The 72,089-nt window shown below is 40.5% G+C and overlaps 1 protein-coding gene across 1 annotated transcript; it reads left to right on the top strand.

The window, feature by feature from the left end:
- Positions 1–46,111: 46,111 nt before the first annotated feature.
- On the top strand, positions 46,112–70,876 carry LHCGR (luteinizing hormone/choriogonadotropin receptor). The gene is made up of 11 exons (XM_030447834.1): positions 46,112–46,275; positions 54,206–54,277; positions 57,068–57,142; positions 59,692–59,766; positions 60,338–60,412; positions 60,526–60,603; positions 63,051–63,119; positions 63,786–63,860; positions 65,023–65,208; positions 66,471–66,551; positions 69,730–70,876. The coding sequence occupies exons 1-11, from the start codon at positions 46,112–46,114 to the stop codon at positions 70,874–70,876; spliced, it is 2,097 nt and encodes a 698-aa protein (XP_030303694.1).
- Positions 70,877–72,089: the final 1,213 nt, after the last annotated feature.

Below are 72,089 nucleotides of genomic sequence, written 5' to 3'. Positions count from 1 at the left end.
AAGCTGTTAACCATACTGCTGAAGAAATGTATTCTGCACTACTCTGCTCTCACAGCATCACATTTAAAGCTGGGCAAATACACATCCATTTTCATTTTCATGCCTCTTCCTGAAGGAAACTTATTTATATATTCAGTCAAATGAAAATTCTCATTGTAATTTTAGCACTTTTAGCACAAAATTAAAGTTTTTCTCCAAAACAAATAGTTAATTTATATTGAGAAATGGATATAGTTCCACTGTATACTCGGGCTGCTTTAATAAAAAATGAACAAAATGTAAAATTATTGGGGGAAAAAAAAAAAGGCATACAGGAAAACCTTTAACCGCACTGCTAACTGTGATAAACCTTTGGACAGGTGTACAGTGTCTGCCACCCTCATGTCTGGAAGTGATGATCTTGGATGCCTGGATTCCTTTGTTCATTCACTTTGTTCTTTGGCCAGTCCACATGCTTCATTCTTTCTGAGAAAAGCACTAACAGAGAACTAAGCTCTCGGAAAAATCTCTGCAGCCACTTTTCCAGGGATGCACATAAAATGGCAGAATACTAGCTAATCCTATTCCAGGTTTTTCTGCATTGTTCTCTGAACACATCAGTTCAGCTGGAATCAAAAAGGCAGGTATAATGTTTGGAAAGAAAATGAGAACAAAAAAAATACCAGCCTTATGCCAAACCATATTACTTCATACCATGCCTGCATCTTGGATATCAAGCAGAGAATCTTTCCTCAGACTTCACCAGAAAGGGCTCTGACAACACCACCCAAGCTGCTGAAGGCAAAGGCAGGGACTTGAATTTTTTGGAAGATCCACCCACTGTAGGAGACTAGCAGGTCTGAGACCACCTAAAGAACCTGAAAGTGCTCAGGTCCATTGTGCCTGTGCAAGATCCATCCATGGCTTCTGAGAGAACTGGCAGATGAAGTTACAGAGCCACTTTCTTGATCATTAAGGTCCCTTCCAACACTAGCCATTCTATGGTTTTATGATATTTGAAAAGTTGTGACAATCAAGTTAAGTTCCCACTGAATGGAAAAGGGGAAACATAACCCCCATTTTCAAAAAGAGAAGAAATATATACCCAGGGAACTGCAGGCCAGTCAGTCTCACCCCTGTCTGGCAAGATTATGGAGCAGATCCTCCTGAGGGCTCTGCTAAGGAATATGAAAAACGTGGAGGTTGTTGGTGGCAGCCAAGATTGCTTCACCCACAGCAAATTGTGAGTGAAACAGCTGGTGGCAAATAAAATGATGGGGCCACAGCATCACTGGACAAGGAAAGATCAACTGATGTCACCTATCTGAACTTGTGGAAATAGTTCAACACTGTCCTATAAGACATGCTGGTCTCTAAATTTGAAATCCATGTGTTCACTGGATGGACCACTTGGTGGATAAAGAATTAGCTGGATAGTCACACTCAAAGAGTAGTCGTCAATGGCCTGATGGCTAAATGGAGACCAATGGCAAGTGGAGTTCCTCAAGGATTGTTGCTGGGGCCAGTACTGCTTCACATCTCTATCAGAAACATGGACAGTGGAACTGAGTGCACCTTCAGCAGGTTTGCTGACAACACCAAGCTGCACAGTGTAATTGACATGCTGGAGGAAAGGGATGCCATCCAGAGGGACCTTGACAGCTTCAAAGGTGAGAACCAACCAACCACCTGAAGTTCAGCAAGGCCAAGTGGAAAGTTCTGCACCTGGTTGAGGGCTTGGGCAGAGAATCAATTGAGAACAGCCCTAAGGAGAGGGACTTGGGGGTATTGCTTGACAAGAAGCTCTACGTGAACTCGCAATGTTCACTTGCAGCCCAGAAAGCCAACCGTATCCTGGGCTACATCAGAAGAAGCATGATCAGTAGGCTGAAGGAGGTGATTCTCCCTCTCTGTTCTGCTCTCATGAGACACCACATGAAGCACTGTGTCCAGTTCTGAAGCACCCATCACGGGAAGAACGTAGACCTGTTGGATCAAGTCAAGAGGAGGACCACAAAGATGATCAGAGGGCTGGAGGATGTCTCCTTTGAGAACAGGCTGAGAGAATTGGGGTTGTTCAGCCTGGAGAGGAGAAGGCTACAGGGAGACTTTATAGCTGCCTTCCAGTACCTGAAGGGCCTACAAGGAAGCTGGGGAGGGACTTTTCACAATGGCATGTAATGACAGGACAAGGGGTAATGGCTTTAAGATGGAAAAGGGCGTATTTAGGTTAGGCATTAGGAAGAAATTCTTTGCGTGCCCAGAGAAGCTGTGGCTGCCCCGTCCCTGGAATGGTCCAAGGCGGAGTTGGATGGGACATTGAGCAACCTGGTCTAACTCCCCAGGGCAAGGGGGTTGGAAGTAGATGATCTTTAAGGTCCCTTCCAACTGGAACCATTCTGTGAGGGTGATGATGAAGAAGCTCCCCCTCCTGTCTGAGGAAGATTCATCAGAACATAAAAGTTTATGCATGTAACCAAGTAGAGAACGGCTCCAGAAAGGTGATGTGAAATAGGTCAGATTTCTGCATGGATAATGGATGACAGAGGGAGTATTTACAGGAGGTTAAGATTGGCAATCATGTTTAGCCATAAGAAAGCCAACATGGAAAGATTAACAACTATTGCTCATAATCCAGGAACTGGAGAGCACCTAATAAAATTATTAGACAGTGTGCATAAAGCAGAGAAGAAAACATTGTCTTCACACAACTGTATAATTGAAGTACAGACCTCATTTCCACAGGATAGTGAGAAAGCTAAAGGTATAAATGGATTTGGGCAGGAAAATCCTTGGTAAAAATTTTATCTGACAGTATTAACTCTGAGGATTGGGAGGCAGCCTACATCACTGGCTTGCTGATTACTGAAATTTGGTTAAGTATATATTTATATTTTTTCACAAAATGTTTTCTTAAGTATCTGCTGTGGACACTGGCAGAAGACTGACCTGCTCTAAATATGTCACACGTGGGGTGAGAGACAGTGACAGAGGCAGGATCCACCCCACCCAGCGAGGGTCATGTTAATGGATATGTTATGCCTCCACTAATATCAAGGGCATACCATAGCAGTGTTGAGTATACCATGAGCAGTGTTTTGGACACAAGGTCCAAGAGCCCTTTGGGTCCATGAGAAGGCCACCTTCTTTTTTATGTGTTCACATTTCCTCTTTCCTGTGCAAACCCCTGGAGGTGGTCCTTCCAGCCTCAGGGAGCTTTTATTCCTATAGCAAAACTCACTCTCATTTTCTTTATCACAACAAAGGCAGACAGCTTAATTTTCATCCAGGTGTAATAAACAATGTGCCTTTCAGGAGAGCCAGGAAAAACACCTTCCTTCTGCCCAGCAAGTGTTGAAAATTCTGGCACTAAGGATGAAAGATGCAGGAACCAAAAAACACCCTCAGAACTTCATTCAATTAAGCAGAAATATCTGTGCATGTTGCTCTCTATAATAAGTAGGAAAAAATGAGTAGCCTACCATTTAATGGGAGTGCATATGACTCCCTCCTCTGGCTCAGTCATAAAGGAGGCAACTGCAATTGCCATGTTTGAATAGTTTCCTTACAATCACAGCTGGGCAATTAGACTCTTGTCTTCATCTGATGGCTGAGTTAGGAAACTGGGGAAGGAGGCAAAATAACTGTTTTGGGACAGGGGAGGTGTTTGTTATGCTGTATTGGGTGTAAAGCCAATGTGTGCTTTACCATTTTTGAATTTCATCAAACTACATTTCTAAATGAAATGCATAAACAAATGTTCAACTCTATTTTCCTAACTTCTAATTTTCCTAATTTTTCTAACTTCTATTTTCCACTTCCTTTGTCCAGCCTATTTTTTTTTTAATTCACCACATACTCATGAATAGTTTCAGTCACCCAAGGAATGTGGGTTTGGGTAAATTAATTATTTTTACAAATCTTTTTATCTGACTTTTCTCTAAACTTCTTCACTCTCATTATTTCATCATAGGTGGGTTGGTACTGGTATGTCCATGCTCTAATTCTTTACATTTAAACAAATAAAATTTTAAAAACGAAAGGTAGTGTATTCTTTTCAACCTACTGAAAAATCATGCTTTTGAACAGGGCTTGATCCAAAGCTGAGTGAAACAACAGGAATCCTTCCTTTACCTTCAGTGGGTTGAGGACTTGGCCTTTATGCTTGCACTGAAGAATAAGCAGAAGCTATTGTGTTAGCAGCCTGAGATCATTGTTCCTTTCTTTTGTCCCAGTGCCCCATCACAGCAAGCAAACATCTTTCTCAGCCCAGCCTGAGAGATGCATTTCAGAGAAGCCTGTGCCAGGTCTGTCTCCAATTAAAGCAACACAAGTGAGACAAGTGTTATTACTGCATTCAGCAATACCAAATTCTGCATTATTAATATGTGTTCATGGCTAAAAATAAATCCAGGAGCTTACAAGTCAGTGGCTGCTTGAATACACAGCAAAGAAATAGAGGAGGCAGCTGCCAGCTGTACAATAGAAGCAGAAATGCTCTGGGGCTGCTGGGGAGCGAGCGCTGCGAGGGAGCAAAGTGGGGTCCCCCTGGTTCAGGACTGGGAGGATGGCAGAGCTGAAGCCAAATGTTGGCCCTGTGTTGGAACAGAATGAAAATTTGCATTGCAGCAGACAGCAAGTGCTGATACAGTGTCAGGCACTCACAAGCCAGAGATGGACTTGATCTTAAAACTTCCTTTTGGTTTGTTTATTCTTGCATCTCATCCCTTTAAAGAGGTGATCTGCTTGAGCAAGGCAGGGAGAGTTAGGCCCATATATGTAGCTAAGTATTCCCATGGGAAAGAAATAATGATGGATCAGTGAAATGGAATTTAAAAGAAACTTGGAAATGGGATGGTGAAAAGTATCAAAAGTCTGATCTTGCTCCAGTAATGATTTCGTCTCTCCCCAGGAAATTATGAGGAATTGCTACTCTATGTTAAAGGAAAGATAGGGAAACGGAGCACCCAGGACATGCCTTTATTTTAATAGAGTCAAACAGTAATGAAACAATAGTTAGGCTTTTCTGTTCCATTTTTTATTAATTCTTTGACTAAAAAATTCTTCACATATTGGTTTCTCAACGTTGGTCAAAGTATACAGGGTTAGCTAGGAAACCCTAAAGAAAGAAGCCCTCTAAGAAATCAGTGCTTTGGTGAGTGAGAGGCCCTTCTTTGAAGTTATTTAATGAGAATATAAGTAAAAATCTGCATGTAGGTGCAAAAAAGGCATATATAAGCACTTTTTCTTTAATAATAAACATGTCCATGTGCTTGGTATGATAAGACCTAAAATATTCTGAGATTTTCCACTTTACTTAATGATCTAGAGAATTTGTTGAAGTCAGAAGCACCACCTTTCCAGAAGATTTACAGTTTTCTTGGGATCAGGCTTATGCACAGTATTTAACAGTTCCCCTTCCCACTTACTTCTTCAGACAAATCCAAATATTTGCAACAGCTTGGGTCATGTACCTGAAGTAATTGCTAACCTGAAAAGTTTATGCACACAGACAGATTTCTTGTGCAGTCCTCTGAAATATCAGTGACTGATCAGCATCTGAGACATTATTTTGGACTTCAGCCAGGTGATGACATTATGCCATGTCACTATTTATGTGGGAAATATGGATAGTCAGTAATTACAGGAAAGTCCTTTTTACCTTCATTTAAAACCAGCAAACCCCCATAGCAATACCTTTTTTTACCCAGTGGTCCACTTCTTCCTGCAGTGATGTTTGAAGCTCCTCACCAGGAAGGCAGATGGACAAGACAAGAGGGAGTTTGCAAAGAGTAGGGCTGGAACTGTAGAAGGAAACACACAAGATAAGCAGCCAGGTGTCCACAGGGCACCCAAAATGATAACTGCATGTCTGCAGTGGTCTTCAAGAGTGAAAAAAAGACACTAGTATAAGAAGGAAAATTAAGAAGAGCCTACTAAAGCAGGTGTTAAGACATGATATTTCTGCAATACCATGTATACAACTTCAATATTAAACAAATCTCCCACTGAAACTCTTTGAAGGCAGCAACAAGCACAAGGGCAGTCCATTGGTATAATCTACTTTCCTACTGACCTATAACAAAGTCTCTCCCCACAGTCTTTTAAGGAAACTAAGATGTGATTGCATGAGAATGAAACCCTTTGTTTGAATTAATAGATGATTAAGGGATAGAAGACAAAAGGCATGGGTAGACCATCAAATCAATCAAGAGGAAGAAGTCACTAGGAAAGCTCTCTAGGGAGCTGAGCCGGGCTCTGTGCTGTCCAACACATGCATAAATGCTCTGGGAAAGGCAGAGAGGAAGGAGAGAAGGGGTCTTGAGGTAGAGGGCTAAAAAGGCAATGGATTGGCAGCTTATTGAGGAAACTCAGCAATAAGTGTTGAAAAAAACTAAAGTATTCAGGGTATTAAGGGTGAATCATCTATGATCACCCTTCATCTATGAAGACCTCAGGCTTGCCCAGGTCCCTCTGTAAAGCATCATGTCTTTCAGTCATGTTACTTACACCACTCAGATGGGTGTAATCTGAAAATCTGCTGAGGGTGCACTCATAAATAACTGATGAAAATACAGTTCATTATTATTTAGAGGTACATAAATAACTCAGAATATATAAATTATTAGGAAATAATAGAATAGAAACATCACTATGTCAGTTTAGAAATATTTGGTTCCCCCATATCTGGAAGCCTACATGAATTTCAAGGCCATCTGTTAAAAAAAGTCCATGGCAAAGCCCTGATGCCTCAGAAAAGGGCATCAACGCTGACCACAGGATCTGCTCCTAGCACAGACCAACAGCATTAGAGTATTGCTATTAGTCTGGAAAAGAGGGGAGTGAGAAGGGATATGGCAGGAGTACCTGAAATCATAAATAGCATACAGGGGGAATCCAAGTAAAACCTTCCTACACGCTCCACCTTGAAAGGGCTAATGAAGTATTACTGGATCTTGCTTACCTTAACAAGAGAGGAGCCAGAGGGAAGACAGACAGCAAAAAAAGGAAAACTTCTGGTGAGGCTACTGAAAATTAATAGTGTGTTAAGACCTAGATTCTTCCGTAAAAAATTCCATCCACATCTCAATTTGCTTAGCCTGAAGTACCTTCATGACAGGAGTTGTACTCACCACTGTACAGAAGGAAAAACTGATACTCAGAGATTTAGTAATTGGTCTAAGGTTATGCAGGAAATCTGAGAAAGAAACAGGTCTGCTCTCAGATCTTTACATTCTATCTACAAAACCCAATGTGAAATGCTGAGACAAGGAAGATGTTCATGGAGTGGTACAAATTAGGGGATGGCACATACAGTGTTCCTCATCGTGAGCCTGTAAAGGAATGCTAAACACAGATTTTGAATCTGATTCAAAATCTGTGATTATTCTGCCCTAGTCACAGAATATATTTGAACAAGCCCATATCAGCTGTCATTACTGAGGACCTCTGTAAGGAGCTCACCAATCTAGGGCTTCACTGAGGTGCTTATAGCTGACCCAGGGAAAAAAAAACAAAAAAAACAAAAAAAACCTGTATAGTTTTAGCCTTGATCTCTTATAGAGCTCACCATTAAACAGAGCACTTTGACAACTTGAGGAATATAGGCAAGAAAGAATAAGCAGGAAAAAACTGCAGATTGCAGGACAAATCCTGTATTGTCACAAACAAGAGGAACTGCATGGAAATTGCTAAGATTGCACAGGTGAAGCCACAGGGGAAAAAAAATAACCTGACACCTCTACAAAATACTCTTTTTCTTGCAAAATACCAAAATACCCATGTAACTTAGGGATGACAAATAAAGAAGTAATGAAAATATTGCAACCAATTTTTTGCTGTTAAACCAGAAGTGCTCAATGTATTTATCCCTAGAGCTCAATGTCTTCTCATGTAGCAATTTTGAAGTGGGGAGTGGGTGGTTAAATTGGTAAAAAAAAAAAAAATAAAAAAAAAAAAAAGAAGAAGGTGGTACCATCAGTGTTTATTTCAATTAGGCTGAAAGAAAAGCTTTAATGACTGCAAAAGAATCTGCTGTGGAATATCCTGGTCCTTAACTCCACGCAGCAAAAGCCCTGCTGAGATTGCTCTGAAGTGCTTCCTATGGAGATCATGAGATTTTGTAGAGGATAAACACAGTTTGGCAAATAGATTTGAAATTACTGATTTACTCAGATTTCCATGTTTACTGGTTTGCCACTGCTATAATTTGCACTTGTTGTCATATCTCATCTGGCCACATTCTGTACATTTTATAAGAGTGGATCTGCAAGGATTCATCTTTTGTAACTTTAGCACCACCACATGGTTTACTGTGCTTAAAACTCCTGTTAAGAAACAGTGATTATTATTTTTTCCTTTTCTCTCTCTTTTTTCCCCCCTTTTTTTTTTCTTTTCAGTATTTTCCACAGATATTAAATAAATATTTGAAAATACTGACTATTTGGAGCAGGTGAAAGATGAAATACCTCATTCCCAAGCAATCAAAATAAGAATTTTCTCTTAGGGGTGTCGGGTTCCCATTATTCCTTTTGAAGTCCCTAAAAGCAAATGCCATTATGTGCTTAAATGTTCTGGCCAAAGAACATTTGTAATCCAACAGAAAAACTCTCAGTTCCCTACTGCTTCACATATTTCTCACAGAGCATTTTCCAAAAAAATGGGTTAGTACTGTAATAAATATTATCTCACCTCTTCTGAAGAAACAGAGAAAGAAGGTGTCTGTGCTGCTGGCAGCAGCATATGGCAAAGGGAAGGGATATAGAGTTTGTGTCTCTAAAGAAGAATCACCTGCCCCCCTGTCCCCCTTGCCAGGTATATGTGTGCATGAGGAAATATTGAACATTCCATTTTTCCTAACATGAACAAATACAACAGAGTTTTTTTCAACGTTCATGTTGATGAGGTTGTTTAACAGCAATATTATTTTTCTAGATACATGCCTGAAGCACTAGAAAGGGTGTATACTTCTTTCCTCGATGATTGCATGAGTAGACTGATCAATCTGCTCTGAGTTAACAGATTAGACCTCAATTTAGATGAATTCTGTTGTGTCTAAAACATCTAACAAAAAACCTCAAAAGAAACAAAAACAAAATAAGGAGAATAACAGAGAGCCAGGAAATTATTTATAGTGGTCACACATGAAAATTTACAGAGAAGATTTGCTTTATAGGAAGAAACAAAGATAAATGTGACTTACATTCTGCTGCTTTTGAATAATTAAGTCATCTCAAGCTGCAGAGTAAATGCAAATGACAAAGTCAGTGACAATTTCCCTCGAAAAATTATTCTTTGGTGGAGTTATTATTCCCAAGGGCTTTTTATCCATCTTTAGAGGTGAGATAAGCAGCTGTGCCAAAGAAAAAAAACCAACAACAACAAAACAATGTAAGGGGTATTTACAGGTGCTAGAAGTGTCATGGAATACTCTAAAACTGCCTGAGCTGCTATCATCTACAGACACAAAACTCACTGTCCTCATGGGTCAAGCCGAGCTGTACCCTCAAAAGGAAAGATGCTGAGGGGTTCTCCAGCCGGAAACTACTTGTGAAGTTTAGTGTACTACACTGTTGTGTTTATTTCTATTACATGTTTCAAAAATAAATGCCAGTGTCTGCAATCATCCAAGAAAGACCAGAAAGTCTGAGATCAAGAACTATGCAGAAGAGAGAGAAATATGAACAACAAAAAAAATCATCTGACTTTAAGGATCTTTTTTAATCAAAATGTATGAAAAGCTACAATGGCCATGTGTAATAGGAATCTAAACCCACAGCTGGACTGATGTGTCCAGAACCATAGAGTGCTATTGAAATCAAAGGTGTTCAGGCTGACAGAAAGGTCTGCCTAGAGGGATTCAAATTGAAGGTCAAGAGCTCATATTTTAAGCTGCCATCTCTCAGAAGAAAATTTCTTTTACTGAGGACCATAATGACTAACAATGGTGTTTAGCCCATGTTTTAGCATATCAGGGTAACAGAAGAGGTCATGAATGCTGTTTCACAACCTGTACTTTTTCTCTTGGAGTATTTTTCCCCACTGTGCCTGGTGAAACAGAGAAAAGAAGCAACTTACATTTTATTCCAGACTGTAATATAAGACCCAGGCAAAATCCTGTTGTCTTCACTCTTTCTGCCAGTACAATTTGGACAAGCAAGCCAGCTTTGATTGACACATCACACAACATTCCTCCAGGTTTCACTGTCTTTCTTTCTTTCACCAATGTGTTTAGATTATCATGCCTCTATCCATCTCTGCTGTAGCAGACGGAGAGAGCCTCTGCAGTCCAGTAGAACCTGAGACAAGGGCCAATACTCACAATATACCAAATTACCCATAGCGTGGAGACCTTTTTTCTAGTCTTTCTATTTTCAGACACATTGAGATATTACAGACTCAGCTGTCTCACTCAGGGGAAGCCACTGCAGCATTTCCACATCCAGTTCACCACATGATGCTGCATGGACTTAAAAAAAGAAAAGCATTTCCTGTGCTGGAGCACAGGGCATACCTGGTATCTGTCCTCTAGCCCATACTGAATCAGAAATGAGGAAATAATTTCCTTGCATTTCAAAGTGTGCTTCTGCTCATTTCAAGAAGAGGAGTATAAAAAAATAATAATAAAAAAAAAAAAACTAAAAGGTTTACTTCTCTCCTTTTCATTTAAATAAAATTCTATAATCCATTAGTGAAACGATTCTTTCTCTGCAACAATGCATCATGAGATGGGCCTAAAAGCCGTTCACTTGATTTTCCTTTCAGATCAGTTATTAAAAGACATTTTTAATGTTTTAGCCTAAGTTGTAAAGACTTCTGAGTTTCAGCCAATTGGCAAACCCATCCAAGTAATAAGGTGTCAATGCCATGCATAATCCTTCCTCATGCAAAAAAACGCTTTTAAAGTTAATAGCAACTGAAAACAGAGCAAGAAAATTAAAGTATGGGAATTAAACCCTTGGGGGCATCCCATCAGTACCACAGCTGATCCAGAAGCACCTTCCTACCTGTAAAGGAGGCACTGGCTGGATAGTGAGCATCTTATTTCTCTCAGGATTTGTATGCTGAGGTCCACCCTTGGCAAATAAAGCCAAACTGATTCTTTCCATTTAAGACTTTCACAGAAAAAAACAAGCACAATTTATAGGCCTTCTGATCAAATCAGAAAGAAACTAATTAAATTCAAGTAGCACATGGAATAACTGGCAAATAATTTCTTGTTATGTATTACTACAGAAAAGATAATGGAGGAAGATTTGGAGAACTGCAATACCCTATTTTGCAGCCATCAGAGAGCAAGATTCCTGGACATTAGAACAGTGTGATGTTTGGCCATATAATAAGCATCAGCATTGTTTTTCAGTTCAATGAAACAGGCTTTGAGCCCCCACATGATTAAACTATTTATACCATGGCATGATAAAGTGAATCAACAGAAGAATTTATATGCAGCTCTTCTGCACAGCTTTCCATACAAGCCTCTCAAAACATATACATAAACATTTAATTAAGCCTCACAGTGCCTACACAGTGCCTTTTTTGGATATCATTAAACCAACACAAAGCTTCATACTTGAACCCAGACACAAAGGGCACAGATTAACGTTTTCTCGCACAGACTGAGTGGGGAATATCAAACATGATGCTGCTCCTCCCAGCTCCTACCCCTCTGGTGATGAATGTCCTTCTCCAGCCAAAATCTCCAGCTGGCACTGTGAGCATAAGTGACACCTCTCACCACTCACACTGCCCAGAGACCATGCCTCACTGCATCCATGTTCAGTATAAAACACCAACGGTGTGGCCATAGAATGCAGAAAGAGTGAATAATTTTATATTGGCTTCAAAATTTCTTGGATCACAAGTGAAATGCCTGTGACCAGGCTGACACTGCACATTTATCAACTAAATTGAAAGAAAGGTGTATCAGCCAGATAAAAAGTCACTTCACTGTAACAAATTACATTTTACACTCAAATAGGGCCTTAAATCCCAGGCAATTCTGAATTTAGCAAACCTCACGAATTGTGCAGCAGGCCAAAGCACCAGCTTTTGCAGCTTGGCAAGGCAAGAGGGAAAGCAGCCAAACCAGAACAGCTGGTGCCAAGTTTGTATGTATTTATGTACAGGTGCATGCAAGTGTATGGATAAGTATGGTTTATAGATGCATGCACAATTATGGGCTACATTCAACTGCTGTTTAGCAAGACACTGCAACATGTGGCCATGGTGTAAGGCAAAAAAAAAGAGTAGAACAAACCTACACAAAACCCCCATCCCCAGGCAGGGATTTAAGAAGGGATCTGGCTGCCATGCCTGGCTCTTCTATGCTTCTCAGAGCAGGCACACTCCAAATCTCAGCTGTTTCTGTCACCCACAGAAGAGAAACTTCCACCAGTGTTCTTGAAGAACAAATTGCAAGCAACTATTCATTTACTACCCAGAAGAACATCTTTTTAGCTGAAATATTTTCCAAAAGGACACATCTTCAGTGCCTGGAAAAGACCTATGAAAATGCTCTGTAATTTATTTACCTTTTTGGTACGTGAATACCTGTTTTCTCCCTGAGTGGAAGATGACTAAGATCTCAAACCTCTGAGACACTTCAGTCTTCTAAAGACTTTGGCACAGTGATTTTTCTTTTGTTCAGTCTGGCTGATTACCACTTAACATAATATTCATAGTGGGGACTGTAGACTGTGTCATATGTGGTCAAAAAAAAGGTAGCTTGTTGTTTGAAGCTGTGATTTCAGCATTCAAGGATGCCCTTTTGTATCTTGCAGGTTTGCAGAGATCCTAGTCTAAGAGGAAAACACTCCACTGCCTCTGACCTGACAGCTAATAAATCTTCTTCAAAAGTTACCCCCCCATTTGCCAAGGAAGAGCCAATAGTTAATGAGAGGAAAGCTTAGCAACCAGGGACCTCCTGGTGGGTGCAGAAATGCAAATTATTCCCAAGCGATTGGTATAAGAATGACACACAGTTTTTATATGGTCCTTGAAAATCAAAGTAAAACATTTTATGCTTGGTCAAAATAAAAATCATTTCCCTCATTCATCTTTTATCTTTAGAGAGGGGAAAATTTGTGCCACTTAAATTAAAAAAAAAAACCCAAACCACATAGTTTGTTTGGCAAGAGTATGTGCAACCCCACCACAGAGACCCTTGAAGTCATTTTGTACATTGGATAAAATATCAGCCCTTTATTAAGCCTATTACATTTCTTAATTTGTTTGAGACTGTTCACTTCCTTTTATTGTTTAAAACTCACAAGGGATAATTTTAAACTAATTTTCTCATCTTTTGCAGCAAACCCTCATCAATAAGCACTGAAAGAATGATTAAAATATCACTCCATGTAGAACAAATGAAGTCAAAATTACTGGTGGAGAGTAAATTACCCTAACAGAGATGCAATGTCAATGCCTTAGTTTTATGAGATTTATTTCTGATTTAAAAAAAAAGTACTACTAAAACTATAAGCAGTTCTTTGTGCTTTGTGCTTTTTTAAGCAGGTAAATTACATGCTTTAGTCTAATACTTCCTCATTCACAGTGAAGGAATAACTTAGGAGTGAAAAATGGTAATAGCATACTAGAGATTTATGCTTACTCTGCAGGTATCCACAGGACCTGAAGGACCTTCTGCCTGCTGCTCACCTTTGACATTAACCATAAGATATGAAGCTGTAGTGTTGCCCATGAAGGAAAAATGTTCTGGCAGATGAGACATGGGTAGGTTCTCCCCATCACCCATATGGCAGTGGGGTGAAGGTACATGCAAAGCACCCTGAGGACATAGTGAGGCTGAAACTCACTATCTCAGTGAGTTAAACTGGATGAGCTCTCCCAGGACCAGATGAATGTTTTATCCTAGCTGCCTTGGATGGCCCCAGAGCTGGGGCTGATATCTCTACCAGATGCAGAAGAGCACTGTGTCCAGGGCTTCATGTAGGCCTTGGGTCTGTATTTGAAAGGCACTTTTCAAATTAACAGCTGGACAGAGCTTAATAGGGTTGATTGAATCAGAGAGCCAGGTTACAAAAAAATCAACACATAACTGCACCTTTCTATATTTCTTAATTACATGCTTAGTAAATGAGATAAAATTTTTTCCTAAAAAGGCAAGCGCAATATTGCCTAAAAAGGCAATTCAATATCAGTTTTTAAGTTTCTCTCTCTCTCTCTCTCTGTCTCTTTTTTAAGGTGGGGTGGCTTGTAAGCATTGGGATGGCAGCAGCTGAACTAAATGCAAAGCAAATAAACTGCAAGAGGCCTCTTTTCTCAGGTTCATTTCTACCCAAAGTTGGATTACAGATAGTGTCATTAGTAACTACACAAGATTAAAATGCAAAAATTAGGCTAAAATCAGCACTGGCATTATGAATTGCATCCCCTAGGAAGGCATGAATCTTTTGACATGGCAGTAAAAGGTGATAAAACCAGGCTTGTATTTGCAGACCCATCCTGCAGTAATGTGGTGGTACTGACTCCTTTTATCATTTTATCTCTATATCCAGTGCTTTGCCACCTCTGGAGCTGATGTCTCTGCCTAGAAGCATTCCCATGCCAAGTCAGCAAGGCCCCACAAGGGGAGGTGGGAGAGCAAACCCTCCCCATCTGACAGGGGCCAAAGCATCACAGGCACATTACAGTCAGAGTGCCTCTCTTCCCTGGCTTGACCCAGAACTGCTCCCCATCCAGCTGGAGAGGGACTTCTCACACTGGTTTAACACAGGTGAAAAAGAGAGGGTAATGTAGTCCTAAAATATTCTGGGATCAAGGCTTCAAAGCTGAATGTTTCCTGGGCTCATCCCCCATTAAGATCGACACAGGATCCTTTTTTGTTTGCTCTCCAGGTACCAGAAAGAGCCTGTAAGACTTGGATTTTTCTTTTTCCATTTTTTCTGCTTTTCTCTTCATTCCCACCCAACAAATCCTCATTTATTCCCCTGAAACACTTTGATTATTGCCTGCCTCATTATTTACCCTTAATTTGTAGAGAATCAGAGATACTGAGATAGTATGCTTGTCAAATTACTTCTTAGCACTCGCTACTTTAACCTATAAGCTTCAGGAATATTCTTTAATCTTTATTTATTCTTTAATCTAGATATTAACATATTTGATTTCTGCAGCTATTACCTCTTTTTTTTGTCACATTTTTTTAATATGCTTCAGTTTTTCACATTTCTTCCTAGTATTAACTAGATGGCAAAGAGGTGAAGGCCAAGGTTCAGTAGTTCTTGACTGATAAAAAAATTATACACCCTAGGATTAAAGCCTCCTTAAATTAAATTGTTTCACCCATTCAAATTTGACACGTTCTTTCTTATTCTGCACCATTTAACATGTATTAAAAACAAGAGAAAGCCAAATGACCAATATATCTCCAAACCCTGCCATCCACTGTATTCATAAACTGCCTGAGTGCTAATTTACCCATTAAAGCAATTCTCAGAAGACCTTTCTTTTGTTATTATACAATAAAACAGATTTCTATCATGGGCAGTTGGTGGACACATAGGGCTGGACTGATGAAGCCATTGCCAAATATCTATTGTGGAAATATATTTTACAGGATAAAAGCAAAAAGTATGGCTGCCAAAAATCAACATAATGGGGCTTGTTTTTCTGGTCTAACTTTCCTGACATTTCAGTTATTCTTGTGGTGCAGGGATGCTGGTTCTTTGTGGTGAGTAGGGACTGTAGTAATGCAGAAGCAGAATAGATCCCCATGCAGGTCCTGCATCCCACTGAACTGCTGGACAAAAAGGAACAAATGTTGTCCTAGGAGACCACCACCACCTGGGCTAAAGGACAGAGAGATAAACAGGCCAGTTACCTACCACAGAAAAAATCCACAGAAACCAGAAACGTGTGCCTAGCACGCATACCTCAGTGGTGGGCTTACTCTTGTTCTCCCTGTCCTTGATCCTCATATGGATGTCCTTTGCCCTGCCCCAGGAATGGTCTTGTTTCTGATGTATTGAATTTCTCCCATTCTCCTCTGTTAGAACAGACACATCATTAATTTATTTATTCAACAATGTCTGCTGCTTCTGTTACAAAATTACCCTTTCCATTTTGCAGAATCCCCATTGCCTCTTTCGCTTCTTATTCTTTATCCACTTGAAGTCTCTTTTATTTATTTTTATCTCTTGTTCAATTGTCATTTTACTTTCTACCGTTGCTACTCTTATGCCTCCTTTAACATTTTCCAGTTTATGCTGTAATCTTTTCAGATCCCTTTTGAGTTTGATCTTTCATAATTCATGTGTTCTTTGCTGTCCCTCTTCCCACTTGAAAGTCCCTGTTAGCTGCATCTGCCTTACTTTAATTTTACAGCAAAATCCTGCTCTTATCCCAGTACAGTTGACAAAACCCCTATCGATTTCAGTGGAAATGGGGCTCTTGGAGTATTTATGGCTTTGCACAATACACAGAAGCCTTGGGTAGAGGAAGACAATGTAATTAAGCAAGAGAGCCTGACAGACAGTGTCATGCTGCTGATTAATGGGTGCACAGTGTGTGTAATAAACGTGAGCCTCCAGCACACCTGGGGTGCACATTAGTCAGTCCTATTGTGCAACCTGAGAACTCTAACAATTAGAAAATGGGTATTTAAAACATTTAAATGCTCCTTTTTTAGTGACAGCAATCATTAATCAGAATAGAGATCTACTCTTGTGCCCATGACTCCATGAGGCTGCAGTGACTTTCCATCACTGTTCCACTTTCAGAACAACAAACAGGATCCAGTATTTGGTTTAATTGGACAACCTGACTATTTACCTCCATGCCTTTGTCACCATATTGGGAGGTAACGTGTCACTGTGGGGACAAGGTAATGTGCATCAGTGGGGCACACATCTGTGCCATCATCCTCTTTGGTGATTATACCTCTTTTTTATGTAATACTTCTTTGGTATTACCAGTGAGGGAAGACATTCAAAGAAGCCTCCACAGCCAGTGTGCTACAAGCTTTGGAAAACAGCACACAGAGACATCCTTTATGGCACATGCCCACAGGTCACCCCCACACATGCCTGGGCTCACAAGGAGCCCCTAGCACATTCCTGCGCAGACACCATCAAATTCACAATTTAACATCATTTGCCTGTAGCCTTAGCTTCCCAGATGCCTTTTGATAGCCAGACCTCCCACCTTCTGTGCACTCTCCTGCAGCACTCTGTGGAAGGAATGAGATTACCTCATGAGAAGCCCTCTCCTCCCACCTTTCTTCCATCTCCCACAAAAGACATTGCAGTCAGCTGGTAAGAAATGCTGAAATCCCACCCCCCACCTCCCCCTCAGGCACTGAATTGCACATGCTAATGTCCCAGATAATTCTGATTTAACTATATTTCCTCCTGGGAATTAGATTTGCAGCTTTCGTCAGCTTTTGAGTACTGAACATGATCAGTTAAAAAAAAAAGAGCAATAAGAGATAACAGTAACATCAGAAACAAGTCAAGAAGCAAATCTCAGTCAACAGAGATCAATTTTTGTTGTTGTCTGGTGCTTTTTCCTAATACAGAAAGCAATGGGAAAGACCAAGTCCTCTGAATTCCCATTTTACTAAATAGATCCTTTATTTTGTTTTGCATCAAAAAGGGCAGCTTGATGCTGTTTGTTTTCCAGTTTAGGGCCCATGTCAACATACTCTATAGGTGTTGGCATTTTCATTTTGTTCAGCTTAACGGAGGGTGACTCAAACCTGAAGCTGTTTAATTCTGAAAAGCAAATGAAATATACAGCACAGCAGAGGGTGAGTAGCGCTGCAGCTGTATACCAGATATACCTTTGAAAGCAAATTTCTATTTCCTTTCCAGAACAACCTGATCCCTGTTGAGTTGTGTTGTATCTGCCTTTCTGAAGAGACGTGCTTGAAACTAGATTTAAAAAACAAAAACAAAAACCACAAGACCACAAAAATCATTGTTACTTTTCTCAGACTCCCTCAAAGTCAAACTGGTATGACTCTCTATATACATGATATAACTGCACAGTCAGAATGACCACAGAGCACAAGAAGTTCAAGGCTCTCACACATCCAGAGGTGATACTCCTCTGTGCTGAAAAAGGAGGACAAAACCTCAGTTGGACCTTGGACTTGAAGACCTTTAGCATACACAGCAGTTTTTCTGCAAGACTGATGCTGGTGTGTCCCACTCCACCAGTCCCTTTGCTATCACACCACAGGATGTCGCCATGTGGGTAAGTCGTAGATGGTGGAGATTTTTCTTTTTGGTATTAATTTGCTCTGTAAATATGCGGCACATTTAACTATACTGGATCCCAGTGATGAGTCTTTGGGTTTATCTTTTTTAGCCCATGTGCAGATTACAGTGTTCTGGGGAAGTAGTGGAACATCAGACAGACACCAGAAATTTCATAGCTAAATCAAAGCTCTCCTCTTTTATCAGTAGGAGAAATGTTCTAGAAGAGTATGTGCCATAATCAGAAGCAGGAATGCAATTGTTTGCTTGTTAGAGCTAAATTTAGCAATCTAGAAAATAAAACTCTATTTCATACCAAAAAAACACCACACCTGAAAAGGCAGGTTTCGACTCAACAGGACTTCATAATTTCTAAATAACATAAAATCTAGTAGCTCTGTAGTTGTGCAGTGGAAGAGGGGCAAAATTTTCCACATTGCATATGTGTAGCATGATTACTGAAACCTTCTGTGAAGACTCAACTCCTGGCACAAAGGGAGCTGCACACCCCAAGCACAACCACGAGTCCTGGTGTAAATCTAACTCTGGTGTAAATCTTACTCTAATGAAACCACTGCAACCGACTGAATGTAAATCATCAGAGGTCCATGATTTAAATGGTAGAACAAGAGCAAACAAAAGTTTAGGCAAATTATTTCAGGTAGAATTTGATCTCTGGAGATTAAAGGAGAAGCCCCAGTGAAGAAGAATATTTCTGAATACTTGTTTATCTTTTACCCATCTAATCTTAAGCACTCCAACTTTTTCAGTGTTCAGTATTTGAGGTTTTGTCTGGTTTGTTCTTTGTTGTTGTGAGGGTTTTTAATGCAATTGAATTACTCCTTTGGCTGTGACTCTCTGCTTTCCAACTACTAAGAAAATTTCAGAAATTTTAGTAGTAAATAGCTTCCAGCAAAGAATTATTAGCATGAAGATTGATTGTGTGAATTCCCGTCCTATATGGTAAATGTTTTCTGCAACTAAATAAGAAGAGCATGATCCTACTCTGTGGGAGGGCTGCTTTAACTGCTCAGAACATCCCAGGGAGAAAAAAGATGCTGTTAAGAAACTATAAAAGACATACTAAATAGTGTTTTCTCTTTCCACTGCAGAAGGTCAGAACGACCTAGCACTGTTGCAGTTACATTTTAAAGTTCGACAATAATAATTACAGGTACAATGTATTTCCACCTTTAACACTAAGAGAAAATACCACACTTGACATTAACCACACTTGCAGCACCAGTCACACATGGTGCCTTTCTGCTTTCTCTAGCTGACCCATGGCAGCACTGAAGACAGCTCTTTGAAGCTCTCAGCCCGCTGCAGCCAGATTGTCCTTCCTGGTTCACCAGAGCTACAAAAGGTTTATCTTTATCCTCAAATGTACATTAAACCTAATTACATTCCAAACTGTACTCCTCACACTCGCATCTTTTCACCAAAATGATTAAAAGGCTAACCTTCTACTTACCAAATACACAATTAGAAACCCTCATCATACCTCTGCTCAGCCTGTTTGCTGTAACAGAGAGAAGACATTTTAGAGGAATGGATCCTATATTGTGACTCAGAAGAAATACACAAAATTAACAGCATATTTCAAGATATTTGCAGACACAATTGTAGAATCATAGAATGGTTTAAGGAACCTTAAAGATCATCTAGTGCCAACTCTCCCGCAATGGGCAGGGAAACCTTACAGTAGACCAAGTTTGCTCTGAGCCCCATCCAGCCTGGCCTTTAACAGTTCCAGGGAGTGGGAAGCCACAGCTTCCCTGGACAACCTGTTCCAGTGTCTCACCACCCTCACAAGTGAACAATTGCTTTGTAATATCTACTCTACGTCTACCTTAAAACCATGCTCCCTTGTCCTACCATTACATGCCCTTGTCAAATTTTCTCTGATGAAAAACTAAATATTTCAGAGGAAAGCAAAAGGGAGGGGAAGGGGTGATTCTCAGACCTGGGACAGCAGAAAACCTGGAATGGATGCAGAAGTTGAAATTGAAGACTACTATTTGGCAGCAGGCTGCTTTTCATAAAATACCCATGATTTGGTCTCAGTGATGAGCTGCTGGCATGGTAATTTCCTTGCACGTGGTGCAGGCATTGAGGTGTTGGAAATAAGCATTAAAGGATCAAAGTGCAGACAGAAAATTCAGGGTGTGCATAGGCATCCCCATACATGAAAAGTCAGTACCATGACATACTTACTTTCAAAGCTGAGGTAGATGATATTAGCAAAACATCTTTTGAACTGGCCATGCAAATTTCAGCCCATTTTGGTGTGCTGTAACACATGCAGTAGGAACAACATTTTTTGCCATCAGATGAGAAGACAGAAGGGTTTGATGACAGACCCTCAGCATATATTGCAATCATTGTACACAACTATGTGTGCCTCTAAACACACTACTGCATTGCCCCCAAAAAGGTGTAGCCGCAATAAGCTTGACAAACTTTTTTGTACTGAGGTATTTGTTCAGAATGGGGTTATCTGAGCCAAATTTCCTGTCTCGGGGTCCATACATAAAAAGGGTACCAGGTACTGCATAGACTATTATTTACCTGAGAATATCATGAAAATCTTCAATTTATTTAGCAAAAGTCAAACTAGAAAGATTAGGTTCAAGAGAATTGCAATCATTGTTTTAGTCCTGCTGACTTTCAGACAGATTTTCCACATGCACTCAAAAAACACTTTCAGAAATCCTAATCAGGGCTGCAGAGATCTTATGGGAAATCCTGGATACAATTTTCCTGCTTTGTTTTGCATTTCACTTGCCCTTCTGCAGCTGGGGGCATCCAGGCACTAACATTATTCTCCTTTCTGCATTAATTTGGGCTGGGAGCCTTCTTAAACTGATTTTATGCTTACTTAAGAAAGTGTGTTACTTCCAGCAAGAGATGGCTTTTACCAAGAGCATTTCCCTCAATGACTTTTTAATCTTCCTATCCTTGAACTTTCAGTTCAAATTATTAAACAAATCACAAGCTATTACATGTATTTATTAGACCATTAAAAGCCAAACCCACCTTGTCCTAAAAGTTATCTAGGAAAAAGGGAGCCCAAAGCAAAGACTAGATAGTTATAGAAGACTGAACATAAATTAAGTGCTCTTGTGACATTTTCCATTCTTGTTACCATCTTTGTAATGAAAAGGAGATGTCAGAAGCTTTATTTCGCATACCCAAACTTTATGTGATCTCGTGCTACCACATTTCTTTAAGTTTTTTTCAGTATTTGGAAGTTGGGACAGCTACCCTGTCCCCTAAATTTCTGACTACAGATTCAATAACCCATGGGAGGGGAAGAGAAAGCCCACCTAATAGATGCATATTTCTCAAGCAGAGCTGATGCAATACTTGACTGATGAAGAATTAATTTTAAGATACAAGTCTGAGTCCTCAGCCTTTAATAAATGCAATGGTAAGTGAAATTTCATGCTGTTACCTCTTCCATGACCCATTCCCATTAAAAGGCAATGCACATAGTGAAGCAATGGGTCAGCAATCTAAGCGGAATATTTAGTGAAACAGAAATTCTTGGCAAAAAACTCAAAAACGCTTAAAGAGGTTTAGGAACAGTACCACAACGGCAAGATTTAGCTGTCGGTGATGGTATTTTAAATGAAGAATCTACTAGGAGAGTAGGATAGTTTAGGGCAATTGATACCACAGTTGTTTCTTTCTGTTTCTTCCAATGACTTTGTTTCAGACAAAAATCATTAATTTACCTTGCCATCATCTGGTTCTAAGCTCAAGATGGGGAATGAACTGTGGGGAATTTGAAAGGTCCTCATGTATCAGTGTACAATCAGAATATATCCATGTTCAACACAGATGAATAGGAGCTTTAAATCATGTGCATCTGTGCCACCCCATTCCTATATGAGGATTTGGTGCACATTAACTCAAAAGGCTGAAATTTTGAGTTCTTGTTCAAAAGGCCCAAAAGCACATATCAATAAGAAAGGGAAATCATAGAATGCTTTGGTTTAGCAGAGATCTTTAAAGGTCATCTATCCCAAACTCCCTGCTGTGAACAAGGCTTTCTTTAAGGAGATCAGTTTGTTCAAAGCCCCGTTAAGCCTTACCTTCAATGTTTCCAGGGATGGGGCCTCCACCACCTCTCTGGGTAACCTGAGCATTCAGGCACTAGCCAAAAACATTTAAGCCTTTAACTTACAAGTACAAAGTCAAAAGAAGTTGATAATAAAAAGGTCTTTCCTAGTCCTTTTTCTTTGTGCTGGAAGAACCGTGAACTTTCTCAGAGCTCCTCCAACATCCTGAGGTGATGACAGACAGATGGACAGGCAGGGGCTGGGTACTGAACCCTTCCCCAGCAGAGGAAGGGCAGCTAGAGATCTGGTACAACTTCTGCTAGGGCAGAAAAGTGAAAACTTTAGCACAGCTCTCAGTCCAAATAAAGTTTTACGAGGTTTTCTGTTATTGCTTCTGTCATTGCTGCTGGTATCTGGACAAAGATATTAAAAGACATAATGAAAGGGCTTGCATGCTCACAGGCAGGGACCTTCCATGTGACATTTCCACCTGACACTTGACTGTGAGTAACCCCTGCTTCTTAGGAGACCTATTGGCATTTTGAGGTTACAAAGTTTTACAGCCAACTCCTGGTAATAAGGTGAGGAAGTCAAACATTTTGCTTCTAAAACAAAAACAGCAAATCCAACATTATTTTTACATGTTACAGCACTGTCTTTGTCTCTTGTTAACAATCATAAAGAGATATCAGACATTTTCTAAGAATCAGGTTACAAAAATGTAGCTGAGACATGCAAGGACATAAAAATTCCAATGAGATAAAAGCAACCCTGTTTACATAGCAATTCTGCTTCATTAGACTCAATGTTGTTTCATTATATTCAATGCCATTTAGTTTTGATGTTCATTTCAAGGCTGCTTATTTATACTGAGACAGAGTGGGGGAAACACAGTAAAAACTCTGTACTGAATGCAATGGCTTTTAATATGCAATAAAATCTATGCATTTTGTTCTAGTTAAAAAAGCATCACTGCTTATGTTACCATACAAACTATAACCTAAAATCAAATTGGACTTCAGATATCAGACACTAAATCGTATGAGCAGAGACTCTTGACTGAGGTTGCTCAGAGACTATTCAGAATAGAGATATTTTTTTCCCCTCATTTATGCATACTTTGTTCTGTGTGAGATTCACTTCTATTTGGGGCTTTTAAAAAGGCTTTTTTTTAGAGATCAATGTCACATATTAGCATGAAGGTACACATACATCCATCTGGATTCTTTTTCTGATGTCAAAGATCCAAGGGACATGGGCTGTTACCTTTGAGGCAGAACAGACTACTCACTACATTGTAAAAGTCCTACTTTCTTGAAATTCTTTTTACCAAATTTCTAATATGCGGCAGCTCAGAACCACCAAGGGTTTAATTTTTCATTTTATTGTATGATATTCTGCACATCTTGCTATAGGGGTTCCCTGAAAGTGCATAAACTTATTTTAATTGTTCCCAGTGCTGACACATATTTAATTGAATGGTAGTACTATAACAAAATTAATTATACAGAAACAGAGACTTTTTTAGAGCAGTGATGGTATATTAGATGTGTCACATTGTAAAAGCCTAATTAAATCTAGCATTTCTCTGTGTCCTCAGCATGTCTGTCTCAAGTGCAAGATACAATCTTGAATGGCTGAGATGTTTATTCGAATTATCATACCAGTCAGAGCCACATTTAGGATGGCTGCTCTTTGCAAAGTTAAAGGACCCTTCAGTGAGAGCGTGTGGTGTGGCGTGCTGAATATAACTCAGATAAGTGAAAGGAGTGAAAGAAGAGGATGTGTTTTGTCCTTTGCAGCTCTGGAGCTGAGTCAGGCTCAGAAGGCAGGTAGAAAGCAAGTTCCTCCCAACAGACACAGATTTTGGGGTTCTGCCCCCCCAAACTGACCTGGACCCCAGCAGAGGTGGAGAGTGGGGAGCAGGAGAAGCTGTGAGCTTTCCCACCTCACCAAAGAGACTTCACAAGACAGCAAAGCCCTTCCCTAGGGTGGTGCAGGGTGCAAGGGCGATTCTCAAATCATAGAGAAGGGCAGCAATGGGTGCCACAGTGCCAGTGCTGGCTGGGAGGCAAGAGCAGGCACACCAGTGCTCTTCTTCAGGGATGCTTCCTAGGACAGGCTGTTCTGCCCCTTCCTCTGGGATGTGCCTCGCAAATAAAGGTCATTTATCTGGAACTGGCTGGAACAGCAGCTCTGCGTGAGCTTCCCTCCCAGCTCAGGGATTTTGGTGTTTTAGTTTTGTTAACCACCTTGCATGCTGTCTCTTCAGGGGAAAAAAACCCACAGTGATTATTAGGACAGAGCCAGGGAGGATTTCCACAATGCCCAGCATTGAGCCAACTCTTTTCCCCAAATGGAAGCTCCTAGACCTTGCAGGGTAATGAGGCTACAGACTGCCATTCTCAGAGAAATTCCCCTTTTGACTATAATCTTGAAATGGCAGAGATGGACAACATTTCAGAGACAAGCTGAACTCCAGCTGAGAGGAAGGATTTCTGCCCATGAGGCCAAATTCCTTTGCCCCACCAGCATTTCAGCAAGGGAGCAGACTGCAGAGTTTAGCTCTGTTCAGAATCATTCTACTTCATCCCTTCTGCACAGTTAATACAATCAAGGATGATTTTAAGGGCAATCAAATACTGCAAGTCCCTAAAAATGAGAATAATAAGAGGCACCAAGGGAGGTAAATTCCCTTAGAGCTCATTGGAGATTATTCTAAAGAAGAAAATTCAGTACACGCTAGATATCAAATGAAATAACTCATGCAAAATACCCTTTTATGAAGAATCAGAAACATAATGGTTATTTAGTCTTCGGCATCTATAACCTTTTATAGTAAAGAATATGTTGTAATTATTTAGTCTTAAATAAGTAATCACTTTTTTCCTGCTTTAGTATTCTGAAAATTATTCTATTACTTCAGGTTCATTAACTGTTTCCAGCAGAATAGCCAGCTTTATTTAATTAGCTAGATGAAGCTTTTTAGTTAGTTACTTTCTTTCCGTCACTGATTAAACATTAGTTTCAGAAGATTAGTAGCTATTTTATTCCAGTCAATATGCTCTCTAGTTCATAATATTTCAGAAAAAAATATACTGTAAATCAAATTGAAATGCTCTAATTACTTGAAAAAGACATCGGTGAGAAATAGGGTTTGCTGAATTCTTTCTTCCACTATCCTGCCCTTAGCAATAAAAATGTTAAGATGCTCAAAAGCAAAGTGAATACCACTAGTAAGGGGCCAGGCTCTCTTGCTACTCCCTTTGTTAATGAGCAAGAACTCTGTTCTGGACATCTGCAAAAGGGCACTGCCATGAAATGAGTATAAACCTGATGTAATATGTTAGCTGTGCTTTCACTCACTTAGCTTTCCTGCTAAAGCACATAACTTTAAAGTTGAAAAATTAACTGTTACTATCCCAATCCAATTCCAGCACATGGAAATGAGCATCACATTATGGGCACTGAATATCCAAGATTTATTATTTTTCTTAAATCTGACTTCAGGCAGTTCATGCAGCAGTGAATTCTCTATGTTTCCTGTGCAGCAAGCAGGAAGTAAACCCTATTCCTGCATGCTTTAACTATCCAGAAAGGAAAAAATATTGGAGTTCTGCACATGGGGGACCATTTTTGTAAAGCACAGCTCCACGTATTGTACCTTAGAAGAAAAGGGTGATGAATGGGAAGAAAATGGTGAAAGTCAGGCAGAAAGCAGCTTGGAAAATATGTTCTTCATGTCATTACCAGAGCCACCATCCAGGAAGAAAATAGCCTTGTTACCCTCCATCCTACCAAGTCCTTGATAAGAAATCGAGGGCACTGTGAAGCCAGTCCAGGCAAACACTCTGCTCATCTGGCAGGAAAAAAATATTTTTATCAGCCACTCAGTGCATTTATCAGCCACCTTCCTCCCTGGAAACTATCTAACCTCCACATTGCCAAAAATCTATACTACCAAAATCAAAATGACCATAGGACAATAGTGTAACTTTTACAGCATTAAGAAAATCAACAGCTCTGTAGAAACAAGATCCAACCACATCAGCTCTCAGCTTCTGTCTTATCTTCCTTAAATTTTAGCAAACAAAACCTCCACATCCACCAAAGCATACACAAACACAAGCATGAAATTTTACAGTCCCCCATTAAATACAGAAAGAAATTGTGTCTCAGCCTGCTTTGCCTGTTTATTGTTGTGCCCTTTGCAATTCGTATTTGCCTGCAGCAGTAAAACCAGAACTTTCTCATCTACCTCTGAACACATTCCCTTAGAAGCAAGCGCTGCCAGGCAAACACATTCCTCCTGCAGACTTCATTTTGAAGTGCATGATTTTGATGTTTTGACATACCATCAGCATTCAGGTAGCAGGTACTAGCAGAGGGTTCATGATTGCTATATGGATCTTTACCAAGTGCATAAACCTATTTCACTATGAGTAAGAAACATCTGAAATGAAATTCCAATTTATTTCAACTAAAAATTACAAACTTTTTATAGATAGACATTTTTATCTATTATTTATGGTTACTAATTTTGTGCTCAAGTCCTTTTTTGCACACATCATAAAAACACAGATCTAAACTGTCATTCATGTCAAAGATCTCTTCACCTTTGGCAACATAAACCAACTTTACCGTGAACTACAGCTACACCTCATAGGATTTTATGACACAGGTATAAGGAGTTAAGTTTTAAGGCAAACCTCTGCCTGTCTACACTTTGACACTTGACTGGCAAGAAAGCTGCAGATGCACCAAATAGCCAAAAGTAAGTTAGGCAGTAAAATTATAGCTACTAGAATTTCCATGCCATTGCCATGCTATCTTTTTGCTTGTTTTCTGAGAATTGCTATACTCCCACCTACCATAAAGGCCACCTCTAATCTAAGCCTCACTGATAACATTCAAGTAAAGCATAAAAAAACCCACAGAATCCATGATATACTTTCACATAAGGAAAACAAGTGCAATAGGAATATATAGTCTGAATTTCTATGTGGCACATGTAATGGATGTCCACATAACAGAGAGACACACACAACTGACAGGCAGGTTTTGTAAAGAACTTTGTATCTATTTACACAAAGTCAATACCCAACCAAATGCAGTCAGAATACAGGCATCATTTAACATAGATGTCAACACAGTTGTTTACATGATCTTTCAAAGCATTATATACATTTGCACTGTGGTTAAAATCTGTCCAGAATTCAACAAAACATCCCAATTTGGAAATTTAAGAAAAGAAATTTAAGAAGAAAGATAAAAGAGAGGCATCGAATGATTTTTCGTTTTTTTTTTAGGCAAGTGGTGGGGTCACAAAGCAAGAACACATTTCAGCCTCTTACTTTCCCCTGCATAAGCAGTTACTAAGTTAGAGACAAGCCTTTACAAGGACAGAACTTGATGTGGCTTGTATAGAGGATGAGGGAAAACTGATAGCAGGTGGCACTTCAATTCCTATATTCCCAGAGCAAAATCAAAGCTGGACAGTAACTGTTAAATTTTACCTGTGAAGCTAGGTTTCTCCTCTGAACTCCTGCAGACCTTCGCAGGTCCCTGCAAGAACAATGCTATTTTGGGTGACTTGAGTGTTTAACATGCAAAATAGTAAAGCAAAAGTTACTCAGGATTAAAGAAAAATTTTTCTTTTTTATTCTTTTTTTAAACCTTATATGTTCAGCTTGTTTCATTTTCCTGGGCCTCAAAATCTGGCTTGCAACAAAACTGGACGATGAGGCCGAGAGCTCTGAGTCAGATATGGTGCTGATTTTAGACACCAACTTGGGTGAGTTACTCCTGGCTAACATAATAAACTTGTACCAAAATCAAGATCACTATGGCAGTTTACGAGGCTGTAAGTAGAGTTCCTCATTAAGCAAAGGGACTCATAACTAAGGAGCTGAATTAAGATCTTGTACCAGCATTACCTGGAAAAGCTTTATTGGTGTTAACTCCCTCCAGAATTCCAAAAATGTCTTTCAAAAACTTGAGGGTTTGACAGCCATTTCACAGATGCTCCTTCAAGCCTCTCTGCCAGCCATGTCCTGCTTTTCTGTACTCTGTTGGCACATCAGAGCTCTGAAAACTACCACTTACTCTAAATTTACTAGTCCACGCCCCTTGCCAGTGACTTCTGGTTTTGTTCCTTTTCAATTTCACATTGTCATTTCAACTGACTAAGTGGCAAGCCTTTCACTATCTGATTTGTTTTTCAACCTGCTCTTTACAAAATAAGCCTCTAGCCCCAGAGAGGATTTGAGAGCAGGCAGAAAACAAACCCTAAAAGCTAAAGAAAATGAATCTTAAAATGCTGACATTTACTCCTTTTCATAGTGAAATGATTTGCAGGAAAGCTTCGTGTGATTTATTTTCTGCTTGGAACTATCAGAATACACACTCCTCAGTCTGCAGCTCTGTGTCAGTTTAGGCAAAACAAAGTACCTTTACAGTCAGTCTCCATTCACTGTCCACCCAAATGTGACCACACTGCCTTCCCTAAGCTGTCCCTCTGGGGAGAGGTGCCTGGCATACTTTCAGAAAATGGCTGGTCACCAAGCCCAGTTTTCATCTCTCTTTCAAAGAATGAATTTTTATTTTTTTTCCAAGACATTTAGATGGCACCCTGCATGAGTATTTGATTGCATCCTGATAATTTAGGATTTTCATTGCCTGCTGTGTGTACTTATGAACTTTTTTTATCTTTTCCATCTGTGAAGTGCAATGAATTTCTGTTAGACTTTATAATGACTGTCCTCCCAGTTTAAATCTTCCCAGAGAATCTGTTCACTTGTGCTTATGATCCAGGCTGTAGTGTAATATATCACTTAAATGGACTTCCAATTTCGTTGTAAAACATCAAGAGATGCTGACCAAGAATACTATTACAAAATAAGCAGGAAAGTCTCATGTTATAAACATTGTTCTCTTTCACTAAACACAGTGTAAGGTTAGACCCTTTTAATGCAGTAATAGAGGCAATGGAGGAGGTTCTTTCTAATAACATTATTAGTACAGTTACACTGAATACGACAATATCTTGAACCTTGCAGTGGGCCCGATTCTGCCTTGTATTAAACTGATTTTGTATGGTTCCTCTTGGTTTTTACTGGAACAAGTAAAACTGAATATTTCTTGGGATCTTAAAACATGTGTTTACATGTAGGTTATATATATGTATAATATATACACACTATATCATCATGGTATATTATGAATATGATGCCCTGCCATGGAGAAGAGTTACCCCATATGGTGCTTCTCCAGGGCTCACGAGTGACTCCTGGCACTCTCTTCCCCCCAGCCCTTCACGAAGCCCTCAGCAAAGTCCTGGGACATAGAGAAGTTGGTGGGACCTGTGACATGATGAGTGAAAGCCACATTATTTTTTTACAGCAGCACCTAGAATACCCAAGCAGAGACCAAGGCATCATCACTGAGGCTACTTCAAAAGAATATAACATAAAAACCTCAAAATGGATGGCAACAAAGATTACTCTCATTTGACAAAGGAGAAGAATTCAGATCACATTCAAAGATGACTACAACAAAGTGTCTGGCATAGCCTTGCAACATGGCCAAGTAATCTGAGTCATTTGCCTTCACATCAGGATGTACTTCTCCTGATTAAGCTACAGTCATTCTTCAATTACATATAAAAACTGCAGCAAATAAAAACATTCCTGAAACATCTCATGAATCCATTCACATTATCTAGGAAGATAGCGCTGTCACCTCTAAAGACTGATATACAGATCAAGAAGTGCATCTATCTCATACAGAAAGGACCAGTGCACCTGCTAAATTAGAGATTACAGAACTGCATGGCATTACTGATGAGTCAAAAAAAAACCTGTTTATGCTATTTAACTACTGACAGTCATGGATCCCAATGAATTATGGGGAAATAGGGATGCTATCCTCTAGGGAAGGGCTCCCAAGATATTGTAAGGAGTGGCAGCACACTGGAGTATTGTGCAGGAATTATTGCTCAGAGTTCAGTTAAATTTAGCTTTTCTCTTGTGGCTATCATGAGATTGCACCAAGCATAACAGAGATAGTATTATAACTCACAAGCACTGAGGGAAAAAAAAGAAAAAAGAAAAGAAAAAAGAAATCCATACCACACACATCTTCAGACAGCAAAGAGGCAAAAGTCACAGGGGGGGTGAGACCAAGCCACTAAAGCATTGAGGAGGAGATGTAACAGCACACAAAGCAAGTGGTCTAACAGCAAAGAAATGCATGGAGAGTGCAAACAACCACTGTGTCTGCATCAGCATGTGCTGCTTGTTACCTTTTTGCTGCACATTCCTGCCTTAGAATCTAAAGCAAAAAAAATCATACAACCCATGGTTTTCCTTTGGCCCCATAGGTGAAGCTTACTACAGACTTCACAGTGAAGCGGATACGGAAAACTCACACAATCTTGTAGACTCCAGTGCCTTGGCCACAGTGGTCAGCTGGAAAAAGCAAGCATCTTTCTCAAATGATCCAGAATAGGGAATCTGTGTTCCCTCAAGGTTGTCTTTTTTGTCTACAAGCTCTGTAGACCCTCCATCCTGAGAAACAGTGTGTGAAAACTCACACAGAAAAGCAACTCCTACTTAAAAGGCTTCAGGCCACACAATCCCAGGCTTTTTCTTGGTGGATAAAAAGTTCATTTATTATTCTTCTCCTAATTCATAGACAAAACATAAGAATGTGCCAATGTGGAGTCAACTGATGATTCTGGGTCGAATTCTGCTCACAACTGTTTGAAAACAAACTTGTACAATAATTTAATTGGTATTTACATTATCATAACCAATTGAAGAAATTGTCTAGTCAACTCTGATGTAACACTCACACTATGAGAATTCAAAGCACAAAAGAACCCAGTTTGAATAGGCAATTTTAAGCAATAAATAGCACTATGAAGTAAGAACTTAAAGTACTATAAAAATCAGATTTACAGCCAGAATTTTACTATTTTAACATGCCATGAAACCTATTTATTTGGACATAAAGATAAGATTTATATGTTGATGTTTAAATCAGACACCCAGAAACCTAAGGGCTAGATTCTTCTACCTAGCTTTTCCCCCCTCACTCGATGCCCACAGATAGGGGCCAGCCTGCCACAGCGGGGCAGGAGGGTAAGGATGTCCCAGGGAGTTCCCAGCTTGAGCTGAGACAGGCAGCAGTACCCTGCCATCCCCTGGGCCATCTGGCCAGATGTGCTGAGTAAGCCCAGAACACTGCTACACAGCTACAGCAACACCAGATTTCAGAAAAAACCCATGAAGACCCCCAAAAAAGGCATAGTGCGGATGATCACTCCAGATGCTGCCCCAGAGACTGATTAAGCCTGGAGACAATGGAATAGATGAAGTGCATTAGTGGATATCTCTCCAGACCTCTCAAATGCCAACTACTTGTCTTTGCTTTCCAGATCCTTTGTTTTCCACATGAAGATTATTTTTCTATTACCTCTGTCAGGATACTCACTGGCAAGCTCTGCATTCATCCAAGGCGGTAATACCAGCTCTTAGCACCATGACCATTTCACTTCTAAGAACATGCTCTCTCCAATAAAGTCCCTTTAGGGCTTTAGGGCTTTAATGTATAGGAATTTCCTAGACATTAAAAAAAATTATTAAAAAATAAAAATTTTAAAAAAGGGGAAAAATAGTTGGAGTTAGGATTGAGCTGCTGGTGAACCAAGGTGTCTGTGCTGTCTGTGCACACAGTGATTCTCAATCTCCTCTTCCCTGCCCAATGATGCCCCAACACTTCTGTGAGTTCACCCATTTCTGGCTGTACAGCACTCCAGTATAAAGGGTCCCTGGCCCATACTGACTGTTCCCAGGCACAAGTGTAACACAGATGACAAACAAATCATTAGCAGGTCAAAGGAAAGTTAAAAAAAAAAACCAGTTTTTCACCTGCTTGCAGCAGACAAGAGGGAACTTGTGCTTTCCCCACACTTCTTAACCTCTACTTGTACAGTTAACACTCCTTGATTTCACTTAATCATCATGGGGCATTTTCCTATTTGAAATTGTTTATTAATCTCAACCAACTTTTTACTAGGTATTTACATTTAATCATCTAGCAAGCCCAATTATCTTGAGTACTAATAATAATCATAACATTACTAACATCACTTTAGTTTTAAGCCCTATGACTAAATATTGCAAATTAATTCTAAGTTAATCAGTTTCATTAACTATGCAAATATTTCTTTGGCTTAAAGCATTAAATCAGATTTAATTTGCTAAGACAATACTCACTGGGAGTTTATGCTATCTATTCTTGCTTTCCACTAATTAAGGCACGTTACACTGTGAAGTCTCTATGCAAAATAAAAACTTGAAAAGACAAAACTGTTAAACCCTTGTCTTCATTTGCAAATTTTGTGCTATGACAAGATCTAAAGGCGAAAGAAAAAAGAAGAAAAATCAAGTCAGTCAAAGGCACACAAGAAATCACAACTCCCCCCTTAGCAAAATTTAGAATGGATTTAGACTATTCAAATCTAGATACATAATGAATGCTGTCTTACAGTAACAGCACGCTGAATTTTTCTTACTGCAATAGTAACACTACAACATGGTGTACAAGTGTGATCTCACTTGTGTCTTGTCTCAGTATTTCAGGTGAAGGAGTGAAGGAGACTCACTTGAGAGGATACTAAGGTGCAGAATTTGTCCTTATGGTTACACAATTTGGTACTGCAGAACAGACACATGTGCAGACAGAAGACAGCTTGTTAGAGAGTTTACTACTGCAGACAAATAGCTAGAGCTGTCCAATACCTTAATTTGGGCAGGTTTTCTTTCCATTAATGGATGTTTTGCCTGAGCATAAACACAGATACCAGTATCATTGAGTAGGGATTTAAGATTCTGGACTGCTGTCCAGAAAATTATCTAATTATAATTTTCTAATCTTATTGTTATCATTATCTAAACACCAGGTTCTTAATCCAAAAAACAAAGTGAGAAGTTTAGAATATAGAACCAGGTGAATCATTGGGCTACACTGAAGACTTGGCTAGATTGCAGCACTTTCAGCTTTTAGTGTGTTCCTTGTTAAATCATATCTGGGCCTGAAGGCACGATGTTGAGCACTCAAATTACAAGCTCACCCAGAACTCTCTATTTCTCCCTGTAAAAGAAGGAGGGGCCAGTGATTAAATCACCATAACCTGAACTCGTATGTGTCTTACACAAGCAACTTGACTTCTGGATGCCTCAGCTCTTCATTTTCAGTAATGCTGTCAAAAGAAGAAGGATGCTTTAAGGACTCTGGAAAGTACTAGAAGTACTAAATGTAGAAGCACTATGTAAAAGTTTGCTACTGTTTTTCTATCTATTTAGGCACTGATGATGTTAGATTTATTTCAATAGCATTGTGGAAACAATAGATCCACATTTGTAAGATCTATTTTCAGGAACACCTTGCTGTTCTGGCTGCAGTCCTGTGACCACCAACTTGAATGGTGACAGGATCACAAATATAATTCTGAGACAGTGAATGGTGCGAGTTATTAGGAGTTATTTATATTTTTTTGCAGCGTCTTCACATTTCTGCCCTGCATATTTCTCACTCATGAAGAGCTAAACACATCTATAGCCTGGCCGCACACCACAGAATTTTTACCTTATTGTACAAGTTCAGTGTTGACAAGCAGAGAAAGGAGAGAGGAAACTAGATATTGAATTTGGACCAAAGTTTCATTTGGATGTACTATAACTGTCATGGGACTTCAGAAAATTCTTCAATTTCAGATAAACCAATATCTTGGGCTATATCAAGTGGCGTTGATTTCAGTGCAAATGAAATATTCTTGCAATTTTTTTAGCTGCCTCTCAGCACTCACCACAGTCAGACCACGACTGGATGTATGAGGAGTTACATTCTCCAGTCAGCCCACAGATCTGACCATACTGCCATCTGCCATTACTTCTCATCTACACAAACATTGCTCTGACATGAAATGGTCCTTTGAGAAACGGATGGGGTTATGTACACATTAACCAGATTTCAGATGACAGAGGGGTCTTCCCCTTGCACCTTTGGTGTGTGTAGCCAACAAAATAAAACTACTTCTGGGTTCTTTGTGCAGCTCTCCTATGACACCCCAAGGTGTTAAGCAGAGCAGACTGAATATCCTGAGACCTATTTTCTTTTCCCAAAGCATCTTGTGCTTCTGAACTGTTCTGAAGCACAGTTTCTAAAGTAAGGCTGAGCCTTTCCAAACCAGTGAAAAACGCCTGCTGTTCTTTTTGATTCCCAATTCTGCAAGCTGTTTATCACAAGCCATCTGCCTTGACTTTGGCTTGTCATTGGCACGAGGACAATCTGGTTAGATGTGGGTTGGCACCAAGCCCATTGATTAAACCAGTACTTTTTGAAAAAGTGACTGCTCAAAAGGAAGTTTCATTCAATTCAAACAGGTTTCTTTTGCACATCTAAACCACATCAGTTATTATACTGAAGAAAAATCACATTTAAAGAGTGATATATAACAAACCCCTGGGAAAAGTTCCACCCTTCCACTGACTGCTATGTGAACTTGGAGTAACTGAACTTAAGAGTTGGATTTGACTGCTTTGACTGTGGGGGAGCAAGAAATGGAAGATAACAGATACACCCATCTTGTGTAGAAGCTTCAGCAAGTATTTAGCTCTTCAGGAGATCTCTGCAGGACAGATTTTACTCTACAGATTCACAGACTCACAAGTAGCTGTTCTTGTACCATTTATCCCTTTAGGCTCACAGGGAGTAATACATAAGATTAACTTCAGCCCTTTGATCACACTCAACTTGATTTTTGTGAGGTTGCTCACATCCATGCTATTTCAATAACTGAAAGGCATTCTGGACATCAGGGATAAATTCAAAAGGCGATCACTTCTTGTTATTAGAGTACTCCTCTCTTAGCAAATAGTTATAAATTTAAATAGTTCAGAATTGGAAACACTCTTCTCCTTTAGTTTTGTTTATTACAAATTAAAATATTCACATTTATTTTCATTGTGAGCCTCTTTCTTCAGAATACAAATTTATTCAAGGGGCCCATGGATACATAAGGAGTATTGAATGTTTTCTTCTTTTAGGATTTAGTCAACCACTTATTTACTTATTTATTACATATAGTTCAAAGCACCAAAGCTTTTTTTTAAAGACTATTAACTTCTTTTTTCTCAGTTTCTCAGTTACTCATCTGAACAACATGCAGCTCAAAATTAATGAAGAAAGATGTGGAAAGGGACTATCTTGACCTCTACAGTTTTCAAAAAAAAAGAGATGTTGAATGAATTTCATTTTAAAAGCTGCAGCAATTATGTACAAACTCACAAGCAGTTCACCCCGTTCCTGTTATTTTTAGACCAAAGCAGCCAAAGTTTCTACATAAAGCAACCAGCATCCCACACTGCTATCACACACTACCATGTGCAGCAATCACACCAAGAAGTTCTCTCATAACAGCAAAGAAAAATTAGGATCTTGTGGCCTGCTGCCCTCGGGAAGGGGCAATAGCACACCTGAGAGAAGGAGGAGAAAAAGAAAAGTAGGGGAAGCTCCAGGAAATATCTTTCAGATAGTCCTCTCATTCATATTCTGCTTCATTTTTTATCTGGAAAATACTCACCTCTCTCACAGCCCTGCGTACAGTCCAACACTGACTTGGATCCAAAAGGAATGAGGTGGAGACAGGAGAGTTGAGCCAAAGGACTCTCACTGTGTGATCTGGGCATGCAGCATCTGCTTTCTGGCTGAGCCAGGGTTCTTCCCAGTTCCCCTTCCCTCCCACACATGCTTCTCCATGCAAGACTGAGCCAACAAGAGGACCTAGAGCAGGTCTACCATGGATGCCAGGGACAGTTAGCAGCCTGCCAGGCAGTGGGTTAACTGGGAGAGCCTCCCTGGGCTCAGAGACCTGGTCTGCTGGGCATCTTAGGCTGGCAGGGTCAGGGAAGGAACAATGGGACTCAGCCTAGCTGAAGGATGAGTTCCAGCTGAAAAAAAAATCCTAGCTGAAGCACAGGTTCTGCTGGCACAGCTGCAAGGGTTGCCTTTGGGGAGGGGGAACAGTAACTTCTTAAACTCAGAGATGGCCAAGGGACAGGATCTGGAGCACATCAGAGAAAGTGCACTTGAGAGGCTGTACAGGGCAGAGAGATCAAGAAGGGCATGTCCCAAACAAATACATAAAAGTAGACAATGAGGTCCAATCATAATGAGTAAGTAATCAGAAATGCTAAATCAAGATGTCATCTGTAGTCCCTCCTCATTTCACTGGGCTTTGGTGATATGAGCCATTACCCAAGGACTTGTTTTTATCCTCTTTTGGCTGGTATTCAAAGAAGACTCTGGCCCTGATGAGCCTGCAAAAGCTTACTTTCTTCCACAGTAGGCTAAACTTAGTGGAATGACAGGTAGGAGCACAGCCTGATGATAAACAAAACAGTCAAGTGACACGTGGCAGCATGCCTGAGAGTGGTGTGGTACCTCCCACAGCCCAAGCATCCTCCAGTAGCACCCACCTCTACCTGGTTCAAACACCAACATCAAGCAGTTTGCCCCAGCTTTCTAACAGGTAACAAACAAGCACAAATAAATTGTGAATAGCACAAATGCCAGTAAATGCTCCAAATGCACAAATGTTCCTAATTAAGGAGCTGTAACAATATTACTCTACAGCTGCAGCAAGCTTGTAAGGGGAAAGTTTTGCCATTGCCTTGCACAGGACTGAGACTGAAAACCCTTTGGATGCACATGCAGCACCTACCCAGCACACCATCTCCCTGCTTATTAGGGGAGGCAATTATCTGAATGTCATTCACAGAACACAGCCCTGGAGCAAGCACTCAGGCTCTTATTTGGTGCTTATGAAGAAGAAGGATCGGAAGTCCCTATCAGGAGTCCAGATTTCCAAACCCTTAGAAACTAAAGGAAACAGCAAAGTCTGCTGGAGAAGATAGTGAACAGATTTGAGTGGAAGTTTTTTCATCATTAAATCAACAACTATCTGGAATTTTCATTTCAGACATACAAAAAACTTGCATAGAAATGTTCCAGACATATATGGGTGAAGTTGTTAAAATCTTAGAAGGACAGTAGCAATAATAACTATAGGAAGTAGCAATAATGTCACATCAGCAAAGACTCCTCAGCTAATCTGAGTGAGAAATTATAAAGAAAAATAAGATCAGCCAAAAGTTATAGCAAACAAAATCACAGCAGAAAAATTACCTCTTACCTTCCATCCTACAAGGCAGCAGCTTACCCAGCCAGGGTGAGCCCCAGACAGGAGCAGCACCACTCATCTGGAAGGTGGAAAGCACAAACCTGAATCCCCTTGGAATAGGAAAAGGTCCAAATCCAAACTTCTTTCCCCTTACAGAAAGCAGCAATTCTTCCTCCTATGGAAACTCTCTGGTGAAAAAACAAAACAAAACAAAAAACAACCCAAGAATTCCTCCTCTCAAATGGCAGCTGTAGGGATTTGCAACTTTGCTCTGGATGGATTTTTATAGTTTGCATAATTTGGGATAGCTTTTTAGAAGGTGTCCAGATCTTTCCATGAGCTTTATAAGACGCTTACAAACCAAACTTTGGAGATAGATTCAGCTCCAGTGGTCAAATAGGTAAATGCCAGGCAGACGAGTTTGGTATCAGCTCCAGCTCTTCAACCCCATGCAGCGCTACAGGCTGGGGACAGAGTGGCTGAGAGCAGCCAGGCAGAAAGGGACCTGGGAGTCTGGATTGACAGGAAGCTGAACATGAGCCAGCAGTGTGCCCAGGTGGCCAAGAAGGCCAAGGGCATCCTGGCCTGGATCAGGAACATTGTGGCCAGCAGGTCCAGGGAAGGGATTCTGCCCCTGTACTCAGCGCTGGTGAGGCCACAGCTTGAGTCCTGTGTCCAGTTCTGGGCCCCTCAGTTTAGGAAGGATATTGAGGTCCTGGAGTAGGTCCAAAGGAGGGCAACCAGGCTGGTGAAGGGACTCGAGCACAGACCCTATGAGGAGACGCTGAGAGAGCTGGGGTTGTTCAGCCTGGAGAAGAGGAGGCTCAGGGGAGACCTCATCACTCTCTACAACTCCCTGAAAGGAGGGTGTAGCCAGGTGGGGGTTGGTCTCTTTTCCCAGGCAACTCTCAGCAAGACAAGAAGGCACGGTCTTAAATTGTGCCAGGGGAGGTTTAGTTTTGCCATTAGGAAGAATTTCTTTACCAAGAGGGTGATCAAGCATTGGAATGGGCTGCCCTAGGAAGTAGTGGATTCTTCATCCCTGGAGATATTTAAAAAGAGACTGGATGTGGCACTCAGTGCCATGGTCTAGCAACTGCAACGGTGGTTCAAGGGTTGGACTCGATGATCTCTGAGGTCCCTTCCAACCCAGCTAATTCTAATTCTAATTCTAATTCTAATTCTAATTCTAATTCTAATTCTAATTCTAACCTCAGGTGATACTATTGTATTTTGCAAAAAATAGGTCACAGCTGAACATGAGTAAGACATGGAAGAACTGGAGTCAGCCACATTCCCAAGCATGATGCTAACTCCTTATCTCCACCAGTAAAGCACTGCTGAACAAAGAAAAATATGATTTCAGTGTCACTTCATGCTGTTATAAATCAAAATGTCTCTTCTTCTTTGTATTTCTGCCAGAAATCATTGAAAAGTTTTATAAAATAATCTTCTTTTAAGGCTATGAGCCCCTGTATATTCAGGGAGATAGTCTGGTTGTCAAGCTGGTTGAAAACATTCATGTATCTCATTTTAGCCTCACAATATAACATACATGCATTTTCTCCAAAACCACAATATTGTTGTAAGCTCCACTAATTTGATGTTGAGCTGGGGAAAAAATAAAAAATAAAAAAAGCTGTATAGCTGTATATTTTGTAAGTCATGTAAGGATGAACAGAAAACATTCCTACATGCTTTATCAGTACTAAAGCATTTTCTGACTGATAGCCAACTACACAACATGCTGCAGAACTACCCTTGGAAATACTGACCTTGAAATACTGTAAACCTATTGGATGTCAGTGGAAGAGGTAAGAGAGTGAATGAGCTGAGGATGGCTAACACTACTCCTTCCTGAAATGAACAAGAAGATTTGGAGTTATTTTTCCCTTCAGAGTCTAAATATATTTGGGTTTTTTTAAGAACTTTTACTTTAATGAACACCCAGAAAAAAAAAAAAAAAAGAAAAAAAAATTAAATTCTAACCCACTTCATAACATTCACCAAAACATAATTTTTTTTTTATCTATTCAGTATGGGCAGTTCTAATTTTTTTATCAACGAGTGAACTACCATTCTTATGTAATGAACGACTATTAACTATTAAACCAATATTTAATTATAGAAATTACTGAAGTCCTTTCAGACTCTCTCTTTTCCAGCATTTTCAGATGCCCACAAGCTGGCCTGTATTATGTAGCAAGTGTAACGAGATGTAATGGAAGCCCTTTTTGAACCTGAAAATCCATGAGATACTTGAAACAAAACCTCAGGATCTAGGCAGCATGCCAGTATTTTTCATGCAGTATTCAAGTATCCTGGGAATAGCAGAGCCTAGAAACCCCAGTGGAATTTTACCAATCTGTCCACATCTTCCATTAGAATGAAAAATACCCATTCTGACTTGGACCATTAAAAAGAGATCAAATGTGGCACAGATTTTGTTTTTTCCAGTGTGACATGCCAAACCCAGAGTCAGTAAGAGCTTACATGAACAAGGTCAGGTGCAGAATTTCTTCTTTCCTCATGAACTTCAGAAGTTACATTTTTAGCTCATTTGCAGCAATGTTAACCCAGAGTTCAATAAAATTCAAATCTATGCTGTTATAAATGAAAGAATTTGGCTCTGAAATTACAGCAGCAAAGCACAACAGATTTTGTTTTCCTTGGAGAGTTTTTATGCTCCTCATAACGAGACAGCTTGTATATATTTAATAATCCCTTCTTCCAGAATTCAACAAGCTAAGCATCAAACATGCACTTTGAAGTGGAGAGCTTTCTTCATTTCTCATGATGGCTTTCATGTATTTTAAAATAATTTATAAATCAGTGCATAATGCACACTAAAAGTGACAGAGGAATCAGGGTCAAACCTGATTGTGAATGGCTGAATCATCCTCTTTTGACATTTTGGGACAGCAGACAAAAGATAAATAAGAATGTGAGAGAAAGCCTTTGGAAGAGGGAGTGGAAAACTACATTATACTTCAATATTGGATTTATGATCCAACCATCATTGGGATTACCAGATCAAAGACCACAGGTTTTGCCATTTAGTGAGTAAAGCTTACAACTCATCCTACTTCAAACCTCACTCAGCTGTAACTTTTTTCTGTATAACATGTACCTGTACAAATTCACAGGCCACCTTTTAGCTCTGTGCCCTTTCCAGGCACTCAGACATTCTTGTCCCCAGGGAGCCCCAGTAGCCTCATCTAACACCTGCAAGTGTGCCCTCGTGTACAGCTTATACAGTGAGACCTCACTGGTGCATCAATCAAAGAATTAATACTACAGCTCAAGTGAGAAAAATTACCCCCCTAATTTACTATTTCCTTCCATGGTAACTTTGTTTCCACCGCTCAGACCCCAGGGCTAAGTCCCCATCAGGCTCGCAGCCCCCCACATAAGGACATGGGATCCTCACAAGGTGACCACAGCCCTCTGATTCCTAGAGATACAAGCACTAGCCACATGACACCAAATTCATGAAGGACTGACAGCTCTAGCACTATGTTAAAAGCATAGTCAGGCCCTGGGGCAGAGCTACACTAGTACAAACAAGCACCTGACCAGAGTCAGAATTCTCCAGCTGCTTACAGAGGAGCAATCTTCTTTCTCTCCCAGCATCCTTACTCCAGGCTCTACTGGAGTTAAATCACATGTTTATATGCCTTGGCCAAAGCCCTGCCTAATAGTGTTGTTTGTTTGGGTTTTTGTTTTTATCAGGAGCTGCAACAGATCATAACAAACTGGGAAGAACTAATCAATAATTAAGTAATTGGCTAAATAACAGAGAGAGGCTTTATATAAACAAACCTTCCTATTTCAGTACTTAGGAGGATGGATGTGGTCCAAAGTGAGTTATGACCTGCTGCTTTGTGACTATGGGGACATATTTTAAAATAATGTCTTTAAAAAAGCATTTCTTCTTGGAGCTGTTGGCCTGGTTAAGCCAAAAGCCAGTGAGATGTTAAAAATGCAATCAAAAAACAACACTAATAGAAAGAAGCAGAAGATTTTTGTTCAATTTGAAGTAGCATTTTGACTAAGCTGACTCAGTCATTGTCAGCTCTATTTCAACTGTAATTACCATAGTTCAGCATGTTGGGCAGTATATTGGGCAGGCCTACAGCAACTATTTTGGGATGTTTGGGGTAAGGCAAAAGCAATCTATAGGATAGAAAATAATGAACCATTTCAGGTTTAGTTCACTAAACAGTACACAGAGCACTTCAGCCTTTCACTAGCACAATAAAATAAAAAAGGAAAAAGAGGAAAAAAACATGCAGAAAGCAGTAGTTCATCTGTTTTACGTGGTAATTGAGTGAACAAAGAGAAGGTCCTCAGAGCTGAGCACAAACTCATGCCATACCATAATGCCTCGTATCTCTATACTGGTTTTGGTACAACACATACCCTTAGGAAGAAGTATAATGATGAGATATGAGATATTGCATCCTTACAAGTCTGTCTGCATGAAGGAGTCCGAATCCCAGAAAGAATAATTCCACTTGACAGATGTATGCAGCATCAGACATGGAGTTTGGGTGGAAAAAACTCCAGAGCATCTGCAGGCTGCTCTGTTCTTCAGGCAGAAATCACAGTCCATGGCAGCGTACATGCACACTGTTATCTTCTGGAAACTAGAGAAGCATATGGTGTAGCAGATGCTGCACTATGGTTTCTCCCCCTTGGACTCTGCTAAGGGCATTCAGCTAATTGTAACATTGTAATTAGCTGTGTTCTGTATCTTAAAAGCTATTTTTTCTACACATGAGTATTCCACTGGCACTACTTCTCTAAGGAACTGTAAAAAGGCATGTTAAGATTAAAATATGGAGAAAGAGAGGGAAACACAGTAAATTAGAATAATTGGACTAAACAGGGTCTACTATGAGCACAAGTTACGGGTTACTTCTGAGTAAAGTGTTCCAGAGGGTTTCAGCTCTTCTCTTAGATGTCAAAATGAGAAGCCTTGTACCAGCTTCTCTGAGCCAAATCTCTCAGTCCTTGCTCTTGTCAACCCCACATTTCAGATCAGTGGGAGATCTGATGGAGTCAGGAGTGAGGGGCTTTCCTGTTTACATTTTTTGCCCATGCAGAACAAACCTACAACCTACAGCTGCAGTCCTCCTGGCCCTTATCACTCCTGCAATTTTTGTGTCCAGAAAAGGGCTCATATCCACTTCTGCACAGCAGCCTTGAGGCAAGGATTCAGGAAAGCTCTCCAACATCTGTACAGCAGTCCCTGCTTATGTCAGCGACTGAGCAGAAGAATAATATCAGGGAAGTCTTTAATTCCTTGTGAATTCAGTCAAACTTCAGCACATCAAAGTTAAGCTCCCATTTAAGTATTGTCAGAAAAAAGATGATCCCCTGAGTTGTAAAATACATGTAGTGCCAGTCATTATTATTATTAAGACATATATGAATGCAGATGCAAAATTATTTGTATGTGTAGTTACAGAGCTGTATAAGGCTCCTCCATATGTGAATTGCTGTCACTCCTGCCTATGTCAATCCAGGTTAACACCATGTGCATATATGTCTATATCTATGCATAATTACTACTTTATTTTAGATAGATATCAACTCAAGACCATATGTGCACCATTTCCTAATGACTGTGTCTTTCCATCAGAAATAAAGCTTTTTGCTCACAGTTCAAATTTGGGTATGTTAAAAATATTAGGGCATCAAGAACTCTCTCTATATATGGCTAATACCTCTTGATGATAATTTCTGGGAAAGAAGTCTCAGAGATAAGTACCCTTGAGGGGAGGGGTAAATATGGTTTTTCCAACAACGTGTACAATATTCCCTGTGACAGCTTAGATGAACTAGTGGGCTGAACACAGATCAGTGGGCTAAATGCAATTAAGGATGCATGATTGTCGCAGCTTATTAAATAGGTTTCTTTGCAGTCATTGGAAGATATATACATTATAAACATGAGCATACAGATGCAGAAATAACAAACTGCTTTACAACTACACAGATAAGTGTGATGTTCTACTGTCCTCTGACAAACTTGATGAAAGGAGGAAGGGAAGGCTCAGGGATCTGCTATGCCTTCTTATTAGCACAAATCTAGCCCTTGTTGAGCCTTAAATCATGAAACACCGCATGGCAGCTGGCACTTGGAGGATGAAATACTGAAGATAAGGAAGAACTGCAACTCATACCCACGGGGCTCCAGCATGAAATGTTGCACCTTTCCCAGCCCCCAGGCTTGATCAGCCACCTGTTTGTGACACAGGCACCACAGTGCCACCACTCTGTGGCCAGTCACTGCACCAAAAAAAGTAGACATGGCCACAAACACCACACGCTGCTGTAACACCTCTTATAATAATATCCTTAAAGGCATCTGAGCATCAGCAAAAGCCTGAAAACTGCCAAATGTTGCAGATAAGGCAGGCACCACCTGCCAGGCACAGAGTGACAGCAGGTGTCACTCAGAGGTGCTGCTCCTTCATGCTCTTTCAAGCTGACTTGTGAAATAAATTCTTTTTTAGAGATGTGCTGTTTTGCCTGACTTTGGGAGTATAGGTGTGTACAGATAAGCTATCTGATAAGCAACAGGGAGTTTGCTTCCTGACATAAAGTCAGCATGCAGCCAGTTCAGGAACTGAACTGCTCATTGGGAACCACAGGCTTGTCAGGAGGAATCTGGAGAAGGGACTTACTTATTTACCTTCTGGCTGTCACATTCCCAAATCAACATTCAAGTACATGTAAACAACACAAGATTACACCCAGATGTTTCTTTATTGATTGCTCCTTCCACAGGAAACCAAGCTGCAGGACCCCAGAAGTGTGCTAGCACTCGTAATACTGTCAGAGGAGTGTTGGGAAAGGATCAGCAGTACCATAAGGACAGACCTCAAGGAAATCACACTTCTCATTAGCAGTACCTACCAAAGTTACCCTACATTAGGTGACATGGTTTGGTCTGTCTCTCATAGCCCCACCATTTTACTTGATATCAAAGGTGATGGGGAAGTGGAGAGGAGGAGGACAGATCATTATAAAGACAGTGCTAGCTCGAATTATCTAGACCATCCATCAGAATAACCCTGCTGTAGTGGTGGAGAAAAAGGGTCTGCCAAGCAGAGCAGAATAAAGTGATGGTGTGCACCTCATAAATGCAAGGTCAGAACAAAGCCAACATAAATGTCTGCTAAAGTGGAGCAGATGATGCTGAAGGAAGAAGGCTGAGCAGATGGTAGTGCTCTTGAGAGGGAAAACAAAGCAGGATTTTGCCACCCTACTCTGCCGCATGAAATTTTGTTCCAGTTCCCAATCCAGATGGACACAGCAGGTGCCCAAGCAGCAGGCCGTGCTGTTTAAACCAGACTGATGCAGTTCTCAGTACTTGCTATCCTCATCCCCAAGCCCCCACTGAGAGAACAGGGATACCTCTGGACCCAGCACCCATGTCTCACACACCTCATTCCTGTCTCACATTTTAGTTCTAAACTCTGAAACCCATAAAAGGCTTTTACTGTTTGATTCTACAATTTTAAAGCCACAATTGGAAGAATCTTCTTAGGCAAAACTCATCTTATGCTGTGTCATTCCCAGCAATTTGACTTTTTCCTGGAAACAGGAAAAATCCGGGATATAGGAAAAGATAGTGGTAGCTTTTGAAGGCTAACGGTAGCCTTCTACGTAGTTTTCAAATCCTACTTTGGGGAGCAATTATCTTTTTTTGGGGTGGTTTGCTCCATCACTCCCCATAAAGAGGGTCCTGATTTCTAGCTATAGCTTCCAGAAGCTATAGTTGTAGTAATAATAGATAATAATAACAGCAATAAGGATAGTTGCCTGGAACAGTGTCTTACAAAATGAATGAACCTCTGGGAAGGTAAGGTGTTCTAAGAATCTGAATACTTCTTCCACACAGAGGGTATAATTGGTCATAAAGTAAAAAGTCACACACCCTGAGATGCCTCTTTTGGATCACCCCGACCACAAATTATAATCCTTTATCAGCAATACAGCAACTCTGCATGGAGAGCATTTGACAGGGATGCTTGTATCCCATCCACTCTCATCCAGTAAGGAGGCTGCTGTACCCCTGCAATAAGCATTTACAACTGTTAAGGGAACATTTCTAACAAGGACGGATTTTCTTCCAGAGACAGGCTCAGATAAGAGTTAATAGCTAGATAAAGAGGAGTTTCCAGGGTCCAGATTCCCCCCATCTCATTAGCCCGCATGCAGTGCAGTCTGATGCAGTGCCGGGGATGTACTTGACTCCGATACCACTGGCCAAGTGCCACCTCTAGGAACTAAGAACATCACTTCTGCTCCTGGCCCTCCTGGGAGGGGACCGCGGGGACGGAGCCGGTTGCAGAGCCCGTGAAAATCAAAGGAAAGTTTTCTCCGGCCACCCGTCGGTTTTGCTTCCAAACTTCCTAACTAACGACACACTGCGCTCCGGAAAGCCCAGGGGGCCGTGGCGCGGCTCCCCCGCGGAGGAGGGCGGCGATCCCGCCCCGGGGCGGGGGCGGGAGGAGCCGGGGGCGCCGGCTGCGTCCCGGGGGCTGCGGGCGGGCAGAGGTGAGAGGCACAGCGGGGCGGCCATGGTGCCCGGGCTGCTGCCCCTCTTGCTCCCGCTGCTGCTGCTGCTGCCGCCGCTGCCCGCCGACGGGGCGGGCGGACGCTGCCCACCGCGCTGCGCCTGCAGCCAGGGCACCCTGCGCTGCCCCCCGCCGCCGCCGGGGGCGCTGCCCGCGCCCGCCCGCGCGTAAGTACCGCGGGGCGCGTAACCCGGGGTGAGAGGTGGGGAAGATGCTGTTGGTTACATGAGAGGTGGGACGGGCAGGGGGCACCGGCGGCGGGAGTGAGCGGCTGCTCTGGGCCTGCTGGGCGGGCCGGGAGTCCGCGCCCCGCGGAACGGAGGTGCCTTGCCCACCGCCGTGCGCTCTCCTGGCTCGGCTGTAGGTTTTTTGAGCATCGCCTGTCCCGCAGAGGTGATAAGAGGTGGTGTGCTTGGGGCTGGAAAACTTGGGGTTTTGAAGCCTGCCTCGGAATAGGGCGCCCGGGTACCCGGGGACAGTGTTATCTCCTGGGGAAGAGGAAGCACATCTTTTCGGGATGTTTTCTCCATGGGCAAAAAACACCACGCTCTCAGACTAGCAGCCCCAGTAACACGCGGGTCTGTGGTGCAGTTGAGGAAGCTTCTGTATTCCCTCTGTATTCCCCTGTATTCTGTGGCAGGAGGCAAAACCTGCCTTTACTGTTCCAAAACCAGCGCTTTGTAGGGGCTGTATGGTTAACTTTAATGAAACCTCATTAAAAGGTTGGTATTTGATCTTAAACCTTCTGCCCGTTCTGGGGTTGTTTGGTTGGTTTTTTTTTCTTTCACAAATCATATTGAGTTCTCACAACTTCTTGTGAAGAACTTCACAAAACTTGTGCAGTTTTATGCTTCCCATATTAACGTGTAAAAAATCTTCCCAGCAGTGCTCGTTGCCTCTTTTCTAGGTCCAATCCTTTGACAAGTTAGTGGGTAATCTTTTTTTTACTCTCTGGTGGCAAAAAAAGCTGCTATGAGCTTTGACAGCAATTTGATTCTTTGTTGGGTGGTTCATCTAGCTTTCTGCCTACTGCTTCTCTGGGAATCACAGCTAAATTACAACAAGGAATCACATTCATCTGTCCTACACCTTGCTCCAAGCTGATGATCTAGCAAAACCAGTGCAAATAATTCATATATTCAGGTATTCAAAAGTTTTTGTGTTGTTTACAGGTCCAGTTACAGCACTGATCTGAACAATCGTGGTGTCAAAATGCGGAATAAAACAAAAAACAAAAAACAGCATAGTTGCCATTTCTAAGATACCCCGGGTTATCTGTGCTTGAATTGAACTGAGGTTTTCTATTGTGCTTCTTTGGGTAACAAAGCCTGGTGTTTTCCATTTTCTTCTGTTTTGTTTGTAAACATAACATGCTTTTGAAATTCTCCAGGGATGATACTACCCCCGATCTCCTATTTTCCTTCTCCCTATCTCAAGAATGAATATTAGCAAGAAATACTAATTAGTATGAATCTAGAGCCATGTGAATCATTACTCCAAAGTAAGTTTTTAGAAAAATATCTGTCCTGAATTTGTTTCCACCCCATTTCTATGTGTTACCTTAATGTTAGAGAAGGGGAGCCGGTTCATGCTGGAGAAACTCTCTGCAGTTGTTGCAACAAGCATATTTCTTCCCTGGTGTTTATACCCAGGCAGAGCAGGCAATGAATCAGCCACATTGAGGAACCCTGCAGCAGCAGAGGCAAATTGGAAGGTTTGTTTTTGCAGGGATCTAGCATATTTATTGGGGTGATGCACATCACAACCCAGACTGATTATCAAGATCTCTAAATTTATATCTTTTTTTTTTTTTACTGTTACACTTTTAGTTTTCATTTTTCTACCTCTTACCCCAATAAGAAACTACATCCATCTTGGTTATCAGGTTAAGACAGATAATGAGCTTATAGCTAGTGCCATTTGTGCTTCACTTGCATCAACAGAGCTAAATGATGGGCAAAATAAGGGTAATTCTTCTCTTCAACCTTCCATATAACATTTAATCTCTACCAATGTACATGAAGTCCAACTATTAGGTTGGCTATAGAAACCAACTTTACAGTTGGAAAGGATTCAAGCAGGATTCTGCTCAATACTGCTCAAATACCTGCACATAATAAATATTTACACTTAGGTGTCAAAAAAATTATTGTCTTCCACTCTGCACTTGCAGACAAGTCCAACTCCTGCTTCCAGGTCAATTCAACCGATTTATACTGAACCTGAAACTACTATTAAATTTACATTTCTTTGTGGGTTTTGTTTTGTTTTGTTTTTAATAGAAAGCTTGCATTTATCATACAATTGCTCTTTTTACTTATTAAGCCTCCTTTCCTTTCACCTTTGTCCTCCTATACAGCTCTGTGTATGAGAGATAAAGCCAGAGAAATTTACTTTTGTCCCCTCATCATCACATCTGTACCTCTGTGCATCAGGGGAGTAGTAGTATAGTGCTTGCAAGTGCATAATAATTTGGGAAAAAACTGCTGCACCAGGTTGTCCCAGCACAGTTCCTGGGATACTCACATTGTTCTGTTGGTGCCACTGTAACACACGGGGCAGCCCTCAGAAAAGTCTTTTTATTTGTATGGTCAGTCAAGAAAAAAAAAAACACCACCTCCAGCTATACCTTAGTAATTCAAGCTCTGATGCTGTAATGAGCCTTGCTTCCAAATGTACTTTTGATAATTTGTTATATCCCAAGTATGTATCCTGTAGGGAAATTTCAGCCATTTTTCTTTATCTGTGTTATTCTTACCATGTTGTATTACTTCTGGAACAGTTTTCAAAATTATTAGACTTCTGCAAGGTTGCATAGTGATGTGTTTTATAGAGACTGAATTGACCAAATGTTAGACATACACTATAGAAGCTCAGTTGTCCAGACACCTTTGTATGCCATTTTGGCTATAGCATCTATGCATCTTCATAGCCTCAAAAGAAAAGCAATCTTTAATACACTGTATTTTGACACAAAACATGATTTGAAGTCTCAGATGTACTTGTATGTTTTTTAGTGAAGTTTAAATGGATAGGCACCCAACTCTATCTGTACAGTAATAGGCATTTGATACCTAATACCTTTCTACTCTTTGAAAAACCTCATTTCATAGTGATGTTCACTTCTCTGTGCCTTAGCGTGTCCCAGGTATTGGCACGTAATAAGGCATCAAATCCAAAAATTTGTGGCTAAAGGCTGAACAAGTATGCAGCTCTGCCTCATCACTGAGGGTGTATTTGGCTCTTTTGGACTGACAGAAGAAGTCAGTGTCAGGCCCAAGTGTCTTTCATAGGAGGCGATGTATTACTAGCAGAAAATACCCTGTCTCCTTGTGTGATACATGCAGCATCACAGTTCACATTACAGGTAGATAAAACCCAATATACAGGGCTTTAAAAATCAATGCCAAAACTTTACATTGCCTCCAGAGGCTGATAAAAATCATAGGAAAATGTTGTGGTTTCAGTCTTAGTTTTAATCAGCATTCCAGGTCTTTCTCAGTTAAGTCCAAGGATACCACAAAATAAAATATTTGCCACTCCCAGCAAGTTTACCTTATGCATTCTCATTTTGGGTATTAAAAATATGAGTAATCCTATAAAATAATGACACTAAAATATCATTACCTACTACAGTAACACAGTCTTGCCTATTGCTATAGGGCCTGTATTGTCTTTTAAAATTTATTATCAGTTCAACTAATCACTTTTTTAAAAAAGCAAATTCTGTAATACAGAGATTTTGTCCAGCAACATTAGTGGGCTTGAGCTTTGATTCCTTATCAAAACAACTGCAAGTTGTCCTGAAGTCTTTAGGCATTTAGACTTACCAGACTTAGAGTTTGTCTATTTGGTAGTGCAGGAGAAGAAGCTTATCTTTTAGCAGATAAAAATTGTTGTCAAGTTGCCTCTGCTATATCTCAGAAGCAAGGAAAAAAAAAAAAAAAGGACAATAGTGTTTTCTTGCCACGCCACTTTATCCTTGAGACAGACTGCCCCATGAACATTTTTCAGGAGAGCTCTTGCTGCTCTGTCTATACATTCACAGCAGGGGAACCAGAAGGGGATTTGTTCTCATGATTTCTGTCATCCTCAGTATTCCTAGTGACAAGAAAGTAACCATCCTGAAAAATCCACTCATTTGAAAATCTGAAACCAAAACCACAGGAAACAAATGCAGGACTGTATTGTAGCTACCAAGCAAGGGTACAATTTGGTCAGCCTAGAAGAGTCTCACACATATTTAGCCCAGCCATTTCAAACCTTACTGCCTAGAATGATGTACTCTGAAAACCCAGCTTGATTTACAGAAATGCTAAGGGGTAGTGACTGCCAGGAAGGCTGGCTGGCTCCCCACTCCTTTCTGCCCATCCCTTCTCCAGTGATGAGAAGTCTCGCAATTACTCGGAGCTGCAGCATTGTCAGCTGCTTAATGGCAGAACTGAGTATGAGCACACAACTTGTGATGTATTAACTATGAAAGAAACATGTTTTTTCTTAAAAGTGCAAAAGTTCATCCTGTAACTAACAACACTCCTTCAAACCTTGCTAACTTGTATTGTAGATGGATGTGTCCCTCCTTTAATGCGTTATACAAGTCAGGATAGTAGTATGAGCAAGTTAGATGTATAAAAGCTTTGTAGTTTTGTAAAACCCAGTTTCTTCTTTCCTTCCTTCTTTTTTTCTTTTTTTTGTTTTTCCACAAAAGCTTCCTCAGCTCTGAGAAATAAATAACTGGTCACATCTGAGTGTCACAGTCTGAGTGCCATCAGAAAGAAATCAATATTTAATTCCTGCTAGTACCTGCTTGAGTTTCATTGTGGGCTATCAAAGGCATCAGTCAAATTCAATAGCAGAGACACGTGAGATAAGGCCTCACTTTACTCTGCTCATTAGAAAGAATATTAAGTCTGCAACAAGCAGTTCAGAACTCTATTAACCTAAGTGCTTATACATATACACAGGCAGTTCACAGGGTATGAAAAAGATGAGAAGCATAGTCAGGACTCTAAATTTTAGGAAAGCAAACTTCCAGCTCTTCAAGGAGTTCGTAAATAGGACCCCATGGGATATGTCCCTCAGGGACAAGGGAGCAAAACAGAGCTGGCAGATCTTTAAGGATGCTTTCTATAGGGCACAAGAGATCTCAATCCCCAGGTGTAGGAAATTGCGCAAGGAAGGCAAGAGCCCAGCATGGATGAGTTGAGACCTTCTGATCAAACTAAAAGGCAAGATGGACCTACACAGGCAATGGAAGAGGGGACAGGTATCCTGGGAAGAGTATAGGGAAGTTGCCCAGTTGTGTAGGGATGAGGTCAGGAAGGCCAAGGTGCAGCTAGAACTGAACTTGGGAAGAGATGTAAAGAAAAACTAAGAAGGGCTTCTAAAAGTATGTAAAGCAGAAAAGGAAGGTTAAAGAAAGCATACTCTCCCTGATGAACCATAGTGATGAACTGGTAACAACAGACAAGGAGAAAGCTGAGATTCTCAACAACTTCTTTGCCTCAGTCTTCACTGGCAGCCTCTCTCCTCGTGGCTCTCATGTTGATGGCCCACAAGATGGAGACCAGCGAGATGAAGTCTCCACTGTAAGTGGAGAAAAGGACCACCTGAGGAACCTGAAGATACACAAGTCCATGGGACCTGGTGAGATGCATCCCAGAGTCATGAGGGAACTGGGAGATGTGATTGCCAAGCCCCTCTCCATGATACTTGAAAAGTCACGGCAGTCAGGTGAAGTCCCTGGTGGCTGGAAGAAAACATCATGCCCATTTTTAAAAAGGGTACAAAAGAGGATCCTGGGAACTAGTAACCTGTCAGCCTCAGCTCTGTGAGGCCTGGAAAGAGCATGGAACAGATCCTCCTAGAAGACATGCTAAGGCACATGGAGGACAGGGAGGTGATTCATGACAGCCAGCATGGCTTTACTGTGGGCAAATACTGTCTGACCAACCTTGTGGCTTTCTACAATGGAGTGACTACATCTGTTGACAAGGAAATGTTGCCATTAGCAACCTTTAAGGACCTACCAATCTGGCTGAGTATGTCTTTCCTTACTGTAGGTGGGTTGATGAGGACTAAATGAACTTCATAGGTTCCTTCCAATCCAAATTATTCTATGATTTCATGATTGCGCTCAGCAATCTAAAGGATCTTCTTCAAAATCCTATAAATACCACAAATGTAAAGTGGACAATAGGGATGAGAACATTCACTTTTCTGGTGAATTTAAGGTGTCTTTATTGATGTGGAAGTACCTGTGCCTGGTGCACCAGTATTTGGAGGATGAAGAGAGAAGGCAGGTTATGAATCGCCTTTTACCTTTGTTCTTGCTGTTTTGCAAAATACTTTTGGACAAGGTAATGCCAATGAAGATGAGTTCACAGTTCCAGCTATCAAGGTGAACTCATGAGAATTAAAACCCAGAACCAATGAAGCTGAAATATAGAATGGCTTAAGTACCATCATGCAGTTTAACTACAGTATGTAATAAAAGTGCTGGGTCATCTCACTTAAATTTAATCACATAGCTGAGGTGGCTGAGCTTAGAGCACCATTGCCAAAGGCTGTGAGCCTTGCATGATGGGAATTTACAACCACCATGCTGCTCACTGGTGTGCTGTAGGCAGGTAGGAGGCTTTTGGGCTGAAGATTTTGATGTAATTAAGATCCAAACCCTGGCTTTTATTTTTTGTGCTTTCAGTCACACTTCTATTTGTTTTGTAAATGACAAGGGTTTTTTGGCAAAGCGCTTTGCAAAAGCCCTAGTTGATGGTGCAGTTATCAAAAGGCTCCTGTTGCCAGGGTTATATAGCAATAATTTCTTGGCTCCTACTTATTTTTCTTCCTGAAGCTGTTTTTCTTTTGGCTCAGAGTCTCAAGCCCTACTACAGGATTATGTCCATTTGTCTGGCCCCTCAGGAGACAAATACATACACAAGTTAATTTTATTTCTGATTTAACCAAACCTCACACAAAGCACAACATGCCAGCATCTTTCTAGAGACAGGTATGACCCAACACATATATATCCTTATGTCAGTATTAGATAAGGAATCATTTTTAATCCTAGTTTGCTGACGAAGAATCAAGGGGGCAAGGGAACTATATTGTTTGCCCAAATCATGCAGACTATTTGGAACATTGCTACAATTTGCCTGTTATGACAAAAAGGGAAAATAAAGCTGGTAATATGAATAGCACAGAAACATTTCAGTCAAAAAACCTTGAAGGGGGAGTTAAAGGATGTGAAACACAAGTCTCTGACTAGATATTATTAATTATAAAGTAAAATGGAGCAATTATCTGTTTGCACGGAGATAATGTCTTGAAATATGTTAAATATTTTCCTATGGCCTTATCAGGAGAGTACGGTCATGGCTAGATAAAGTGACTGGTAAAAGCACTGTGATTCAAGTACGGAGTAGACTGGTAAGATGCAGATCTGTCTCCCACATAATTATTAACTTCTCAGTTAGAGTAATTAACAAATTAAATAGTAATATATACATTAGCTTTTCATAAACTAACCATATAGGTGCAATTTATGAAGAAAACAGAAAAAAGAAAAAAATACAACCCACAAACATACAAAAAAAGAGACTCACAAAATGCAAAAATTCATCACATCAAGCCTAATTTAGATCTCTTTAGTCTTGTCTATAGTGAGAGCATCGCCAGTGAGTTCAGGGCGCCACACAGCAACGTTACAGGGATATTGCTGAGAGAATGCAAAGATACTATTTTAGAGAGAAAAAGCATTACTCAAAAGCAACTTTTTTTGAGGAACTTTCTTTAAATAACCTAAAACTTCCTTTGACTGTGAATGTAGTAGACAACTTCCATCAGGCTATTAATTTGCTTTAATAAGTAATAATTATTATTGATTTGACAGTGATTAGTCTCAGATTGATGCTGTTGAGGAACTGACCCAATATCCTTTGAATTCCAATTAGCTGAGATCAATGGTAAGAAGAATGGTTCCCAGAAGAACAGGAGCCTGGAGGCAAAATAAAGTGGCTTTATGCTTTACTGGTTTTTTTCAGTAAACAAGGAGCCCCTGTGCATTACAGTCCTTGTCTTCCTCCTGTTTTTCAGATCATTTACTCATCTGCCTGTAAAAGTCATCCCATCACACGCGTTTGAAGGACTTAGAGATGCCTTCATCATGTAAGTTTTTCCTAGGCTTTCCCTAATTTCTTGCTAGAAAATTTATTATAAACCTCCATCCCAAATAACAGATTTTCACAATGCCATGAAAATGTGTTGCTAAAGCATACTGTTGATGAAAAAAATCCACTGGGGAAGGATGAACATTGCTTTTCTTTTCTTGTAAGCAGCATAGAAAAGATTCTTTGAAAAGGTGTGATTTTCTGTGTTTCACAGATCCCATGATGAAATATTAAGCATGTTGGAGAGAACTGGATACAGTTTAATAAATTATGATAGGTGCATATCTATCATAAAACATTATCCCTCCCACAATAGCTATACCATTCTGCGATTATACATTTATGTAGTACTCAGATAAGATACTTCTTTGGTGTTTTGCACCAAAAGGTAAGTTTGGCAGGGGATCTGTAGTACTAAACTCTTTCTTGGATCTTCTGGTTTACAAGAGCTGTAATTTTGCACATTGGGCCTGCATTGCTTCTCCTTCTTTGTACCTATTTTATATCAAGGACTCAGAGCATAAGACTCATCTGACATCTCTTGTCCTTATTTCTGTTACTCCAGCTAAAAGACGTCAGGCTTGAGCCTCCAGTAGTTAATATTTTTTTATTTTAGTGAGAGGTCTATAAAGCAAAAGTTACACCAGTGCAATGCAGAACAGGGGAATGAACTCCTCCAGAACTTAAGCAGCAGCACAAATTATTCTTCTTTCTTTTCAAGCTGCAGTTTGTATGCTTCTCTTCACCTATGACAAGCATTTAGGGCATCAGATATTTTAATATACATTAGATGTTACATAATTTATTTTCAAAGAAACAAAAAGCTGAAGTGAGAAACACATTCATGGTGCGTTCTCAAAGGCAAAGACTGGAAGGATGAGAGTAATGCAAATGCCAGCATAGACTCTGCTGCTAGTTTAGTTTTTAGTGCTCATTCATTAAATACTATTGGCCAAATTATAAATTCTGTATTCCTCTGTCTCTAGCAATACAAAATAAGCTAAACACAGTTGCATGTATTCCAGTACAAGGAAGTATTCTAACTCAATCCAGTGGCACTGTATTCTTCAATTCACTTGCATCTGAATGATTAATGAGTACTTACTACTTTCAGATGGAGACAAATTAAATCTACAAAGTTTCTCTTACCTGTATGACTTGAGGTTAAATTTTCCCAAACTGCATGCATAACCTATTCTTCACAGAGTCTGTTCTGCTTATTGACATTTTCCCTTCCATAAAGAGAATTCAATTGATTCCTTTGTGTCCATTTTAATGTGTCTCTCTAAATTAAAAACATAGTAATCAATGTATTTGTTTGAAGTGAAGCAATAGAACACTTCATAATTTCATTGAGATTTAGTGTTACTTTGAAAAACGCATATTTTTCAATTACAAATCTCTAAATCATCTATTTGAAAATTCATCACCATCCGCAAAACAGATGATAAATTATTCTCATTGCCATAAGTCATTCCAATATATGTAAATGGTAAGACAGTGGCTGTCAGGAGGGAAGTACCTGTGAAAGGGCTGTTTCAGACCCCAGACCTTAAAGAGTCCTTAAGGTCTATGAGCAGGCACATCCCTCCCAGCCCATGAGTCTCTGAGGATCAGCAGGCTACTTGTTCTACACCCACCTTTCATTTAAACAATAGCAAAAATACTAATCTCCTGAAATTATGATTATGGAAAAAAACATGAATATTCCTGTAAGAAAAGTACATGTTTAATATATGATTTCTGGTGTGCATCCCCCTTTGCCACTACAAAGGAAAAGAATAATTCATTATGGTCTAAGTGGTTTTATATCAATATCAGTAGGAATTGTTTTCTTGTAATTTTAATTGAATAAGGTAACTCATGACTGTGACAATACTCAGTGGTTTTGTAGATACATTCCAGTCATTTAGAAAATACTTTTTTTCTTGACAGCATATAATCTTAGGTTTAGCTTGTGTGCACTTTCAGTCAATTCTGCCCAGAGAAAACACTGTTTTGAAGACATTTCCCCTATGTATGCATCAATATATAGTTTATACTGCCTGGAGTCAATTTTGTGTAGCCTCATAGATCTTACACTAGGAAGCCTTTAGCAATTATCAAATAAGTGGAATTGTTTTCTCTATATTCAACATCAGTTATTATTAACTAGATGCATGGAACAGGAGCAGCAATACATCAAAATCCAACAGTGGCTACAGAAAGTCATGTTGGTCAGCATAATGATGGAAAAGAGCCGCTGCCTTTCAGTTTGCATGTGTTTAATGAAAATGGCAATCAAATCCAAAAATTATTCATAAAATGCAGTGAATGTATATTCATATATTTGTGTATTTCTCCATCTGTGGGTTAGATGACCATCACCCTGACTTAGTAACAGAGTGTCAAGCACAACCAAATATTACCTGCATCCTTTCCCAGGGAAATAAATTCACTAATCAGGACCAATGACAGAAGCAAAAGGCTCACAGGCTTGGGCTCACTCAATTTACATTAGTCCAGGTTCTGAGTTGCTACCTGACCTACAATTTACTGAGAAAATGGAGATTGGCTGTTCCAGAGGTACTGCTATACCTCTAATGACATCAAAAGGCTGGTCCCTCTCAGACCCTACTGGCACCTGCTCTTGATATGTCCATGGTGAGGCATTGACACTGCTGCCAAACAAGAACTGGTTTGGGGGCTTGAACAGCTGTGTAGAAAAGAAAAAAATACAAAGTGGAAAGCTGATTTCAGGTGCCCTTCCTGCTGATGTATTGCTTTGTGTCTGCCTTTTTCATTACAGTGAAATCTCTCAGAGTGACTCCCTGGAGAGGATAGAAGTGAGCGCATTTGACAGCCTTCCCACTCTGTCTGAAATGTAAGCATCAGTTAAAAAAAAGCATCAATGTCATGATTTTGGATCATCAAGGAGTAAACAGTCTGCAGAGAAGTATTCTCAGACCAAATCTTCCTCTTATACTTCAGCTGGCTTTGGGTTAGATCTGTGACAAGAAACATTTCTCTCCAATGTACCATATAAAATAGCAAGCACTCAGTATGGTCTAGCCTTGGAGATGTAAATCAAGTAAAGACAGCCATGTGTGCAAAGTCCCACTGCTTGCAGCATGCTCAGTGATGGGAATGGATCTCTGTATCTACTTCTGCCAGCACTGTTGGGCTTTTTAAGTGGGGAAACAATTTGCGACAACAGATGACAAATATCTTCCTTTTTGAAGATGTGTTTTTTTCAAAGGCATAAAGTATTTAAATACTGCTGCTTAGTATGCACAGCTCATCTTTTGAGCACTAAAATATTAATCAAACAGAACATGTCCTGTTTTAAAACTTAGCCTGTGTAGCACACGCATCTGAGAGAGAGAGTGAGAGTTAAAGCAATGACCAGGAGAATGCTCTGAAATATTTAGTGAAATTGGAAACTATAAATCTGATTCAGTATCTCATTACTGCTTTTTTCATACAGCATGAGCAGCAAGTGGCTATAAGTGAGGATAAATAAGTCTTTTTTTTTTTTTTTTTTTTTTTTCCTTATATGTGAACTCCCTAGAAGCCAGTTACTTGCTCACATAAGCAAGAGGTACAGAGCTGCCCACCTCTGCCTGGGTCCAACTTCCTCTGGGCTCAGTGGTGAGTTTAGGGAAGTCATAAAGGATTTAGAACTATATAATCACTTTGTTTGGAAAAGACCTTCAAGATCATCAAGTCCAACCATTAGCCCAGCACTGCCAAGTCCACCACTAAACCATATCCCGAAGCCCCACACCTACATGTCTTTTAAATACCTCCAGGAATGATGACTCTACCCCTTCCCTGGGGACTGTTTCAATGCCTGACAACTCTTTCATTTAAGCAATTTTTCCTAATAACCATTCTAAACTTCCTCTGGCACAACATGAAGCCATTTCCTCTTTTCTATAGCTATGTGGGAGAAGAGACCACCCCACACCTCACTACAGCCTCCTTTCAGATAGCTGTAGAGAGCCTCCTTTGCTCCAGATTAAACTGTCCCGGTTCTCCCAGCTGCTCTTCAGGGGACTTGTGCTCCAGACCCCTCACCACTTTTCTTGCCCTTCTTTGGACATTCTCCAGCACCTCAGTGTCCTTGTAGTGAGGGACCTAAAACAGAAGAGAGTACTCAAGGTGCAGCCTCACCAGTGCTGAGTACAGGGGGACAATGACTTCCTTAGTCCTGTTGACCTCACTATTCCTGCTACAGGCCAGGATGTTCTTGACCTTCCTGGACACCTGGGCACCCTGCTGGCTCATATTCAGCTGGCTGTTACCAGTACTCCCCAGGTAATGATTATCCATTTGATTAGGGATAGTTTGTCATTTCCCTGTCATTTTCCCAAACCAAAAACCTAAGCAAGACCACTGAAGAGCTACTGGAGTCTAGCAAGAAAACCTTTTTGAATCTTGAATGCTCTACATGCCTTACATTGCATGATGTCCAAAGCTGCACTCACAACCACTTTCATTGTGTGATCAGGCTAGGTTGGCTCAATGTAGTTCCTGGATTTAAACCATTGTTGCAATTTCATACTCTAAAACCTTTGAATTTTATAAATCCTGAGCTGGGCTAGAGCTATTGGATTTTTATGCAAACATACAGGTTTACCAGATACCACACCTGCAGAAAGTGCTCCTTGATTGAGAGGACTCATTTTCTGAGTGATCACTCGGTATTTCTCACAAACATGAAACTGTATTTCTCACATGCTTATCTCCATCTCCCAGTTTCTGCAGATCTAAGCAGGCATCAGGTGCTATTCTCCACTGCTCTGATAAAGACTGTGGTGCTGTAACAGCTAAAGCATCCGTGGAACTGCCTTTCCTGGCTAGACAGGGCATCAGCAACATGATGGAAGCAAGGGATGATGGCAGAGTTCTGACTGCAGTGCAAGGACCAGGCACAGACCGCAGGCAAGGATTTGCACAGAGCCTCAGGTCCTTACTCATCCCCACCTCCAAGACATCCTGTTGGAGGCACAGCCTTTATGATGGTAGCATTGTCATGCCTCTGAGCCCCTGTGGTGGAGCAGAAGCTGTGTGTTAGGCATGCCAGAGCCCTGAAAGATGTGTTCCAAAGAACCAGCAGAAGACAGCAAAATGTTAACTCCCACTAGTGACCAAGATATCCAGACCAGGTCATCTCAGCTCAGTGAAATGTGGGAATTCAAGAGCTGCTGTTACTTGTGGGCTACCTAATAATTACGGGCCATTTTTTATTACTAATAATACTTCAAAATAAATTTATGATGCATTTTCAGAAAGTTTGTTCACAGCAGGAGATGCTTCTGCCATAATGTACACTTTGCTGTTATCTGACAAGGCAAATCACCAGCAAAATCCAGGACCCTCCCAAATGCATAACAGTTGTCATACTGAGATATTTTTCCCTCACTACAGATTAATTGTGAACACGAAAAATTTGTTGCACATCGAGGACGGAGCATTCAGAAACCTTCCAAGGCTGAAGTACTTGTAAGTAAGAGTTCTGTTTCTTTCCTGTTTGCCTTTTTTTTTCCTTTTTCCTCTAAAGGAGTGGACAAATAACAAAAGAGAGTATTAAAAAAGGGGGGGTTGCATTACAGTACACTAAAACTACATACCTTATATTAGCTTTAATGGGCAGGTAACCACTAATGAGGTCTTCCAGTAGGCAAGAAAATAAAGTAACTCAGGGCAGAGCAGTTACAGACAAAACAGTAGTAAAGTCTGCAAGTTAATTCTAATTAATTCTGCTAAGTGTTTTTTTCTAGAATAAAGCAAGGTACTATACAAAAAGGGTAACTATAATCTCCTTGTGCTTCATCTAGGGAGAACATTTGCTGCTTCTACAGGACAATGCTTGAGGGTGCTATAAAACTTAATATTTATAGGTCTCAGAAATACAAATGGACCCTAATTTAAACATGCTATGTTTGTCATTCACCTTTTAATAAACTGGCAAATCCATATCTATCAAGTTAGCTTCTTATTGCATCCATTCTGGTAATTTTTTCTCTTGCAAATAGGAGCATTTGCAAGAGCATTTTCTCTTGTTTTTCTCTAGGAGCATTTGTAATACTGGAATAAGACAATTTCCAGATCTGACACAGATCTTCTCATTAGAAGCTCATTTTATTCTGTAAGTAGAGACACAGCCTAAGCCAGCTGTGAATCCTTTCCATCTTCTTCCTGGATCACTAACAAAAATTATCTTTTTTTAAAACTAATTATTTATTTATTTTCTTTCCAAAGGGAACTCTGTGATAACTTGCATATGACAACTATACCACAAAATGCTTTCCAGGGAATGAACAATGAATCACTGACTCTGTGAGTAAGATAAACCTAGTTCCAGTTCCTTTTGCTTGAGGAGAGAAGGTTGACATAAAAATCTTGAAATTAAACCCCATTTGATTTATATCAGTATTGTGAGCTAAATTTTAAATAGGAAATAGAGGGGTGTTCTTCAAGCTGAAGAGCAGGGCTTCATGCAGAAGCCAACTTAAATTAGGAAAGAAAGCAGGAAGAGGAATCCAAGTTCAATCCTCATCCAAAGCTTTTTCCCTCAGGGATGAGGTTTCTTGAACTAGTGCTTTCAGGGACAGACCAGACTGATACTACTGAGCTAATTCTGCTGAGCTTTAGCTTGCACACGATTCCTCTGAAGAGGAGGAAAAGAGAGAAAAAGTCTCACACCAAGATTTCCCCTTTAGCAAATCCTGGATTCATTGCTACAACCACCTGTGAGACTTGGGTGTGCTTGATACTAAGTGAGATGCCCCATCTGAGGAACCCAAAAAGCAGCAGAAAGCCAAGGGGAGGTATCAGCTGCCAGCTGAGCAAAACCCAGGTATGGATTTTGCAGCACCCTTGTCCTCACAAGAAATTCCACAAAGAAGTGCTGAAATAGGAAAAAAAAAAAAATCACAAACCAAGGCTCTCTGCAAGAGGTGGATGAAATGGAGGTCTCCTGAGGAAGGACCAGCTGAGCAACAGAGGGAAGCAGCCAGCCATCTACTTTGTGTTGTAGCCAGGAACATCAGTCTGGGCACCAGCAAAGCCAGCCTTTGGGCACCAGACTGATATTTAAAAGGCTGTACACATCCAAATGAGGAGCTTTGTTTTGCACTCACAGATGAACTGTGTACATGGGCAGGTGCTGCAGCTGACTGGGCACTTCATCAGGCTGATGTATCAACATGACAGTAATTGTGACACAGATTTTATGTATTGCCCAATACATTCTGAATCCATTAGGGGAAATGAGCATAAATGTGACCAAAGGCTGCTCTTACACAATGTTAAAGTGCACTAGTTGCTTAGGGGAGGGCAACATTTAAATCTTATAAGCCTCTCCCCTACCAGCAAGTTCACAAAATAAGTGGACCAAATTTATTATTCTGTGAATGATGCAAGAAAATGAGCATACCAGAAATGTAGAAAGGTACTTACAAATTTCACTGTAACCCCAAAGTGTATTAAATGGGAGTGAGGCTAAGTCAGCCAGGAAACAGCCAACAATCATTTTTCTCCCATTCTTTTGTGACAGAGGGCTTGCCACAAGAAGAAAAGAATTGCCTTATCAGTAGCTTCCTAACTGTAGAGCTACGTGGTAACTCCACCTCATGGCATTAGTTGTGATTAGCTGAAGTAATTCCAGTTGTTGCAGCATGGTGAAACATGCTTTGCACTACAAGCAAGGGATTCAGTCTTTCCAACAGTTACTGTGTCCTGTGGATGAGAAAATCGATAGTGTCTGTCACTGGTTTTTAAGGAAGTTACTAATTTCAGCACTGTGCTAAGATAGATCCCTTCTTGTATCAATTGTAGCCAGGCACTCCCCACATATCCACAGCCCCAGTTTCCATGCTTCCAAAAAAAAGTGTAAAAACAAGAATAAAAATACTATTTAATTTATAAACGGCACCATACTTTCTATTAAGGCTTCATATTAAAAAACTATTATATACAAATTATAATATTGAAATCGTATTGGAAACATGAACTTACTATCACAAATAGATGTTTCTTAGTGAAATCAGACCTATAGGTTAGATTTCCTTAGAAAGGACAAGAGCTGGGCATCAGGTGCAGCAGAGCTCACCCTTTAGGTGTCTGACCCCAGGATGGAGAATCGAGAACCCAGAGTGACACCAAGTGTCCATTGTGCAGCACAGTGAACAGTGAGGTTTCCTCAGCACAAATCAAGCCTTAGAGCAGTATTTTGAGGAGCTGGTAGCTCACTGGCTGCTGGATGATGCACGACTCACCTCTGCCTCTCTGCAAATCTGCCTCTTGGGCTTCTGGAAGCTGTGCCTGTCCTCAGAGGGTCTGCCATCCAGCAGCACCTTCTGGGCTTTGATGTTGCTTTGCATCTGACATATCGCTGGCCATTGCAGTGTTCTATTTACATATGCTAAGACCACAAAATCCAGGGCTTCTGCATCAGGTTGTTATCTGTGTGCCAGGGAGGTACCTGAACTAACATCATGTTTCTGGACCAGAGCCCAAGGTAGGCACAGGTGAACCCCTAGGAAGACGTAAGGATCTATGCATAAGCACAAGTTCTCTTCAGGAGGAAGGTGCTTAGAGTATTGAAGCTGCAACTTTATCTTAATTTTAGAGTTACAGTTAGAGCAATAGTTACCTATGTCCTTTATAAGCCTGACCCTCTAATCACTAAAGTGAAGGAAGCACAAAGATTTGAAACCTCTAGTACGTAACAGCGTCTTGCCTTTTCCAAATCTTTTTTCCTTACATGTTTTTTTTATCTTCAGCAAATTATATAAAAATGGATTTGAAGATATCCACAGCCATGCCTTCAATGGGACAAAACTGAATCAATTGTGAGTATCTTTCCCCTCCTCAGAGATTTTTTAAACAGTAAATAGTTCAAATACAGTCAAAGCCTCTTCCTTTAGCTGGCATTAGCTTGCATTTCCTGATACCCATTAGAAAACTGGATGTACCAGTGTCATTGCAACTTGGTTGTTAATCCTGCAGCACTTACTGATTTTCCTGAAATATTGTCCCTTAGAGTGCTGCAGTTTCTATGAGAAAAGCTTATCAGTTTTAATAAAACTTAATAAATGCCTAAACTTAGCACCAATAGTGGAAAGCTTGAAATGGTAGCCTAAATTGAGAAATATAGATTTTATGCAGGAAACATCGATACCTTTTAAATTACTCTCAAATGCTTAGGAATAGTGTCTTGGTTTGGGCAAAACTTGTGCTGCATTTTTGTATGCTTCTGCTGCAGGGAAGGAACCAGAATGGTTGTTCCTGGCTAAAGTCAGAAGAAATTTGATGGCCAGAATTAAGTGTAGATGATAGTGGTCTAATGGCCTCAGCAGAGGGAGAGGTCACCTGAGAAATACAAGTTCTCTCAGGCCAGATACTGCAACAGCAAGCACTGTGGTGGGGGAGAGGATCATGAAGAAATAGATGGGAAGAAGAGACCACAAAGGTTATTTTAAAATAGAGACATAAGGAGTTAATGTTTGATTCCACAGGATCCTGAAGGACAATAAGAACCTCAGGTGGATCCACAATGAGGCCCTGAGAGGGGCCACAGGTCCAGATGTTCTGTAAGTTTTCACTGATCCATAGCATGGGTGTATGGGTGTCCCATGGGAACTGTGCTGTGCTACGTGAGTGCCTCATCTCAGAAAACACAGGCTCTGAGTCTGGAAGGAAACTTAATCTCTTACCCTCTGCTTGTAAAACGGAAACAAGTCAAAAAAATGCCATTAAATTTCAGGGCAGAAGACTCAGTTTGTACCATGCTTCTAGCATGTTCTAGCACTGGCATCAACCTTTGCCCCTTATATTTTCACCTTTGATTTACTTCTGTTGTATCTGACATTGCCAAGTAACGTGTCTTTTGGAAGGATGACTATGTTTTTACAATAAACTAATTCAGAATTTGGTTACAAAAGTGAACTAGCTGATTACAGGCTATAAGCCTGTGATGAATAAAACACATTATTAGCCTCCTCATGCATTATTAGTCAAGTACTTATTGGAGAGCTGCACTTGGCTGTGACTCCATTCAATAAAACACAATGGGTGGTTCTGTAAATAGCTCTCTGCGCTGCACGTGCCATTTTGTTCCCTTTATTGGTGCTTTATAGTACGTGGCATTACTAATAATGACTTTCACAACCATAGCCTTCTTTCCCCTGTTTAATGGCCTGACTCTGAAAATCTTCAGTCATATAGATGGACCTTTCTCACACAAACAGCCCATCTGAAGTTACTCTGTGCCAAACTGCTTAAGTTTGTTGTGGCAAGAATGGTGGATTCTTTTATGTATTTTCATTAATAACCATTTAATCATAACAATTAGAACAGCTCTTCAGAGCCAAGAAGAGAGCTGGGAGGGTGTCCTACCTGCTAGCTGGCTGGAGAGTCACACACACCAACTTTTTCTAACTTTCTTTGTTCTAGGGAGCCATCCTTCACTTTGTGCACAGTGGCTTTCAGAGGGGTCAGGGCACATCCTCTGGAGCAGTGGATATTGTTTGCCTAGGAAAAAATGAGCTCCTTGCCTCACCAGGGTTCCTGGGCCAGGGGGATGCTCTTACCCCACTGCTCTGTAGTTTCACAGACAATGTTTCTGAACTGGGTATCACACATTGAAGTGGCTTTGCAGATTTAGACCTTTGAAAAAGAGTCACTGTCACCTACTGTCATGCTTTGGTAGTATTTTTGTGTGTATGAAAAGAGAACTCTCTCTTTATTTTGCAGGGATATTTCTTCAACAGCACTGGAGTTCCTGCCTAGTTACGGGCTCGAGGCCATTCAAGTCTTAAATGCAACATCATCTTACTCATTAAAGAGATTGCCACCACTGGATAAATTCAGCAGTCTTCTGGAAGCTGTTCTGACGTATCCCAGCCACTGCTGTGCCTTTCGAAATCTAAGGACAGGAAAGTAAGTCTAAATAGCACGTTATTGTATCCCAGTACTTCAGAAGTTTTGAAATGGCAAATCTGCTTTTTTCAGTAAATGAGGTCTGATTATCCTTATTCCAGTCACAAGGAAGCTACATAACAAGGCCTTGCATGGAACAACAGATGTCTGCTAAAACCAAGAAAATAATTTCTATTTATTTAGAACAGAAATGGATCTCATTCTGTGCCCAAGATCCACCAGCAGGAACATTTTTCTAAGTTTGCTTAAAGCTTATATTTTTCTTGGTATCAATAAAAAAGCCAACTGGCACATTGAAGATAGATGTCCATCAATAGCAAGTTGTTCAGTGACATGATGATCTAGTAGAAAATGCAGGCTCTCAGCTACCCACCAAAATAAGGACCTGACACAAGCCTACAGAAGTTTACTTTGTTTAATTCCAGTGTTATCAGATAACAATAGTCAGTATCAACAAGAGGGACTGCTGGAGGACATTAAGGAGGAGGTGAAGGTTATACCACATCTACAAAACAACAAGAAAAAAAAACTTCTATTACCATCCTCTTAGTTATTAAGCATCGCATATGGGCTTAGATTGGTATCTTATTTATCTCATTATACACTAAACTCTGAGTAACTTGCAGGTGTCCAATTCTCCTAACAGTACACAAAAGAACTTGGTGCTTTTGTTGGCTCTTTCTACTGTCACAGCTAAGAGGACAGACAAAGCCAATTCTGTTCACACTAGTAGAGTAGCTGGACCATACTTTCAAAGTCCCAGAACCAGACATTTTGCCAAATATGTCATCTTTCAACTTGTACTTTTCAAATTTCTTTACTTCAGCGTTTGAAGTCTACCTCCAGATCCTAAACAGTTTTTAAAAGAAAGTATCAGGCCAGCTTCCCAGGATTTGTTAATGTGCAGTTCTCTAAAAGTCAGCTTATAACATTCATAGTGGTAGAGAATCCAGCCTACTTTGATACAATATTTTATAAGGCTAAACACACCTTTTAATTCCACTAAAGTTATTTCCATGTAAAAAAACCTACATCATAAACAACAACCAAGCTGAAAGACCACCCTCATGCCCACCATGCGATGCTGCCTACTGTCACAGTATTTGGAGCCTTCTCCTCCCCTCCTTGTCTACAATAATGTTCACATTGCTGTAAGGCCAACTCTATCACACCTTACATGCCTGTGAAGGTCAGTTGCAGATAAGATAAGAATTTGACCAAAATTCAGACTGAAACCAGACATTTTTTTATCCTCCTTTCAGACAAAATCCAATGCTTTCCATTTTCGACAACTTCTCCAAGGAGTGTGAAAGCACCATGAGGAAACCCACAAACGAAGTAGCGTAAGTACCTCTCTGCATACAGATGCTGGGAGGAGCAAATATGGACCTCCACCTCCTGCTGCTTTTGTGTTTTTTCCTAGAACAGCGTCTCTTTTGCTGCCTGTTCAGTCCCCCTTACAAGTAGCACCATGAAAATTTTGCTATCACTAAACCAAGACTTGTGATTCTGCTGTTCAAACGGAAAGAAAAAACATAATTTCATGAGCTTTACTCATCACTCCAGCTTCTCTTTTGAGTTTGTGAAAGACTTTCAAAACAGTGATTAAATAATTAAGGAAGTTAATGGCCTACATGAAGACTTTTCATGTCCAGAGATAATTTTGGGTTTTTTTGTGATTCAAAGAGCTGCTACTGTTAGTATTATTTTTTTATTATTATTATAGAAAGGATATTTTGAAGACTGTATGTCAGTCTGTCTTTCCACAGGAAAAACAGAGTCCCTGAGTTACAAGTGTGATGACCCCATGCAATTGGTCTGCCTGTTCTAAATATGTCTTTCCATATCATCACAGCTCTGTTTAACAGTGTCCAGTGGGACAGTGAGAAAGGCTAACATCAAAACTGTGGTGTTGCCCATGCTGGATGACACAGGATCTAAACCAGTATTTAATGGAGAAATGTAAAGATTTGCAGCTAGCTATCCCTCTACAGCTAAATGGGTGACCTTGGGATTTCTCTTTAGCCCTGAGGTGGGGGTCAGAGCATTGCAAAGTTTACAAAAATAAGGTTACAGTCACAAAATTCCTAAACAGCTAAATGAAGCTGAAACGTGACTGAACCACTGAGATACTGACTTCCTTGGATGTTATCCTGTTTGCTGGTTGGTGAGGCCTCCTACACTTGCTGCTTGTTTTTATTCAGCCTTTTCTAAAGCAACAGCTGTCTTGATTCTCCTGTCACCACTTCTCATCTATTGCCAGCCTGCAGCGTTTTTGACTGCCTCATTTAGCCCTGTCCACTCTGCTCCTAATTGCAAAACTTAAGTACTTCAGAACTACAAAAAGGCAAAGTCCAGGCACTCAACAGGAGCAAGAATATCTTGTCTCTATCAGGGGTGTCTGTTGGGAGAAGCAAGATGAGGCAAGGAGGTAAACACAGCATTATATCACATTATGAAGGCAAGTGAAGTGACACCCCAGTGAGAAATATGATTACAAAGCATTGATGCCTATGACAGAGTAATTCCCCTGCTTTGGATTAGCATCTGTTGCACTCCTGCTGTGCATTAAATACTCTGCCCAGTCTATTGGCTCCTGAAACTTTTTGCTTTGGTGTCAATCCCAGCAATTCTCTGAGCAGATATTACACTAAGCAAATGGAAATAAGGTCATGAATCATGGGCTAAAAAGCTGCAAGTTGAAAAGTTTGGAAATCACATCACAAATCAGCTGACTATTCCAAGTTATTATTAGGAGGGAAAAAAAAAACAACTAGCTTGCACATGGCAGAATATTTACCTTATGGAAAATCACACTCAATTTTTATTAATAAAGAGTCAAACATATTCCCTGCTCTTCCAGTTTAAGCCAGGCAAGTAAAAGCAAGACACAGGACAGTTTTTAAAGTAAGGAGATATTGTGGTTTAACCCCAGCTACCAATTTGGCACCACACAGCCACTCACTCCTCCCTCCCAGTAGGAGGCAAGAATTAAGTAAAAATAAAACTGGTGGGCTGATAAAGATTAATAGGGCAGAAAAGGAAGGAAAAATAATAATAATAGAATACACAAAACAAGTGATGCACAGTACAATTACTCACCACCTGCTAACTGATGCCCAGCCAGTCTCCAAGCCACAGAGTCCCCAGGCCACCAATTTACATACTGGCCATGACATCATGTGGTATGGAATACCCCTTTTGCCTGTTTGGGTCAGCTGTCATTTCTGTGTCCCCTTCAAGCTGCTTTGCACTCTTTGCCTCTGCTGGCAGAAGCTGAAGAGACCATGACTTAATATAAACATTGCTTCACATCAACTAAAACATCAATGTGTTATCAACATTATTAGCACCTTGAATCCAAAACACAGCACCATACCAGCTAGTAGGAAGATAATTAGCTGTGTTCCAACTGAAACAAAGACAAGAGAGAAGACTTAGAATGACAAATTTGGGAAGTTATTTGCCCAACAGGAATAGCTGATAAGCAGCTCAGCTTCATTTGCAAGGTAACACCCTACTCCAAAAAAAATAGTTCAACATACATGCTTCAGCAGATGTGGAAGTTTAAGCATGCATTTTAAGTTAGCACAAAGCTACCAGTTTTCTGAAGAGCTGTCTTGAGCAGAGAGGCTTTGCAGGTCTCATACTGCAGATCGAGTGTTTGCCCACCAAACATTCACAGTTGGGATGACTGGACAGTTGTGAAACAAGTACGTGTTCTGGCAGGGAATCAGAAGGGACCGTAGTGCTTGTTTTTAAACTATTTCTTTTTTGGTACACTTAACACCATCCTATTGATGACTGGGAGATTAGAGAACTACTCTAAACATCTAAAAACATTTATAATTGGGCAGTGGGTCCAGTCTCTACTTAATATATTTGTAGTCATCAACACTATCTAGTTAAACATGCACTTCTACCCCACACTATATAATACTGCAAACACTGAATTCCTCAGCACTTCCCAAGTCATACATAGCCTCAGGACTTTGGCAAGTACGTTTCCCAAGGATTTTAACTGTGCACCCTTACCTCCCTGAGGTTATTCTAGTCTGGCTTCTATAACTGATAAACCTATATGGATCAAACCTATAACCCACCAGTTAAGAGTAATACTGTAGTTCGAACTGCAGTTTACTGGCAGCATGACAAAGATGGCTGCTGACAAAGTAATCAAGGTAGGGTACTTTAATTAAGTCTTATAAGTAAGCATTTCTGTGGATATAACTGACCTCTGCTGCTCACCAAGGCAGTGGCCCAAACAAAAGGCATTTTTACAAGGTTTCATTATATGTAAAAACTGTGCAGGAAAACATTTAAGAAGAAGCTGGTTTCAAACAACTCTTATCTGTTGTATATTACAAAAGACTGCAAGCAGCACGTAACAAGTAGTTCACTTCTATTTGTGGAGAGTTAATTTTTTAATAGTTACAGAGATGACTCCTACAACACATCGCTGTGGTCATCAGAAAAGAACATGTACCCATTTGCCACAGATGAAGAAACCTCTCCTTACAGCTACTCAACCATTTTTGATGACAGTGAAATGACCGGCTTCGACTTTGAGTATGACTTTTGTCAGCCTAAGACACTCACGTGCACCCCAGAACCCGACGCATTTAATCCCTGTGAAGACATCCTGGGATACAGCTTCCTCAGAGTCCTGATCTGGTTTATAAACATCCTTGCCATCGCTGGCAACTTCACCGTTCTCCTGGTTCTCATAACCAGCCACTACAAGCTCACTGTTCCTCGCTTCCTCATGTGCAACCTCTCCTTTGCCGATTTCTGCATGGGGCTCTACCTGCTGCTGATCGCTTCCGTGGATGCCCAGACGAGTGGTCAGTACTACAACCACGCCATAGACTGGCAAACAGGCAGTGGCTGCAGCACTGCTGGCTTCTTCACTGTGTTTGCCAGCGAGCTCTCAGTATACACGCTCACGGTGATCACTGTGGAACGCTGGCACACCATCACCTATGCCATGCAGCTGGACAGGAAGCTGAGGCTGAGGCATGCTGTGCCCATCATGCTGGGGGGGTGGGTGTTCTCCATCTTAATAGCGGGACTGCCTCTCCTAGGGGTCAGCAGTTACATGAAGGTCAGCATCTGCTTACCTATGGATATCGAAACGGGTCTTTCCCAAGCCTACATACTGCTGATCTTAGTGCTAAATGTCGTTGCCTTCATTGTCATTTGTGCTTGCTACATTAAGATTTACGTAGCTGTTCAGAACCCAGAGCTGGTAGCTGCCAATAAAGACACCAAGGTTGCCAAGAAAATGGCAATACTGATCTTCACGGATTTTACCTGCATGGCCCCCATCTCCTTTTTTGCCATATCCGCTGCCTTTAAAGTGCCTCTGATCACGGTGACAAACTCCAAGATTTTGCTCGTTCTATTTTATCCCCTAAACTCTTGTGCAAACCCCTTTCTGTACGCCATCTTCACCAAAGCCTTTCAGAGAGATTTCTTTCTGCTGATGAGCAGGTTTGGTTGCTGTAAGAGCCGAGCGGAGCTTTACAGGATGAACTGTTTCTCAGCTCATACCTCCAACTGCAAGAATGGCACCTCAGCCACAGGCCCCAGCAAAGCCTCACAAGCCCTGCTGCTCTTGTCAGCATTAGAGAAGCCATACCCTGCAGTGCAAGACAAGACATCTTAAAACGAAAATTAAACCAAAGTGCAAGTAGATGTAACACTTTGCAAGTCCAGCTGTAATTATTCTAGTGGCTAGGAATTATTTTATACTGTCTTGAAATTTTCACAATAAATAAAAATGCCAATTAATTCTTATGCAACAAACCTGTTATGTTGTTCAGAATTATATTTTTTCTTTCTTTCTTTTGAAATGCACATGGAAGGTGATTATTAGGGAAAACTCTTCTTCAGGGCGAACAGAGGTTGCCCAGAAGTAGTCAGGATGCTCTAGAAGTTAATGGGTTATGGTAGTCTTTTCTCTCTAGATTGGCTTCTATGGGATATTTTAAGCCTGTCTGCTATGATTCCTACCTTCCTTTTCCACCTCTATCAGCTGTGCTGGCATCATTAGGTTAAAAAAAAGGTCACTAAATTAGATGCCTGCCTTTATTTCATCAACAGAAGCTTCCAACTACAAAGCCACTTACTCCCAATTAAAGAAGTGTTCAAGCAGCAGGTTATAAAGATGTCACCAAGGAGAAAAGCTGACCTGCTGAGCCTTGGTAACTAGTAATTTTGCAGTTTTCATTAGATCTTAGTCTGATCGAATAATTTATTTTTAAAAAATTAACCCATATACAACTATGAGTGATCTGGAAATCATAAGAGATGCAATTGCTGCAAAAAACCCACCTTTTGCCCACAGGACTGTATTTCTTTTATCATACATGCACACACAGAGATCACATAAGTTGTAAAGGCTGTTTCTCAGCAGCAGGATAGCTGCTGCCTGCACAGGCAAGTGCTTGCTGCCTGTTTTTCTCTCTAGGGACGGTCTCACAAGTTATTTTCATCTGCCTACTCTCCAGCATCATTAGTGCCAGTGGCATTTGGGATGCACAGGGGACTCCTCAGCACTCATAGTCCAACTCCACTCCACACTGACTGTGATCTCCCATTAAAATTTATCTTTTTTTTCACTATGCATTTCCTGATGCTAAGGAGATACAGACTTGTTGTTATGTTCCTAATTTAAGTAAGAAATGAGCATTCATTTTTTATTGCAGCATATCTGATCCATCAGTGGCAAATAAGCTGTCACCCTCATGCAGTTCACATGACATAAGCCAACACCACACTCTATTAATGTTGGAGAGTCAGATGTGCAAGCTGTTGCCTGCATTTTATGGGACAAATGATTTCTACTGAGTGACAGGCTCCAGATTACACTGAATGCC

Source organism: Calypte anna, chromosome 3 (assembly GCF_003957555.1).
Source record: "Calypte anna isolate BGI_N300 chromosome 3, bCalAnn1_v1.p, whole genome shotgun sequence".
Taxonomy (NCBI): domain Eukaryota; kingdom Metazoa; phylum Chordata; class Aves; order Apodiformes; family Trochilidae; genus Calypte; species Calypte anna.
Note: the sequence above shows the minus strand (reverse complement) of the source record. Positions and strands in the feature narration are given on the sequence as shown.

What these genes read in the sequence shown, in the direction of transcription:
- LHCGR (XM_030447834.1), top strand. Translation starts at nt 46,112, where the DNA reads ATGGTGCCCGGGCTGCTGCCCCTCTTGCTCCCGCTGCTGCTGCTGCTG. An exon ending in GGGACAAAACTGAATCAATT is followed by an intron (nt 63,120 to 63,785) that starts GTGAGTATCTTT and finishes TTGATTCCACAG; the next exon opens with GATCCTGAAGGACAATAAGA. An exon ending in CGAAATCTAAGGACAGGAAA is followed by an intron (nt 65,209 to 66,470) that starts GTAAGTCTAAAT and finishes TCCTCCTTTCAG; the next exon opens with ACAAAATCCAATGCTTTCCA.